The sequence below is a fragment of the Nelumbo nucifera genome, chromosome 1, assembly GCF_055504915.1.
Source record: "Nelumbo nucifera cultivar China Antique chromosome 1, China Antique-T2T, whole genome shotgun sequence".
Taxonomy (NCBI): Eukaryota; Viridiplantae; Streptophyta; class Magnoliopsida; order Proteales; family Nelumbonaceae; genus Nelumbo; species Nelumbo nucifera.
In genome coordinates, this window is record NC_142649.1 from 87,368,283 (window position 1) to 87,440,371 (window position 72,089).

The following is a 72,089-nucleotide window of genomic DNA, read 5'->3' on the forward strand; positions in this document are numbered from 1 at the left end:
CTTTACAGGAAAACCCGATGGGCCCAGACTTGCTGAATCAAGTTGTCGTGTCAAAGAATGAAAGGCAGGACTCAAGAGATGCAGGAGAATATAGAGGCCTTGCAGGCTCAACTAGAGGGAGCTTGCCTGAGCGCCAAGGTGGCCCACCGCAGCGTAGAAGAGGACCATAAGCACTTCTACAAGCTTAGTTCTGACATGCAGCACAAGCTAGAGGAGGCCAAAGAGACCATCACCACTCTGACCGGCGAGGTGCAAACCAGGGAGTGTCAACTGGAAAAGCGGAAAACTAAGTATACTGAAGACATCTGCCATACGGAGGTCACAACATTCAAGCGATTTTGCCTCTCCTGGAGTATGAGCAAGAGAAGGTCGAGTACGTTGTTCCCTCTATGAAGAGGGGATTTAAGCTATGCCGCCACTTCCTCAAGTCCTTACATCCCAACTTCGATTTTAGTACTATCAATTATATCGATATTGGACGAGCTGACAATGCAGGTTGGCCATGGGCCTCTAACTCTGGATGAGGAGCCTGGCGAGGGCACGAAGGAGGTTGGCGACGGCCAGGAGAGCGATGAAGAAGAGTAACTACCAACTCGGATGGGGCAGAAGATGAGCTGAGTGGGGAAGAAGTTGTTAGTCAGGTGTCTTCTTTCCATATCCTAAATAATTTCAACTGCATTCTACTTGACCCGAACCAACTTCCATGGAGCCATAGTCAGGCTGGGGTCTGTGTCTTTGAGGAGGCATTAATTTTTGAGCTCCGATTTCCTCTACACCCTTTCATTGTCGAGGTGCTCTCCCACTATGGCATCTCTTTGGAACAACTCCACCCGAACTCCATCTGGACCATCGTGGGGACAATTTTTCTTAGCTATCACTTTGATTTCCCTCTAGATATGGACATCTTCTCAGGGCTATGTCATATAAAGAGAGTTCCCAATGAGCCCTATTGCTTTTCTTTGAGCTATCGTCATGGCTATAAGGTTCTAGGAGGCTTCCCAACAAACGTAAGGCACTAGAAGAGTAGGTACTCCTTCCTCTCTCGGGAGGTTGGCTGGCCCATGGACACCATTTGGCGATGTGAGGCAAGAAAAGTTTTTGAGGTTGAGTTTGATGAAGATTTGTGTCTCGAAGTCCAACACCTTGTACGTTGACGGTTATTGATAGATCAGTTCTTAGCTAAGCCTATGCATGTTCAGGCTTCCCTAAGTCCTATAGGTAGGTTGACCTGATCGTCACTTATTGTCTTTATATTAGATGATAAGAGGATATTCTTTAGCTTGACTAACTCATGTTTTCTTGTATGTTTCCTTAGAAATGTGAGTGTTGCTTCCATCCTGGAAGCGGCCAAGAGGCCCTCAAAAAAGAAGAGGAGGGCGGTGGATTCCTCAGTTTAGTCATCAATGGAGGGCTCATCAGCCGATGCCGAGGTGAATCCTTCTGTGCATATGCCTGAGGTGGTCGACCTCAAGAACACAAGGCACTAGAAGAGTAGGTACTCCTTCCTCTCTTGGAAGGTTGGCTGGCCCATGGACACCATTTGGCGATGTGTGGCGAGAAAAGTTTTCAAGGTTGAGTTTGATGAAGATTTGTGTCTCGAGGTCCAACACCTTGTACGTCGACGGTTATTGATAGATCAGTTCTTAGCTAAGCCTATGCATGTTCGGGCTTCCCTGACTCACCTCAGCCGATGCCGAGATGAGTCCTTCTGTGCATATGCCTGAGGTGGTCGACCTCAAGAACATAAGGCACTAGAAGAGTAGGTACTCCTTCCTCTCTTGGGAGGTTGGTTGGCCCATGGACACCATTTGGCGATGTGTGGCGAGAAAAGTTTTCGAGGTTAAGTTTGATGAAGATTTGTGTCTCGAGGTCCAACACCTTGTACGTCGATGGTTATTGATAGATCAGTTCTTAGCTAAGCCTATGCATGTTCGGGCTTCCCTGAGTCCTATAGGTAGGTTGACCTGATCGTCACTTATTGTCTTTATATTAGATGATAAGAGGATAATCTTTAGCTCGACTAACTCATGTTTTCTTGTATGTTTCCTTAGAAATGGTGAGTGTTGCTTCCCTCCTGGTAGCGGCCAAGAGGCCCTCAAAAAAGAAGAGGAGGGCGGCAGATTCCTCAGTTTAGTCATCAATGGAGGGCTCATCAGTCGATGCCGAGGTGAGTCCTTCTGTGCATATGTTTGAGGTGGTCAACCTCAAGGGGGCGGCGATCCTATGTTTGTAAAGCCCATTTAGGTCTTCACAGGTCTGGCTGCCTCATCACCCTAGATGAGCGTGGCGCCAGCCCCACACTTTCTGACATACCTCGATTCATCCCCAACATTGACGTCTCGATCACTGACCAACTAACTGATCCTCTAGTTGCTTTGCGAGTGGGGAGGGGATCCTCCTTCTTGAGGACCTCCAATACTACAATGGGCTTGATCCCACTAACGTTGGCACAAGGATGGATCGGTGCATCCTGTAGGTGTGTAATCCTTATTTCTGATGTTTGCTTTCCTTTCCTTCCAAGCCTCACTACTATTTTTTCTTCTTTACAAGCAAACTCGATGGGCCATGTCTTGCTGAACCACACCATCGTGTCATAGCGTAAAAGGTGGGAGATGCAGAAGAATATAAAGGCCCTACAGGCCCAACTAGAGGGAGATCGCCTGAGCACCAAGGCGGCCCACCGCAATGCAAAAGAGGACCATAAGCGCTTCTGCAAGCTTAATTCTGACATGCAGTGTGAGCTAGAGGAGGACAAAGAGACCATCACCACTCTGACCGACAAGGTGCAAACTAGAGAGCGTCAGCTAGAAGAGCGGTGAACTAAGTATATTGAAGACATCCGTCATGATGAGGTTGCAACAGCTGAGCGATTTCATCTATCGCCGGAGTAAGAGTAAGAGAAAGTCGAGTACATCATTCCCTCTACGAAGAGGGGATTCAAGCTATGTCGTCTCTTCCTCAAGTCCTTGCATCTAGTAGAAATCTACTAGATTAGAAAATATAAAAGAAAAGTGTTTTCTTGAAGAGAGAAAGAGAAGAAGAGAAGAAAAGGTTTTGAGAAGTAGGAGAGCATTGTTCCGTCTGCCCCCTTCACTTGTTACTTATAATAAAAAATATAATTGTATGAATAGGATTCAAAAAATAATAAGATTTGGACTCACATAACTATTGCAGTCCCCACTACTTATATAAATCCTATCATAACACAACTATTCTAAAATAATCACAAAAAAACGTCCAAACTTCAACACTCCCCCTCAAGTTGGGAGTAGATGTCACACAATCTGAACTTGCGTAAGATCATGTTCTAATTTGTTCTTTGCAACTCTTTTAGTGAGAACATCCGCCAATTGTGACTCTGAAGAGACATAAGGCAAGCAAACTTCTCTAGTGGTTACCCTCTCCCTTATGAAGTGCCTATCAACTTCAATGTGTTTTGTTTTGTCATGCAGGATTGGATTATGTGCAATATTGATTGCAGCCTAATTATCACAGTACAGCATCATAGGCTCCTCTACTTTCATCCCAATCTCACTCAATAGAGATTTAACTCAAAGTAATTCTAAGACACCATGGGCCATGGATTTACACTCAGTCTCTGCATTTGACCTAGCCACAACCGATTGCTTCTTGCTTTTCCAAGAGATCATGTTTCTACATACGAAGGTGCATACTCCTGATGTAGATCTCTTGTCATGTAAACACCCTACCCAGTCTACATCTGTATAGGATTCCAGTTTCAGATTTTCATGGTTTGAGAAAAGAATGCCTCTGCTGGGGTGCTTCTTCAAGTATGCAAGTATTCTCTCAATAGCTTCCCAGTGTTGAACCCGAGGTGCATGCATATACTGACTCATAACACTAACGGCAACGGAAATATCTGGTCATGTCATACACAAATACAATAGTCGGCCTACCATTCTTTGATATCTCCCCACACCTTTTACTAACTCACCATCCATAGTATTAATTCTATGGTTTGGATCAATAGGAGTGTTAGTAGGTTTGGTTCCAAACTTCCCAGTATAACCCTTCATCCTGCATACAGTTGTCGGATACCCAAGCCTTGCAGTATGAGATTAAATCAAGCACAATCCAAATTCTCCCCTCTTTTTTACGGGAACTAGGGCTGTTCACAAGTTGGGTTAGGTCAGTTTAATAGTGTTTTTTCAACTGACCCGACCTAGTCGGGCTACCTATAGACCAAACCGAAACTAACCTGGTCGGTTTAAGTGGGTTTGGGTCGGTTTAGGTTTTAGCCAACTCCAAGCTTGCAAAATGCACATGAAGTCAAAGTGCTAATATTATATATAATATTTTAGAATATATTTTCTGGAAATATATATTTAAAACCAAAACGTATATACAAATATATCGAAATATATATTTTCTAATTTTTGGAAATATATATCTGATATATTTCAGAATATATATATTTTTTTCAGATATATATTTATTATTTAAAACTAAAATATCTATATTTAACAGATATTTTTTCAGAATATATATTTTTTCACATAACTCGGTTTGGCTCGATTTGGTTTCGGTTTTCACATATGAAAACTGAAACCAAACTAAATTATCGGTTTGTTCATTTTTGCAACCCGAAACCGACCGGTAGTGAAGAAAAACCAGCCAAATCAGGTTGGGTCGAGCTGGGTTGGTCGGTTTAGTCGATTTGGATTTATTTGTGAACAGCCCTAACGAGAACCCGAGTGAGGGCCCATACAAACACATAGATGAGTTTCTGGAAATCTGTTCCACTGTAAAGATCCAAAACTTTAATGACGATGCCCTTAGATTAACTCTTTTCCCCTTCTCCTTGAAAGACAAGGCCAAGCACTAGTTGGGAACTATAGGGAGACCTATTAGAACTTGGGCAGAAATGCAGCAAAAACTCCTTAGAAAGCTCTACCCTATAGGACGAACCAACACCATGAGAAGATCCATCACTAGATTCACCCAAACATCGAGTAAACAAATTCATGAGTCTTAGGAGAGAATGAAAAAGTTGTTGAGAAAGTGCCCACACCATGGCCTGTCCAAGTGGCAAATTGTCCAAGCCTTCTATGAAGGTTTGACTGATCAATACAAGCAAATGGTAGATGCATCCTGTAGGGGGCATTTATGAGTAAAAGTGAGGATGAAGCGTATCCTCAAAGAGGGCAGAGCTCTACAAAGTCAGGAACAGCATAGAGCCAGAGGCAAAAATGGACATTAATGCAATTTCTAGAAAATTGGACAAGGTAGATCTTCTAGTCCAAAAGCTTGATCAATTCTTCACATATAACCAACAACAGGGCCCATCTACAGCTTATCCTGAAGTTTGTTCCATTTGTGCCAGCTTGGCCCACCAAGTTGATGATTGTCCAATGGTAGCCTAGTTTTCGCCGTTGATCCAAGAACAGGGTTCAGGCAGCCTAGAGTTTATCAAGGCTTAATAATGACCCATTTTCAAATACTTACAACCCTAGTGGAGAAATCGCCCTAACTTTTCTTGGAGGACACATCAACCTAACACACAGTCCCATCAGTACCATCCATCTAACTCATTGGCCCACCAATTTCAGAGGCCACAAGTGCAAAGCCAATTCCAGTAGACTTACCCTAGAAACTAGTTGGTCCAACCTTATTAGGTTTACTCACAACTTCCTCAGACCAATACAGTTGATGACAAGTTCATTCAGCTGCAGCAACTGATTTTAACTCAACAGCAGTCCATTGCTAGATTAGAGAGCCAAATAGGACAGCTAGCCAAAGACAATGCGATGAGAGAAGTAGGACAACTACCAAGTCAAAAGGTTGCAAATCCTAGAAATAAGCCAACGGGTTTTCCTCCATAGCAGATTCAACCACCTCCTAAGAACCCTCATTTTCAAAATGCCAAGGCTATTACGACCTTAAGGAGTGGGAGGATTTTAGAGGACCCGTATGAGAAAATGACACTTGAAAACATCAATGAAGAAGAAAAGGAGCAAGAAGACCATAAGTTTGGGGGGGGGAAGAAAAAGGAAAGGAAAACTTAGAAGAAGAACCTATAGTGAACCGACTTGTAGCTCCCTTTCCAACCGCATTCATAGTTGGGCCATTGTGAAAGACGAAAGAGACTCACAATGAAGAAATCATGGAGTTATTCAAGCAAGTCCATATTAACATCCCTCTCCTCAAACGATTCAACATGTCCCGGCCTATGCCAAGTTCTTGAAAGAATTGTGTACTCAAAAGAGGGAGCCACAATCGGCCCTAAAAAAAGTGATGCTCTCGGCAGATGTTAGTGCGGTTCTCCTAAACCAACTCTCCTAGAAAATGAAATACCTCGGTGCTCTTCTAATAAGTTGTGTCATCTCTGTAATCACTTTCGATCAGGCCCTACTAGATCTTGGGGCCAATGTAAATCTGCTCCCCTCTATTATTTATGAAAGGTTCAGGATCAGCAAGTTAAAACCTACCTCGGTAATTATGTAACTTGTTGACCGATTAGTCAAGACTCCTCGAGGTGTTATTGAGGACGTAATTGTCAAAGTAGAGGATTGTTACTTCCTAGTGGATTTTGTCATCCTAGACCTGACCCCAACCGAGGAACTGAACCATAACCCGATAATCTTAGGACGTCTGTTTCTAGCAACTACCAATGCAAACATCAATTGTAAATCGGAAGAAATTGACATTTCATTTGGGGAGCATAAAGTTTGATTAAATGTATTTAGTGCCACTAAGTATCCAAACCTAGGGGAAGATGAGTTCAAGGTAGATGTAGTGGACAACCATGTAGATGCCTTGTCTACCCTTTGGTTAGCCCAATCTGAGCCCTGTCTGTGTAAAGAAGAAAGCGAGTCTAGAAGTGTAGATGTGAGAAGTGAGTGAATGTGTTTGGCTAAAGACGTTACACTTAGTGCTGGTTGGGAGGCAACCCAACAAAGTTTTATTTTTGTTGTCGTGTTAGAGTTTGTCTTTTCTTTTGAATAAGTTTCAGAATTCAGTTGAAAGACCTTGAACCCCTTGGAAAAACCCTTTTGATTGTTCCCTTTGGCCCAAGTCCCTTTACAACATTCTAATCATGCCATTAGGGACAATGGCACTTAAGTTGGGGGTGAGGAAAGGGAGAGAAAAATTGAAAAAAAAAATAATAATAATAAGAGCTAAGCCTTTAGAAATGCAAAACTAAAAATTTTATTGAGAAATTTTTAAAATTTTCCATTAAAAGAGATTCCCAAACAAAAAAAGTTAAGGAAACTGATAGAAGAATATTGAATTTTGTAGAAATTTGTAACAAGTGATAGGAGTCAAAATTGGTCTTATTTGAATATTGCCAAAATCGTTTAGGAATTGGAAAATACACCCAAGTTTTCCCCTGGCAAGATAAGAAGAGAAAGATTGAGAAATTAGACAAAAATTCTTCAAGTCAATAGAGACAGTGGACTACCCTGAACAGTGTTTCAAAAAAAAAGAAAAAAAATAGAATAAAAGGTCAATGGCACCCTAGACTTAGTAACCAGGTCTCTTCACCTAAGTCAAGTATCAAGATTCACGACAAACGGAAAAGAGAATGCCAAAGACAATCGCCTAACACTTAGTAACCGGGTCTCTTCACCTAAGGCAAGTGTCGAGATACACATCAAACGGTGGAAGGTAGCAATAAAAATAAGTGTGTCTCAAAGTTCAAGGGTAGAAATCCATTGTCAGAAATGGTAAGAAGAATGCCTGTCCGATTTTGAATTGAATCTCAGATTTTCTTAACAAACTGCAAATGGAATGGTATATAAGATTTTTAAGCCAAGTTTCTGTAATGTTCAAAACAGGATGATTTTACCCCTTAAACTCAATATTGATCTATATAAAGTTTGAGAATTCTAGAATCAAGGATACTTGGCTAATTTTGCCATAGATGATCTTGGAATGGGAATGATCTCTTTACTTAGTATAATTTTAAAGGCCGCATTGCTAACGGACTAGCAATGGTTAAGTTGGGGTTGTGATAACTCTGTATTTTGATGCCTTAAAGGCATCATTTCAGGGGTATTTCAGGCATTAGAATAGTCAAAATGTATCATTTTCCCAGTTAAATTCAATATTGTGACCTCTGAGTGTCCCTGTGTAAATCCTAGGGAAAACTAAGGAAGTTTCAGGGCTGAAATGCAGTTTTTGAGAAGCTGGTGTGAATTCCAGCTGAGAGAGGGGTTGTTTCTATGAAAAACTGAGCACAGGAGGGCACCACCTATCTACCAAACCTAGATAGATGCCCCTCTTATTGTATTAGCATACTCCCCTCTCCATAGAAAACCCTAAGGTGCCTCCCTACTCATTCTTTTCACCTCTAACAAACCCTTGCTACCCTAGACTATCAAATCTCCACCCTCCACTCTCTCCTAACCTCTAATCTCAACCATCCAAGCCTTAGCAGCCCTTCATACCCTTAGATCTCTCAATAGACAACATCCTAGCCTTACACCTCACTCCTTAAACCTCAACCAATCACCTTAGGGTGCCACATCACACCAACCAATCACATTTCACCATTCTAGGCACCTAAATCTGCTCCCTCCATTTTGAGAGCCCAAATTTCAGCCCTACATAATATTGGGCACCTTCTCCTTCTCTTCTTAGCCTTAGGATCACCTTAGAACAATCCTACCTCCATTCTTAACCCTAGGGCACCCATATTTCTGCAAAAAAAAACCCACTCTTTCTCTCTAATCCCAATTTTGTCCACCCTTCTCCATAAAAAGGACCACAAGGGCCCTAGAGAAGGGGTTGGTCAATTCACCCAGTTCACAAGGCTAAGGTTTCTTGAGGAGTTCAAGGGTTGTAGAAGGGAAGGACACTCAGATCTTGTGAGGAGGGGTTCCTACAAGCAGTCCGACCAATCTACAACTACCGCCACGGGATTTGATCAATCATCCCTTTTGTTTTCTTTAGATTCTTTTAGGTTGCATTCTGCCCCTAAGTAAGACAGAATGTTGTTCTAGAGAAGTTCAAGGGTAGAGGAAGAGGAAAATGCCTAGGCAAGAGGAGGGGTTCCTACTTGCAGTTCGCCAAGCCACTATTACCACCTCTGGACCCGGATCCCAACCAGTTTCCCATAGTTTTAGATTTACTTTTTACTAATATTTTATTTTTCGTTCTTTAATTTTAAGTTTTTATTTTATTTCTGTAATTTATTTTTATCAAATTTAATTTTTGTCTTCCTTTCTATAGATTTAAAATTCGGCTAGGTAAAACGGAAGGCCCAGCTCAAGGAGTTCGAGGGTCAAAGGATAGATCCGGAGACTGCTACCTCTGACCGAGTTGCAGATTTTTTATTTAGTTTTTTATTTCTGTTATTTATTTATTTTTCTACAATTTTTACTTTCAGCATTGTTAGAATTTTACTTTATTGGATTCCAGTTTAGTTAATTAAATTTTGTGTTTCTACAATCTCAAATCTTGTTATTTTGTCTGAATTGAAGTACACAACAATTTTCCCTCGCTTCCCTGTGGATACGACCCCTTTCTTACCACTAACTGCATTTTGTAGTTATTTTGAGAATCGAAAAATTTATAAATATTGAAACTGGTGTTCCAAAGTGGTTAATGACACGCTTCCGAACACACTATGTCCTGCCCCCTTGTGACCGCACGCACCATCAACACGTGCGTTGTTGTTGGCATTGTTGATGGGGTTGTTGCTTGAAGATGCCATTGAGTTTAAGATTTTAGCAGACAAGTGAGAATTCAGCTTTTGTGTAACGTGTTCTCACAGATGGCGCCAATTGATGATGTGCGATCTGCTGCTCCCTACTAGCAGAGAACTTGGACATCGAACTATATAGGTCGCCTAGCTGAGCTACAAAATAAGAGATCAAAGTGTTCGAGTTGCTTTACCTGGGGTGGGCACTCCAATGCTTAAGTCAGTGATGAGTTGTGAGAATTGGAAAGATTGAGTGAAAGAGAGCTATTAGTGTTGAACCACACATACCTCTTCTGTGAAAGGGGATGCCTTTATATAGGCAAATTGTCGTGAGCTCCACGAAGCACATTCGAGATCTCTGGCCTGTCTGATTCAGAAGCGATTTCACACCCGTAGATGTACTCCGCATAAGCGGGAAGGGCTTATTTGATCGCGCCTAAAGCAGATGGGGTGGTAGTTAGCTCCAGAGATGTAGCGTCGTGATCCTGTGTGACTCACTCAAGGAGGAGGTTGCTCACTGCACCACACAAGCCGTTGGCTAGGTCTTTACTAGGTCAGCAAAGTCAGGTCGCCTCCTATGCCGACTAGCATCAACCAACCTATTCTTAGTTTGTCCTTCCAAGGTAGGGCCGTGTATCTACTACTTCAGTGGAGGTGGGTCGCCTCATACGCCAACTTGACACTGGTCAATCTACCTGCAGTCCGACCTACTAAAGTAGGGCCGAGGAGTCTGTAATGAATGTGAGGTGTTCGTCATACTTCTAAAGCTTGCTTACGTGGAATTGACTTGTCGTCTGATGATTTTGTGGAATCACATGTTATTACATCACTAGAGGGCCGAATCACCCCTCATCAAGAATAATAGAGGAACACCTCACATCCATTGGTAAATAGAGAAACATGACAAAAAAATAGATTACAAAGAGATTTGTGGTTTGACCCATATGCCTATTTCCACTTGAGAAGGAGTAGAAATCCACTATATCAACAAAACAATGTAATGAAAACATGAGCGAACTCACACAAACCCTAGTGCCCTATACACCCAATACACCCTCCGAAAAACAAGATACATATTGAAGACCTATCTTCAGAAACGGGTTGGGTATTGGCCCAAGCCCTCGACATCCACCACAGACTTCAATGAAATTTCTCCTTCCAATTTGCTAACAATCAAATTTATATGAGTAAATACACAAAAAAACATTTCCTAGTTCCATGAATCTTTTTCTTTTTTTTCTTCACAAAGGGAGAGAGAAGATGCACTAATAAGTAATAACAATTCCCAAGGATAGTTCTGTGGAAACCCATAAATCCTCTATCCTGATCTATAAAAGTCGCGATAAATTTGGAGGTCTCTTCATTAAGCTAGTCCTTAAAATCTTCATCAAACATCCCAAATCCCAACTATGCAAAAAACATAGAAAATATATAACAAAAATATGGAATTTTTATAATTCAATTTTTAGTAGAGTAACAATAGATTATTTTTGCAAAATAAATATATGGAAAATTAATTATTTAGTTGGAGTGCATGAATTCTCATATGTTTCCGAACAATAAATTGTAAATTCATAGACGTTACAATAGTAGTAATCTTAATTTGTGTGAATTTTGAATTTCCACATGAATATATACCACAATATGCAAATGCACCTAGTTTCCAGGTAATGATACATTGTATCTCTGTGGTATTAATTAGTTCCACCAAAAATGTTTAAGCTATGATTCATATTAAAAATCTATGATGCAGGAAAGACATGGTATCAAGAGTTTTGACCAATCAAAACCCACCCATGAGTCCATGACTTTTGATAAATAACACCTGATTGGCTACCACCTTATGATTCCAGTTAATTGGTCAAACGTTTTTCAGATATCATAACTTTTCCATATCATGGTCAAACCCTAAGCGGCTAAGCATTAGTGTGAAACATAAAGAAATTTTATTTCCAATAATTTTCTTTAAAAATTGTTGCATGTATTAGTTTTTCAATGAAAATGTTACATAAGCGTTCTGAAAACAGTTTCGAGATGTTCTACAATTGAGTTGTTTTTCTTTATGCCGGTTCTAAAAATAAATCAAAACTGTTGTTTCTTAAAACAAAAACACAAGAAATATGTTTTTTGGTTGTGTACGTGTTTTTTGTTTTCAAAACTGAAACTAAAACATCATGTTCCATAAATCATATAATTTCTATACTAGAAATTTTGTTTTTGTTTTAAAAATTAATATTTTGTTGGTTCTTTAAAAAATATATATTATTTTTTAAACAAAATCAGCTTATTATTTCCTTTGAAAACAAAAACAGAGTTCAAGAACATGTTTTTATTTTTTAGTGATACAATGAATCCAAAAACAAATGAAAACAAAAACCTTCATGTTATAGAATGCCCCTTCGTTTCAATGACGATGACTGGAGACCCGAAATAAGTTTCTAAACTACTATGGTTTGGTTGTAAATGATTGGCAGTGGAAAACAAATAGCTTCCAGGATGAAAATGACACAACGTTTCTGGACTCTTATTAATCTGTTTGTCACTTCTGAAAGGAGGGTTAGGCCTATGGGTGCAAGATGGGTTCTCAACTTGTAGAATTTACACTGCATTGAGCCTGGGCTTATGGCTAAGCCCATTCCAGTGTTAACAAAATCTCAACCCAAGTTCACCCAAGTTGCAACTCTACTTAATTGGGCCTTTTAATTCAAAATTCCCCAACACCCATGTTGTGCCTGAACTCTGAATTGGATTGTTATTCTTCTTATCGAAAAGGTTTCATAGGAGGATATAGGACAAGTGAGTGGTATATACCCTTCCCCGAGATGTCCTGGTTCAAAGCTTGAAACCTAAAACAATTTCTATCTATGCATATCACCTTTTGAATTATGCCATGCACAAATGCTGCATATTTTGTGATTACCAAAAAAAAAAAAAAAGAAAATTGAGAATCTATAAAACAGTCATAGTATACTTGTAACATCTAGCTGATGCCAGCACTATAGAATCTATTAACTATAAAGATTGTGGGAATAAGACTTTGGAGGGGGTATTGATCAGAGACGCATTGGTTTCTTATGCTAATTATAAAATAAATAATTTTATTTTTTGTATTCATTGTCGGTCAATTGTAACTGATCTGGTAATCAATCAGGTGGTTATTTATAAAATTCGGGGCGGGGGGAGTTTGATTGGACAAAGCCCTTCTTTTAGTATTTATCATTTTATCATTTTTTTTTGGCAGCATAGTTTTTGACATTTTCCTCAATTATTTACATATAAATACATTTGGCTGAGGTTAAATATAATTTTTTTTTCAGATTGGACCAAGCATACCTGTATATTTAAAGAATACCTTAAAGCACTTCTCAAGGAACCATTTGACCTAAAAGCTTAAGCCATTAGGAGAGGTCCTGAATAGGGTTTTATTCTCTAGCGTCCCCTCATGTGAAAGTCCACTGGAATTGAAGTGTGGACAAGCATAGGCCATTCATACCTTCTGCTGAAATTTAATTAATTATAACGAGGGCAATATAAGGGAAAATTAGATAACTTGGGTCAAATAGGCTCTCTATTACTATTTCAAGGAACTATTCAACCTAAAAGCTTAAACTGTTACACCAAATCCCTTAGGTTTTTATTCTCTAGCAGTACTCTTCAATTTTCAAGAAATAAGACATTGTTGTTATCTCTTAATGGAAGTGCACAAATGTCTAATTCGCCCCTTATTATTTTTCAAATTTTCGAAACACAGAAAATGTCTATCTAGAAAGTCAATGATTCCTTGATTACCCACTAAGAGATATTGGTCTCAAACTCTGAAAATTGTATAAGCTTCACCACACATTGTTAAGGAGGTGGCTTATGGCTTGGCACATTAGAGCATGACTCCAACAGAGGCAATTGCAACCATGGGTACTCAATGAATCAGTTCTATTACTAGAAGCCACCGAACCAAATATGCCCTGGTTTTTGTTCTTCTCCAATCTCCACCAACTTTTAAGGCCCGGTTCAATTCTAGAAATTCCCATTCTCAAAATCCATCCAACCTAGGAATCTGCAGATGTATTTGATAAGTCATCTGATTCATGTTTCTTAAAAATCAGAATCACATTCAACATCACCCTATTCCTAGAATCAATTCTTTATTTCCATATCATTTCACGTGTATTTGCAGAGGGACCTATTGTTCTTACTATTTTTGTTTTTCTTCAAGTATCTAAAGTTGCTACTCCTGAACTATAATTAATAAGACGAAATTCAATAGAAGAGATAATGTTATCCTAAAATTTTTTCAAAGATTCCCAGGTTTGAGATAGATACTAGAATTATATAATAGGTGAATTGGCAAAGGTTAAAAACGATTAGACTAACAATTATTGATACATGTTCAAGAATGTAATGACTGCTTACACAACCTTAACCAATTGAAATCTAATATTTTGGGAATTTTGAAACATTGACCCAAAGAACCTCTTGACCGTTGGTGGCATTGGTTAATAGTCCTAATTTACTTAGATATTTCATAGATTTGTCAAGGAATTTAAACCTGATTATCTTAGGAACATACTCACACCAAGACAAAAGAGTATGATTTGTAATCGAGGCATCGGTATCCCATCAACCCACATTGGTGGTGTATAATGTTAGCATTTATATCGATTTCTAATATACTGAAGCATGAAAGGATCATTATAAGCTCTAAAATGACTTGAAATAAACTGAGACCGACCTTGAACGTTTGAAGCAAAAGTAGCGTCCATGGCTCCTTGCAAACGTCTGAGAGCGTTGGAATCTCTTCTTGAGCTTCCTCTTCTTTTCTTCTCTTTTATACCCAAAAATGGAACTGGAGAGCTTCTCTCTCTCAACTAAACCGCAAACCCAAAAATGGAACTGGAAACTCCTTTTCTTAAGAATTGGTTGCTTCTTACTTAATAGAAGAACTAGGAGTTTGTGGCTCTAATTATAGAGCTTTGCAACTACCCAAGTGAGGCTTCATGATTATGCATCTAGAAACCAGAGGCTCCATCAACCTCTGCTTTTTCAAAACCAAAGGCTCTATTTATAGCATTGTCATTCCTTCATGGGCTGAATCTCCATGGTTTCATCATCCTTTGGTTTGCAACTGCCCATTCCCTCAAAAAGGCAGTAAGGCACAAAGAATGGGATCGAATTGGATTTCGATTGTGCCCAACCAAATGGTTAGAATCGAAATAAGCCATTCCAATTCCAGTCTCAGACCCCTATTCCTGAGAATGGTACAATATTGTGTTCTCAATGCAAAGGTACTAGAGTAATCAAATTCAATTGACCACTTCAATGGGTAGTTTAAAGCTAGTGGATTGTGTTGGCTTTGTAGAGGTAAGAAAGAAATTTAATAGAGTAATATTCATCAATAGCCTTGATGGCTATTGGCTAAGATTGTACTTGTCATATTTCGTGTATCAATTGTCGAAGCCCAAAAGAACTTTTAGTGAATGCATCTTACAAATGAGAAGACAAAGGCTAGTAGTGAGGAATTCAGATTAGTTGAACGTTTGGCTGTTCAGTGGGCTGTGGAACCAATGATGAGGTTTTATGTCAATAATAAATTCATAGGCCCCATTTATTTTATTATTGGCGTCAAACCTTATCATTGGTTCATAGCCCACTAAACAGCCAAAGCATTCAGCTAAATCTTGCTCAATAGTGAGACCCAAGCCTCCATTTAACCTAACCTGAAAGGTAGGTGTTCATTGAGATCCATAGGCTTGTTGGTCTTCTTCTTTAGGTAAGATTTCATACCATCTTCATGAACTTCTCTTGTTTAAATCGATGGAGAAGAATAGAGGGTAAAATTAGGTTTTTAAAATATTATAAGGGTCACATATTGTTCCATGTGAATAGAATGCAATCGGTGTGCTAACGGAAGGATATATTTATCCTATTATTAGAAAACCAAAGGATACTTCATAGTATTCTTTAAATGAATTTGGATTTGCTCCTCATAGAGTGTGCCTCACACCAACCTCATAACTAAAGGTGTAAATCGGGTCATGCTAGCCTGTGGCACGACCCATATACATACATATAATATTATATATTATATAAATTATAATTATATAATAATATATAGTATATAACATATTAATAAAATAAACAAATTTTTCAGTTTTATTATACTATTTTATTTAATTATTATTATATATAAACAATTTTATACATTAAAATTCATATAAAATAAGCATTTTAAGATTTTATTTTCAATTTGTTTAAATAAATAGCTTTGGCCTGTGGCACGGCATGGTACGACATGGGCCTGCACGGGCTCGAGCCGTGGGCCGTGCAAGGACAACCCCCCAAAATATCCCAGGGGAGGGAGGGGCCATGCCATGCCAGCCCAACACGACCTGTTTTACGGCTCTACTCACAACATATTGCAGTTGTGCATTAGAAACATCTATGCATGATTGATATCTTACAAGTACAAGATGTTCCAGATGTGCAGCTCCAAATGATGTGAGGAATGTTCAATGAGTAGAAAATCCAAATTTTCTTTTTAAACGTAGAAGATATAGTTAGGATATGTTTGGAATCTAATCTATTTGATTGTAACGGATTGGGGCAATTTATGGGTTTGGGAGATAGGCTACTATATAAGAATTGTCTTAAAAGTATCTCTACTATTTCTAAGAATTGTTGCATGTTAAATGGTAAGGGAAAAAACTAAAATGTTGAATTTGCCCACAGGGTTTTTCATGTTCTTCAGAAACTCAATTGTTGCTCTTCTTGGACTTCGCTAGTTCCCGGTTTATATGATCATTGTCGTTTTCACCATCTCTTCTTTATGTCTCATTTTGGAGGAGCAGCGACGCTGTGTTTCCTATCACAGCGAGGTTGTCGTACAGAGTTAGAAGCCCGACGAATTCGACAAAGGAGGCGTGCAGTGAGAGTGAAATCATCACCATCGAAGGGATGACAACAAGGTTGGGCTCAAGAATTCCAACGACAATGGGTCTCCTGTTTTTGACTTCCTGAGTCAACTCAAGTGATACTTCTAGATTACTGCTCACAAACCAGCCGGGGATGACTCCTACCATGTATCTCGTTCCTCGTAAGAATTCTCTCTCTTCGAAATCCACTGAAGACGATAACAAGTTGCTTGCAGAAATTGATCCAGAGCTTAGATACAACTACCAGAGGAACTTTCAGTTTCTTCAAGGGTGTTCAGCATTGACACCATTGTGAAAGAAGAGAGAGGGAATGAGAGGGAAAGAAAGATACCTCTTTCGAGAGAGAGAGGGATCCCGGCACCAGAATTGCAAGAAACCCAAATCAGAAAAGCGAGAGTGGGTAAACCAGACCCAACAAATTAGAAATCTGGGATTTTCATGTTTTGAGTTCTCGTGATCGTTCGAGGTGGCTATGGAGTTCCGGAATTCAACAGAGGTCCCTATTTCCGCCGTGGAACTTCTGCTGCAAGTGGCGTTGATGATACCGATTTTGCACTATGTATTGGGATCTCTATTTGTTTTGGTGGTACTTTGGCTATGGAGTTCCGAATTCAACAGAGGTTCCTGTTTTCGCTTTGGAACTTTTGCTGCAAGCGGCGTTGCCGATACCGATTTCGCACCATTTATTGGGATCTCTATTTGTTTTGGTGGTATTTTTGTATAATTTCTTGGAGTTTCATTTTGTTAGAGATCTCTTGCATGGTTTTAGAGGGGATCCAGAGAGAGGGAATGAGAAAAAGAGCAAGAAGAAGAAGAGGTGGTGGAGAAATGCTCACCTTTTCTGGAAATGGAAGTGGACCACTGATGCAAGGCCCAGTGACGGTCAGGACGGTGTCTATCGTAGGAACCGGGTTTGTAGGGAGCAATATCTGGGCTGCTGTAAATAACAGATAACAGAGAGCATAAGCGGGTCGACCTCGCGGTCCGTGTCTTGTTGCTCTACTCTTAGTCTTAAGGTTGAGGATGATGAATCAGCCCAACTTAGAATTCTTTAGTTTCACCGTACAGGGAATAAATCTGGACCTTTCACGGACAGAATACATTAATAGAAGGGACTTCTACGTAGATTATGGTGGCTATAATTCAGAATTTGTACTTTTCCCAATTAGTCACGTAATGTCGCATGTAACAAAGTGTGACGAAAAAAAGAGATTTTAGACAATTATCAGAAAGTTTAAATTTGGCTTCTATTTATGTACGTTGTACGTTGCTTCCGCAGATAAATTTTTCTGTGGTGGCCTGGTCCATAAATTTGCCGAACTCGGATTTTTGGGTCTCCTTCGGAGACACAAAGAGATTTAATTCGCTAAAACTCTATAATCTCAAAATAAAATGGCAATTATCCCAACATCTTTGAAAGTTATCCCATGGCTTCCTTCCAAGTGTGTATGTAGTTGTTGCTTGCAGAGAAGCAGTATTCCACCAACCACTCCAATTCAATACCCAGCGATTCAACGCCCCAGTCGGAAGATCCCCTGCCCATCCAACGTCGAGATCAAATTAAACCAGCACCGGAGTAGGAGCACTACTACCACCACCACCGACGTTTTATGCCTGATGGATAGCCTGCATCTCCGCATACCAGCCGATATCTATGCTTCTCTCTTAAAAGAATGTACAGATGCCAGAGACGCGACTAGAGGTGCTGAGGTGCACGCCCACATGAACCGAAGTGGCTTCCGCCCAGGTTTACCCTTAGCTAACCGCCTACTTCTGATGTACGTGGCGTGCAGTCGTTTAGATGATGCTCGTAAGGTCTTCGATAAAATGACAATTAGAGACTCCATCTCGTGGGCAACGCTAATTGCTGGTTATGTGAACCATGGTGACTGTAAAGAAGCGATAAGCTTGTTCCTGGAAATGCAACAGGGAAGTGGGTTGGAGTTCACTGATTTGATTATTGTCAGCATCTTCAAGGCATGCGTCCACATTGGGGAATTTGGACTGGGGAAACAAATACATGGGTGGATATTTAAGGTCGGGTATCACAAGAATTTGTTTTTCTGCAGCGCTCTCATCAATTTCTATCGGAAGTTCAAATGCCTAGAAGATGCACAATTTGTCTTTAATGGAGCTAATCGTCGTGACACTGTGCTTTGGAATGACATAATTACTGGCTACAGTAGAGAGGGGCAGTTTGATGAAGTCCTTGATATCTTCAAGGAAATGGGGAGAGCAGGTGCAAGTAAGAATAATTTTACATTCTCGACTGTTCTCCGGGCAAGTGGAAGGGTGAGGGATTATGGGCAATGCGGTAAGCAGGTTCATGCCAGTACCATCAAACTCGGGGTTGAAATGGATCTATTTGTGCAGAGCAGTTTGGTTGACATGTATGGGAGACAAGGGCTGCTGAGGGATGCTAGAAGGGTCTTTGAAATGATCGGCAACGAGAGAAATGATGTATGTTGGAATGCCATGTTTATTGGCTACTTACAACATGGCTTCTATAATGATGCTATCAAGTTTCTGTATGAGATGAAGGCAGCTGGCCTACAACCCCAAGAATCAATGCTCACTAAACTAAGAATAGCGTGTGGGAGCTGGTCTCCTCATGTATCATTAAGAAAAGGGTCCTAGTCTCCTTGGCATCAAGTCAGGACCAACATTTGTTATGGGTAGTGGCTCTTATTAGCAGTGAAGAAAAGGTTCGTCACTCCCACCCCCGAAAGCTGTGTTCATTCTGATGTACAGAGGGTGCAAGAAAAGTTTTCACCATTATCAAATGTAGAATATAGTATAGTTGAGATTTTTCAATTTGAAAACTCTTCTGTTCCTTTTGCTATGAAAGATATGGAATCTAGGGACAGAATAATGTAAGTCTCTGCAATGACTAGTGGCAATTTGGCATGGGGGTTCATATGAGAAATCTGAACATTAATATTTCATGGTCTGATTTCTTTTAGATACATATAAAATCCATATCATGTCTGTCTTTATCTCACCTTTGTGTATATTGAGAGCAAAGTGATTTTAATTTAAATAAGAGTCAGGATTCTAGTGAGTGTGATTCTAGTACTTGGAAAATTTTTTGGCTTAACGACTAACTCATAAGATTTGGATTATCAGTGCAAGTATCTATTCCAGTGATGAAACTCTGATAAACTATTTTTAATTGCTTTTTTGGTCAAGGATGTGGAGATGAGCAAACCCTTTAGTGCAAACATGTGGTTGGTTGATACCAACCCTTTGAAAACAAGAGCCTAATGTGAAATATAAGTAATAGCATTGCAACACGACAAGTGGGTGGATGATGTTTCATTCTTGGAGACACTTTCATTCTTTACTTCTACAACCAAGAAACCTCATAAGTGACCTTCATAGTATTTATCTCAAGTTTCTGTATGGCCATGTTTTCCCTTGTTATGTGATTCCCTTTACATCTCTTGGAAATTTGGTCTATATGCCTTGTAGTTGTAGAAAGAAAAATAGGATTGCATATTGAGCCTGCTGAGTTGAGGTCTTGAGGATTTGTTAAATTTTGAAGGGGGCCCAACCCAAGGCCCAGACTTAATGCTGTGGAAATTCTTCATATAGGGTTTACACTTGCAAAAAGTTAACCCATCCTGAAAGAAGCGGGCTAGGGTCCCCTATGCAGCAACCCAAAGCCAGTCTGACTGGAGTCACTGGACCCGACCTGATCCAAAAAGAATTCGGGTCGGGTTGGGTTGGGTCATAGGTCACCATTGGGTCACCTATTTGCATACCAACATTTTCAAACTGATGTTGACCTGGACAGTTGAACCGTTCAAACCATTTGATCTGGGCAATTAAATATTTAAACCTGTATTTTTGGTAAAAACCATTGACATGGTCAAAGATCATCTGGCCCAGGTGATTGAACCATTGACCCATCTGACCTGTAGGTCAACCCTAACCTGAATATTTAGGGTTAGGATCTAGCCTTTGCTGACCCAACCGAAAGATGACCCCACCTGAAATGACCTCAAAATTGCCTTGATCTGACTCAACCTGACTTGATTCAACTGATTGCCAGGTCTACATCGGGTACCTGATTTGCACCCTTGAGAAAAAAAAATGTTGATACAACACCTTTTACCCCGCCCGCCTCCTTTTTGGGAAAACTACATGAAGCTAGATGGCTGGCCTCAAGCTTAACAGCTCATTCAGATAGACCCCTACAGAAAATTCTGTGACAAATAGCCTAGCAAGAGAGAATTTTACTTACCTTCATCAGTCATCTTTTAGTTGTTTTAACGTGCCTTGTCTGTGGCTGCTGCCTTGGCCCTCTCATATGATGTAATTATTATGTAGGATATACCTCTTATCTATTACTTATTAATTACATCACCTTTGGTTTTTTGTTACTATTCAAAAAAAGCCAAATGCAACATATTAAATCCAACTAAATTGGTATTGTCACTGTATCAGGCTTGCCAGGAGACATGAATATCAAATCTGTGCCTGTAGCTATTTTAACAAATAACATTGTTATTTTTTATTTGTGAGATCAATAAATTAGCTTATATTAGTATGATGAGGGCACATCATCGATGTCCAAGGGGAAGAAAATTCCAATTGATATTACTTGTATTCAGTATTTTGCAGTTTGATACCTGTTTGGTTATGACTGGATGTCTACATGTTAGGTTTGGATTTAGTCCATTTCCCAAAAATAATCTCTATATCAACTTCATATTTCTCTATTGAGGGCACGTCATGGATGTCCAGGGGGAAGAAAGCTCCAATTGATGTTACTTGTATTCAGTATTTGCAGTTTGATACCTGTTTGGTACTTCGGTTTTGATTAGATGTGTACATGTTAGCTTTGCATTTAATCTATTTCCCAAAAATAATCTCAATATGAACAGCATAGTTCTCTATTCTATGTGCATCAGTCTTCCATATTATTTGATTAGTTAAGCAATGAAATGAGAAGTTTTAGTTGGCTCTTTTAATTATATGGATCATTTCTTTTGTTTGTTGCCTTATTTCTGTCATACCCTAATTTGCACTTTCTTTTCTCTTCTGATTTCAGTAGGTGAAACTAGTCAACCTTGGAGGAAAAAGGTTGAAGCTTGCAATATGGGACACAGGTAAATGCTTTCTGCTCATGGTTTATTGCTGTCTGTTTCCTTGCATACTTTGTTTTTTCATTTACAGAATTCTTTATGGTCATCCTTAACTTATAGAGCATGTGGTTTCTTCACCACTGAAAAAAAAAAGGTTTTCCAGCTTTGTGTTTTGAAGTTTATAAACCTTGATACAAAGCACCATATTGCTCTCTACATGATGTAATTAGATGTAGGGTGTACCTCCTCATACATCTTGTGAGTTGGAACAATAACTTGTGGTTAAGTATATGGAAGAAAAAGAGGAAGTAGATCATTAATATATCACTACCTTTCTCTTTCTGTAGTCTTTGAGTAAGTTTTTAAAATAACATTGTTAAAGTATAGAAAATATGAGAGAAAATATCACATAGCTTATTTTTATTTCTTTTGAAGGGCTACACAAAAAAAAAAAAAAAAAAAATCATAGATATATTAACAGATTAGATGACTCTGCCAGCTCTGAAAGTATGAGAAATACAGATGAGAATACAACTTTTAGGGGTCCACCTCAAATTGGCTTAGTAAATGGTAAAACCCAATTGTTGGTCATGTCCTGTCAGAAAATATTCCTCAAGATCGTTTTTAGACTATTTGCTAAATAAATAAAGTTTCTTGATCAAACATGATAATCTGAACTACTTGTTAGATGATATTGCTTTCTTATTTTTCTTTTCATGTGACCAAAATGCAAAAAATGCATGTCCCCATTTTCAACTAGGCCTTCCTCTGAAGGCAGAAAAGGCTATTTATCACTGTATAACGAAGTTTATCTTTTATTTCTTCATGCAGCTGGGCAGGAGAGATTCATAACATTAACAAGCTCATACTATAGAGGAGCATGAGGGATCATTATGGATATTTTATTTCCTTCTCTTGCATTATTTCCTCTATATATGAAAAGTCCATTTACTTATTAAATATTATTTCTATTTTCTTTGTCTTGCTTTTCCTATATATTTGTTTTATGTCATACACCACTTTGTGGTCATCCATGTATCCATGTTTTGGTTCAAGGATATACACTAATTCTAAGGACAGAATATGTGAAATAATAGTAGTTGTCTTTAGCACTCTTTCTTTTTGCTGCATTATGATCTTGAATACATTTTAATTAGAGTTTAAATTCCCTACCACTACTCAGGCCTTTCCAAGTTGAGTACAATGCATCATATCATGTATCTAGTATCTACTGAATCCAGGATAGTTCAAAGTATTGATGCATCTATTTGGATGTTCACTTGACCCAACTATATGAATGAAATCTTAAAACATGAGTTCTGACAATTTTTGATGTGTTGATTTTCAGAAGTGTATCAACTTCTGATTCTGGGAAACATGATGGCAATAAACTTAAATAATGGGCTTTCTATTATTTAATTTTATCCCCTAAAGGGCTGATAAATTATCATTAACCACATGTCTTATAAACCACTAGGGTTGTCAATGGACTCTGGAAATCCAAAACCCAATCTGGATCCAATCAATTTCAAATTGGATTCAGATTTCAGTTGTTGCTAATTTGGTCGGATTTGGATGAATCATGATCCAATTATAGCCTACTAGCCACTAGGGTATGGCAGAAAGTTTGTACATGGGAAAACAATGAAGTTGAAGTTGAAGCTTGTCTGTTGTTTTTTCCTCCAAGCCTTTAAGCTTCCACTTTTACTCGGTTGTTCCCAAAAAAAAGTAATTAATGTTTCATTCCATTCCAACCAAGTCACTGAAAATGATGTTGGAACATCGTCAAGTTTGATCTGATCATTGAGCAGCATAAGATGAAACCCATAACTGCTCTCTCTCTCTCTCTCTCTCTCTCTCTCTGCTTCATGGGGCTAGCCCATCCCCCAAACCCATAACTGCTCCCCCAACCCTGGTGCAGGAGGAATTCGATCCCAAGTCTCCACTACAACCAGCCAGAGACCTTACCAACAACCAGTTGACACCTTGCCAAAGTTTGTTCTATACTGAACTTGATGAATATGACATCCAAGACTACCTTGGTTAAGCCCATAAGTTGATGTGAAGTGTCCATGATCCTTCAGGTCTATGTGGATGAAATACTTTTTTATTCGACTTTTGGAGGCAACCTTTTTGCACGTTTTCTATGCATGCAACAGATATAACATATATCCTTTAAGTATAAGCCAATTGCAACTTGGAAATTTTTAAGAAAAACCTGTAATTGTATTATTTTTGTTGCTACAGTTTATGACGGGATGCAACAGGAAATATTTACAATCCTTTCTGATGTATGGGCAAAGGAAATTGATCGCTATTCAACAAATCAAGATTGCATTAAGATACTGGTTGGAAACAAAGTAGATAAGGTACTGCTTGAAATTTATTGGTTAAAAGCTTATCCTTTTACCGAGATTTCAAATGGCAGGCTGATGATAAGAATTTTTGGATAAGCATTAAGAAAGTAATTATGAGATTTTTTTTTCTGTATATCTATTTGTTCTTTTTTTTGGAAAATATTATCGTGGTGATATGCAGCATTAAGATGTGATGATACAAATTGGATTTTTGTGTGTTGTGTGTGTTTTTTCCTTATTTGCTAAGAAAGTGAAAGGTTGTCACAAAGAAAGAGGGAATTGAATTTGTAAGGGAACATGGGTGCCTTTTTATTGAATGTAGTGCTAAAACAAGAGTTAATGTGAACCAATGCTTTGAGGAGCTTGTTTTGAAGGTAGGCATGATTTAAATTTCTTTCAATTCTTTTCCATGTAAATATGAAATCTTTAAACTTTGCTTTTAGACTTTGATAAAGAATATATAAGATTCTAGAACAATCATGGAACCTTCTTTGCACACTATATATAGATTATAGAATAATCATGGAACCTTCATTTGAATCCCTTGTGATTCAAATGAATCATTGCACACCATATGGATAGACAAAAACCTAATGGACCCACATCTGATAATAAATAAAAGAGAAAAATTTATTAATAATAGAAAAAAGAGTACATCAAAAGAGGTGATGAGGGATCACTAGACAATAACAGATCAAACTTATAAGAGATACAAGAAATAGTCAAACAAAGCATAAACAAGACTTCAATTCCTTGGAGTCAAATCAAATAAGGACCATAAGACATTTCCAAGGGATTCCTTTGAGATCCCTCCAAATTCTGGTAAAATGAGAATCCAATAATCTACAATTCTTTTTCCAGAAGTCAAAGCAACTTGGTCTCTTCCTCAAGCTTTTGTCTTCAAAAATTCTTCTATCTCGCTCCTTCCAGATTACCCAACAGATGGCAAAAGGCACATAAACTCCAAGCAATCTTCACCTTGTTATTTCCTCTTAATGAAGGCCAACGAGCAAATATATCTGTCAGAGGTCTTGGCTCCCAAATGTCAACATTAAAGAAGCCAAAAAAGATTCCCCTAATATACTTTGAATTACAACAACCATAGCAAAGATGCATCACATTCTCTTCAGAGCATGCATAAATAACATCTTCCATCAATCTGGACTCTACTTTGGATACGGTCCTGTGTAAGAATGCTATCCAATGCAACTATCCATGCAAAGCCCTCCACTCTAGGGGGAATTGGGTTTCCCCACACTCCTTTCACCTCCAACTTCTCTACTTAATTTCTTGCAAGGGCATTGTAAAAAAGACTTCACAGAGAAAAGCCCATTCTTGGACTCCTTCCACCATGTGGCGTATGTTCTCTCAAGTTTGTAACTTTACCGGTTGCAACTTTGACAACAACTCCGCACATTCCTCATCTTCCCAATCAAACAAAGGTCTTTGAATTTTGGACTCCACACTAGCCTTACTTGTATCATTTGAAAGCAATTTGCAATAGATTCATTTTTCCTACTTAAATTGTAGAGCCGAGGCAATAGTCACAAAATCTACCAATCCCTTCCCAATCATCTTCCCAAAACTTTATGGATGATCCATCTCCAACCTTAAAGGAAACATAGTTCAAGAAGGCTGATTGAAAACTCATAATCCCTTTCCCAATGCATACCTAATATGAACAAACTTTGACCTCCTTTGAAGTCTACCCAAAATCCACCACCCTGTACTTGCACACATCCATCCTTCTCCTAAGAGCATCCCTTTCAACCCCAAACCTCCAAAGCCATTTACCCAAAATTTTCTTATTGAAAAGCTTCACTCTTCTGATCCCCAATCCTCCATCCTTTTTATCCCTATTATACCCAATCCCATTTTACTAAATGATACTTCTCTCCAATGCATTTAATACCCCAACGGAATCTAGAGGAATTCCCAGAAGGCCAGAATCCCATTTTACCTTCAATTTGGATTCCCAAAATCTATAGGGAAATTTCCTTGGGAATTAACATGAAATGATAATTTACTTTCATTATTTAATAATTTGAGGCTTTAGGGAATGAAAAAATTCCAATGGGTCACTAGAAGTATCAACTTGAGGATACAATGGGTGAGGAGAAAGGATTAAAATATCGACACTACGGTAGGGGAGGATACGAGATACGCCACGATTGGCACCCTAAAACCCTGGTCGCCTAGCATCCAGGAGTGCAAGGATCTTAACCATCAAGCCACCTTCTATTTCGTGATAATAAGTGAAATAAATTATCTTCTATTAAAATTAATTCTTACATTTAATCTAAACAAATAATATATTCAACAACTCCAAGTAAAAGCTCTTCCTATACCATGTATTTCCGTATCATAGATTTTCCTCAAAGTTAAAACTGATTAGGATTGAATAATATATCGGGTTCAACTATGATAGCAAAAAGACAACATATCAGATAAATTTACAACCAATCAACTGGTATCATAAAAGAGGTGCCCAATCATATGGTAATTAGACCTTTTCATGGGCCGGGTTCGGGCTAGGCTTTGTCTCTGTATTAACAAAATATACCCAGGCCTGAGCTCGGCCCTGCCCTTATATAAAGCCCAAAGATTGGGCCCAAGCCCGAGTGCGACCAGAAAATTGGAAAAAGATTTTTTTTTTCTTTTCTTATTCAATAAAAACTATTTTATTTATATTAAAAGACCTCAAAACCTTAAAAATAACGAAAGATCTCACTATTACTTGAAAAAAGATAAGAATAAAAAAGAAAAAATATATTATATTATATTATATTAGAGCCCGATGTTTTCAACTCGAGCCCGAGCCCACGGGCCTGATATCTTGTCCAAGCCCGACCTAGATTGGGTCAGGCTAGGCCGGCCCGTCAGGCTACCCAACCCATGAACATGTCTAGTGGTAATTCATCAAATTCACAAGGGTTCTTATATTGGTGAAATCTCTTCTAATTCCATGTCTTTCTGGACTTCCGGTATCATAGATTTTTCCTAATATACAACATTACAATTTGCATTATTTACCCTTATTGTTGTCATTTTAATATTAGGTCATGTTTGATTTGTGGGAAGATTTTGGTGGGATGGGATGGGAAAGGGAAAATAGGTGGAAATTTTTCATGTTCCATTATTTGGTCGCAAAAGGTAAAATAGTGGGAAAATCTACCCTAGTAACAATTTTTAATTAATTAATTAATTACTAATATTTTTATTATTTATTATTTCATAATTATTAATTATTAATATTTTAATAAAATAATTCTATAATCAATTAATATTGATAATTATCAAATTAATATTTTAAAATATATTTTATTGATGTTTACTATGAATTAATTAATAATTTTATTTTTATTATTAATTACTTTGATTGAATAATTAATTAGATTAATAATAAAATCCTTATTTATTTATTTATTACTTAGCTAATTAATTATTAACTATTTTTTACTAATTATTAATCATTTATCAATACATTTTATTATTTAGTACTTTATTATTAATTAGATATTAATTATTTAAAATCCATAATTAGTTAATTAAATATTTTTATATTTATTAGTTTATAAGTTATTATTAATATTATATTTTATTAATACCCATGATTAATTAATAATTTTAATATTTGAAAATTAATTATTCATAAATTATCAAACTATTTTTCATTGATAAATTATTTCTTTTAATTAATTTTAATGAAATTATTCATTATAAAATTATTATTTAATTAGTTATTAAATATTTTACTATTAATTATTACTTAACTAATAATAATTTTATGATTTATTATTTTATTGTTAATTAATTATTAACATTAATTACTATTTTAATTCTTATTAGTTTATATTTTATTTTATTAATACTTATGACTTAATTATAATTTTATTTTCTATTCTAAAAAAATAATTAATTATTAAATTATTTATTTATTTTAATTTACTATTAATTGTTTTAAACAAATTATTTTATTAATATGTTTTTAAATTAATAATTTATATACGTATCATGGATCTAGTATTAAATCTTAGACTACATTTGGCATTTGTTATTCTAAGTACTTATCTCATTTTTTAGTTAAAATGCCCCTGTAAACACTAAGGCTGCGTTTGGAAGAGGTGTAAATCCCGATTCGGTGTAGTTTTACACTGTGGTCCACTTTTGTATGTGTTTGGTTGGGATGTAAAAAGAACATCAAAGACCGGTGTAAAACTTTATTTTGAAAGATGTTTACATCGATTTTTTTATGTAAAACTCGATCGAACTGCCCATCGGTGTCAAAAGCAACAACTCTCTTCCTCCTGCAGGACCTGCACTATCACCATCGAACTTCTTTCGCCAGCATCTTCCACCATCAAGTTTCCTGTTTCCGTCATCGTTTCCGACTCCATGCGACCCTCTTTTCTCTTCCACTCCTTCTCTCTTCTCTGTAGATCGAACCCTCTCAAAAGTAAAAAGAGGGAAAGCAAAGCCGTCGCCAGCTCCACCTCTTCTTTTTCTCCTCTTACTGATCCATTTCGAGTTGAAACTTGAAACTTTTCCCTCCCGGAAAACGAAAAATCCATAAATCTTTCTTCATCTTCTCTTCGCTATTATTGTCAAGAATATGGAGCTCAAACCAACAGGAAGAAAAACACCTAAAATGGATTCAAGGGGTACCAGAGCCTATGAGGAAGTCCTAATAGGCAATTCGATATGAATAAAGGTGGTGGTCCCAATAGGCAAGAAATGATGTATCTCATTGTCGCTGAAAACCCTAGGGTTAACTGAGCAAATCAATGCAATCCTTGTCGAGGTCTTCAGAGCCTACGAGGACTTCATTTACAGCAAAAATGGTCTCTCCTATGAAGGTCTTCTCTGGACCTACAACAATGGTGCTGGTGAAGTTGATCGTGACTTTGATGCCCTAGATTTGGACTTCAATAACAGCATTGGTAAAGCTCCCCAAGCTTCTGAGGCCTCTTCCTGTTCCTCTTCTGTGAAATTTGTACCAACAGACAGTTATCGGGTGTAGTTTTACACCCATGTTAATTCCAGAAGCATGTAGAAAATACTTTCACGTTTTACATTTTTCTTCCAAACACACAACAGTGTAAAATTAACATCTATCCGGTTCATCTTTTGCGTTGACATATCTGACCGTTTTTCTTTTACATCATTATAGTTTTGTATTTACACCTCTTCCAAACGCTGCTTAAGTTGTTAACAGCAAAAGAGAGATAAGTTCTCAAAATAAGGAAAGTCAAATGCAGTATTAAAAAATACTACAAGGAATAATACCAAAAAAAAAAAGAAATACTAGAAGGAAGGTGTTTTCTTTTTGTTAAATAATTTCCCCCTACATTTTCACTTGTTTCCCATCAAAATGGTGAGACCCTATATACCAAGAATTGGGATTTATATTTCCACCTTTTTCCCATCCCATCTCATGACATCCCACAAATCAAACATGGGAAGACATGGGAAGGGAGGGATATTCCACATTTTCCGTTCCCATCCCATAGACCAAACGGAACCTTAAAATAGCACGAAGGGCAAAAAAGTCATTTACTTTTACCTAAACCTTCTTTTGTTTAATAAATAAGAGCAGTGAGCACCTTGGATCAAGTCACTAATTCCTCGTCCCATGATTTCAATTCCCATCCCATCCCATCCCATGCCATGTCTCATATAAATCGACTTTGTTAGGTATATCTACACTTAGGGGTGTTCACGGGTCGGGTTAGGTCGGTTTATTGGGGTTTTCCCAACCGACTCGATCTGATCGGATTACCTGAGGTGGAAACTGAAACCGACCTATTGATAGGCCAAACCAACCTGGTCGATTTGAGTCAGATTGGGTCGGTTTCGGTTTTGCTCCTGTACAAAAGGACACCTAATTGAATTCTAATTGTAATTGCCTAATGAGTTGCCTATTAAAGTTAGAAACTATGATAGATTGCCTATTCTAATTGTAATTGTTTAATGGGCCTTCTAGTTCTAGTAGAAGACTAGTTATAGTTAAGTAGGAAACTACTCAAACTAGGAATTACTTCTATTAGTTCGGTTCGGGTCAAATCGAAACCAACCCGATATATCGATTTATATATTTGCCCAACCCAGCCAACTCGGGTTGGGTCAATCCGGATTGATCGATTTGGTCGGGTTGGGCATTCTTATGAACAGCCCTATCCACACTTACCAACAATTATCAAGGTTAGATTCGTCTTTCCAACCCAGAGGGAGTTGAATATAGTTCATACTTCTTAGAGCTTACGCATGCGCGTTGAGATAAAAAACGGCCTTTCCTTTCGTGTAACTCGCTGACTTTCAATTGTTTGGCATTATGTACACATGATTATGCCTTCAATAATCACCATACACGTGCCCTAACAGATCCATCAGATGGGGATGTCTGATCAGATGAACGGTTTGGATTGATTTGTAATGCTTAAAGACTAAGGAATTTTGGAGGGAAAAACAGAAAAAGCAAAACGTGTGTAGACTGTAGAGAGTCAAGAAAAACAAGAAACAAATGGAAATGAAGCTCACAACTCTTTGAATGAGAGTTTTGGTGAACACCTTCTCCCATATTTTCTTCACTTCTTTATTTGGCCGTTTTGATTTCTTAATCTTTGTTATTCATCTTACCCATTTGTTCTCTTCTATTCTTTGTTGCTTTTTACCAACCAAACCTCTCAAATCTGCAATTTTTTAATGTGAAGATCCCATAAAAGCGCCTTGAAGCTTTAACTTCTGGCTTATTCCAAGCTTCTGTTCCTTCTTCCTTTCTTTTGTTGTTTCTCTCCATCTGGGTATCTCTGAAATTCAGAATTAGATTGCTGATGTGTTCTCTCCTGCCTCTTGATGCCCGCCTTCTTCACCAGGTAATCTACCACGGTATCTTTGGAGTAGCTTTAATATTTTTGCTTATTTTGATTAGTTGACTTGTTCTCAATTAACGTTCTCTTCTTCTGCTTTCTTTTCATTCTTTGTTTTTCAAATTTCTTCTAATTCGTAAATTACTATGGGGATATTGATTCACTTCTGGACAACTTTCTTACCGGCGCCTGATTGCGTCCTTTCTCGTTATCCTTATATTCTCCTTAAATTTGCATATTTAGTTCTACTAGAAAGGAATGCTTTTTCCTTTATTTCACAGCAATTATGGTCTGTTTATTGACTCATGTGGTTTAGGGAAATTTTTCCCTCTGTAACAAAATCAGTTAGATATTTACACTTTCTTAATATTTAGTTGCTTCTTTCTTTCAGTTAGAAATTTCTTTACTTTGAGGGCTGCCTGGTTATGAATGCCTAGGACAACCTAAGTCAGTTGAAAAAGTTAAATGTAGTATCTCAAAACAATATTCGTGTTTTGGCCAAATGAATTGGAACGGTAGAAACTGTAATCTTGATTGATATGCTTTTTAATGGAACTCGCTTGCTACATGAGAAATATGATATTTCAAAAGAGAAAAAAAAAACTTCGATTATCCTGTGTTGCATAAAGTAAAAATAGTAACCTTTGTAAATTGTAACAAAATTAAAAAAAAAATATTTCACGATCATTATCTAAGCCTTATGCGATAAATTACATGAATCCTGTTCTACATGAAGGTGCCAGAAAGCCTGCTGGTAAAGTCTCTAGTTGATAATAGCGGAGACCTGGGATCGAGTCTCACCTTCACTTGGGTTGTGGGAGTCTAGGGGTTTAGGGGAAGGCTACCCCCTGTTGTGTGTGTGTAATTTTCTTATTATTGGAAAATCGAATATCCTTCCCGTCTGTTGCCTTAATTTGTTTTTTTTTCTTCTCCTTACTTTTTTTTTTTTTTTATCCTAGGCAACTTGGGAAGGGGGAGGGGTGGGAAGGGTAAAGGCAGGATTTGATTCCAGGTCAGTGGGAAATGGGAACTATATCTACCGACTTTACCAGCTCAGCCAGCTGATACCTTCATCTATTGCATTAAATTTGGCTCTACTAAATTGCATCTAATTTACCCAACAAGATTGGATGAGTGGTTTGTCATCTTTGCTCACAATAGCAAGAAGTAGCTTCTAAGGTTACAGGAACATTAAAGATTTGTCTTGTTATGAAACAAATCATAAGACACCAGGTCAACATTATTTCTGTACCTTTCAGATCATATGATTGATTTTATAGATCAATTTAATGGAGTACATAGTACAAACTTTGTGAATTGTGTATTTATGCATATTTTAGAACTGTGTACAAGGACATGTTTTACTGTATATAACTTGTTTCGGCAAATGTTTCCTGTCAACATATGTTAACACTTGGAGAAACATAGAAAGTATCTAGGAGCAGTACCCCTATATCCTAAAGCAAAATTTTATAATGAAGAGAAAAGAGGTCATAATCATGACAGAGAAGAAGATCATTGCAGATCTGGAGCAATGGCAATGCTAGTGAGAGAGATATTAGTAGCCATAGTTAGGTTGGGGAAAATTGGCTAGCTACAAGTTGCAGAAGAGGCAATTATTTAAGAAAAAGCTTACAATTCAAGGACTCATTATGGCAGGAGGAAGATTGATGAAAATAGGAAATGATGAATTACAATTGAAAAATGACCAAAACTTTCATCAATTTTAGTCTTTCACGTAGCATAGGATAGATGCCCAGTATGTACCATTTTGACCTGGACTGAAGAAACAGAACAAATCACTGAGTATGAGCACTTTTGTTTACCTGAAGTTTAGTGCCACTGTAAATCTCCAAATGAAGACTAATATAGCTATATTCTTTCTTACATGTTATGTTTGTGAACTGTGGAATTGATGTTTCTATCTATGTTTTATACATGCTTTACTACTATAAGCTGCTGAGCCATCAATTTTTCCCATTCCTTGTGTTTGGTCCAGGTTTTCTAGCAGCTTCAAAGGATTTCTATGTGATACACAGTCATTGCTATAGACTTGCAATAATCCAACTTGAAGAGATAGAGAGAGACCTATTTGATTCTTTCTGCATTCAATAATTATAATCAGTTAATGCCCATTGGACATGCGACACTTGGTGATAACACACTCAGATTGTTTTTGGTTCAAAAATCATTTATCCATAACTTCCATTGGTTTATAAGAATACACTTTAGTTAGGTTGTATAGATCCATCTGCTACTTCATATAACAAATCAAAACTCTACAAGCTTAAAGGTAGCAGTGGCAAGTCCAGTTTATCACTTCAGATATTCAGTTCAAATATAGAGCTAACTCTTACTCCTTTGAGAGTAACAACCAACGAAACCTCTCTGACAGTTTGACCCTCCTACAGAAGAATTTCCTAAATCACAAATGGAGTTCCTCTGCCCAGCTAAGTCTGCCATTCCAGGAACTATTTTCTACACTCAAGGTGGCTCCTCTTACCAGATTGTGACTACCTCAAGTGCTTTAGTTAGCACACAAAACTCAGTTAACTCTTTCACAGCCATGAGACATCCTGTTGCCTATCAATCTTATTGTTTGTCAGGATACTTGGATGATCAGAACCCAGATAATGGAACACTAGACTATGATGATGATGAGGTTAGGTTAAAGCTTCAAGAACTGGAGAATGCACTCCTTAATGATAATGATGATGATGATGATGTGTTTGGTATGGACCAAAACATGGATATTGATGGTGAATGGACCGACCCCATAAAGGATTTATTATTCATCAATTCACCAAAGGAATCTTCATCCTCAGACTCTAATCTCAGTGGCACTAGCAGCAATAAGAAGGTGCCAGAGATGCCCATGATACCTCCTATCTGCCCCCCACACTCTTCTAGAACCCCAACGCCTAAGCAGTTGCTTTTTGATTGTGCTGTTGCAATTTCAGAAGGCAACATGGAGGAAGCATCAGCCATGATAACTGAACTTCGTCGGGTGGTCTCAATCCAAGGAGATCCTTCCCAGAGGATAGCAGCATATATGGTAGAAGGCCTTGCAGCACGTATGGCTGCATCAGGAAAAGGACTCTATAAGGCTCTAAAATGCAAGGAGCCACCCTCCTCTGACCGGTTATCAGCCATGCAAGTCCTCTTTGAAGTTTGCCCTTATTTCAAGTTTGGAGTGATGGCAGCAAATACTGCAATAGCAGAAGCAATCAAGGATGAAAGAAGGGTCCATATTATTGACTTCGACATAAACCAAGGGACCCAGTACATACAGCTGCTACAAGCTCTTGCAATTCAACCAAGCAAACCACAAAACATTAAGATAACAGTGGTTGATGACCCAGAGTCTGTGCAACGTGCAGTTGGTGGCTTGAAGGTCATTGGACAAAGACTTGAGAATCTTGCAGAGGCAGTCAAATTACCTTTTGAATTCCGAGCATTAGCAGCAAAAACTGCAGATGTTACCCCATCTAAGCTGGATTGCCAACCTGGTGAAGCTGTCATTGTCAACTTTTCCTTTCAGCTCCACCACATGCCTGATGAGAGTGTCTCAACAGTAAACCAGAGGGATCAGCTCCTCCGTATGGTCAAGAGTTTAAATCCAAAGCTAGTAACAGTGATCGAGCAAGACATGAATGCTAATACTGCCCCTTTCTTTCCAAGGTTTATTGAGGCATACAACTACTACACAGCTGTGTTTAACTCACTTGATGCAACACTGCCAAGGGAGAGCCCAGATAGAATGAATGTTGAAAGGCAGTGTCTAGCACGAGATATAGTCAACATTGTGGCATGTGAAGGCGAAGATAGGATTGAAAGGTATGAGGTTGCAGGGAAATGGAGGGCCAGGATGATGATGGCTGGATTCACATCATGTCCCCTAAGTGCATATGTCAATGAGACAGTCCAGAAACTTCTAAAGCAATACTGTGATAGGTACACAGTGAAGAAAGAGGAAGGAGCACTCCACTTTGGATGGGAGGACAAAATGTTGATAGTTTCTTCTGCATGGAGATGACCAGGTTTTGTTTAATTTTAGGTATTTGTTGCAATGTGTATCTTATCCACTTCCTATCATCATATTACATTAGTGTATATGTATATAATGCAGGTGTAAGCACATTCAGATCACATCTAAGCTGAGTTAGGAGAATAGATATTTTCAACCTCCCCCCCCCTCTCCAAACCTCATTTTCTGTACTTAAATTGTAGAGAACTGGAGATGCCTAACTAATTATACTTCATGACACACATGAAAATAATATTATATTACCATATCTATTGCTTCTTATGTCTGAGTTCAAACTGTTGATGATCCAGATCATACAAATTCGAGATGATCTCAAGCATTCCAATTCATATTTTCTCTCTTGACTGTGTAATTGTAAAGCTGCCATTCGGTGGCTGGTAACCTGGAAGTTGCTTATACCATTCAATCATGTAGGCCGTGCTGCAAATATCCCTTTCGGAATTTGGAGACCCAGAAAGGATATTAGACTTAACTAGAATTAGTTTTGATATTATAAGTCAAATAAGAACTGAAACCATTCTACCTTTTTCTCCATTGGGCACTCAGGCTCCTAGGTCTTAGGGAAACAAAACTGCCTTGGAGCTGTGAAGATGCCCAGTGACCGGAATTGCTTGAATATATGAACAATGTTTCGGTTCATGTATGATATATACATTGTTGGTTCCTAGTTCCAATCAAAGTTCAACGTATCAGAAACACAGGTAGTTTTAAGGGACAAGGATATGTTTTGGTGCATATGAATAAAGTGGAAAAAATTAAGATATGAATGGATATATTAGGAAAAATCAAATAAATTGAAAAATACAATCAATGTAACTAAATTCAAATCTCAAATGACCATAAATAAGGTATACAGTAACGCACATGAAGTGTGAACTGCTGAAGCCTGAAATATGCTAAGAAAATGTCGGGAAATAGTAGCAAGAATTAAAACACAGTCTAAATCTAGATGATCAATTAATTATCTTATTTCTAATCTTTTGGTTGATGTAATATTAATAAGAAAAAGTTGATAGGATGGTTAGAAAGTTGAAACTTGCACATGTTATTTTGATATTAGTAACTCTACAGATACGCATCAAGTTAATTTCATGACCAAGCTTTAAATGTAACATTCAACTACTAAACTAGCTTGCTTCTTGTGACAATAAATGAAATATACTAACTTTTATTAATTTTGTGTCCACATACAATTTAAATAAATACATCTATTTATGTTCAACAACTCCAAATAAAAATTAAAATGAATAATAATTAAAATTAATACTTTATAAACTAATGGAATGAATAATCTAGAAAAATTGGTTTTTAATGTCAATAAGTTTATATAAAAATATTAATAATAGAACAATTATTTTAATACTTAAAATTTATAAATTTGCATATGATAACTACCTTAAATTATATATATATATATATATATATATATATATATATATTGTTTACTATGATAAATATATAATATTAGAAATACAATGACCCATTTGGCAAACAATTGAACCACTGAACTTCCATCAAGAGGAAAAAACAGTTCCATTTAACATTTTGCAAAACATTGAACATAACTTAGTAATGGAGATGCCAACCGAAGTATTTAGCTACGACTATATATATCTATTTCAGGCCAATCAAAATATATCATCATTGTTTGGGATGGTTGCGTTTGTGTTTCCATTGTATTTGTAGTCAACGTCCAGCTAGGTGAAACATAGGCAAGCATTTGTCTTTACCTTCCAGAAATCCTGTTTGGTTGAGCAAAATTAAGTACAAGTATACCTAGGGGTGCAAATCCCGTACCTGATTTGAAGAGTTTACATTGCATCAGGCTCAGGCTTCGGGCCAGGCTTAATTGAAATTTTAACAATTCCCCAACTCTCACCCAAGTTGCACCCATAGCACTGCCATATTGGCATAGAATGGTAGACAAAGCTTCAAAAAGTGTTCTCCCAGCAAAAGGGTTTTTCCACTTTGGGTGTGTCATATGGGAGTTTGGATCTGCTCCTCGTGGAGTGTCTCACACTGACCTCACAGCACGTTTGAGCCATGCATTGAAAACATCTCCCCATGAATAAAATTTATAATTACAGTGAGGGACACTCTGAGCAGATTTGAACTTGTTATGTGGTGCCTAGTGGAGTTCAGTGGCAGTCTGGCATCCATGAGTTCAAAACAATAATTAATTATTTACAATGGATTGTATCACGTCGCAAAATTAACCACTTTTGAGAGATCCTCTTTTCTAAAAAATTAGAACGTCACATGTCTGAATGAGGGGGACTATCTATATATATATAGAGAGAGAGAGAGAGACCAGTACTTGCCTTGGCTTCATGTCCGGACCACCGTATAAATTTTAGTACATTTATTTTCATCTCTCGGTACTCTATCAGGCTATCAGCATTCATCTGAAAACTACATAGGCTCCCATATGTCAGTGCTTAATTTTAAGCACTCATTTCAGGCCAATATCACATCAATATGCACTTGGGAAATAGGTCGGAATAAACACTTTATCAAGAAATAAGACCAGTTTAAGTAAGTTGAAAATTTCTGTTTTTCGAAAAAGTTCTTATTGGGTTTCTGGCCTATTTTGGCCCACGACATAATTTTCAAATGCCTATACTACCCCTGTTTGAAAGAATTACTTTTTCACCAAACACTCATGAATACTTATAGGATAAGCACTTATTTATCCAATAAGCAGTCCTGGGGCTTGATCATGTATACTCTCAATTCTCATCTCATGTGCTTTGTAATAGGCACAAGCACAGTTTGGCCTCAAGGCTGCTCAAGGCTTGTAGCTCGGTAGGTCAATGTTGAGATCACACTTAAATTAAATTAAGAATCTAAATTTGATTCACAGGCTTCAAACCAATCATCATTTTTTTGGCGTTAGTTACCATTCAACCAAAAAGAGAGCAACCATATTTATCAAATTCAAACAGACTCCCATTATTGAACATCAGATTTTCTGTATCTAAGAATCTCGACTCCCAAGTAATCAACGGGCCCCTGAACAGCAACATGAGGTTTCCCAACTTTCACACGCACAGCTGATATCTGAGGAAATCTTGTTAATGTAGTAGTTGCAATGAGGTGAGCCACAGACTCGAGAAGATTCTGAGGCGGCCCCTCCACGATATCCCTAACTATCCTGCAATTCCATGCAGAGCAAAGCCATTGGGGTATATCAGCATCTGGGTGCATAAATTCATAGACATACAGTTATTATATTCATCTATGTAATACAGTAACCGATACATGTATGAACCAGAAATGGTGAATGTGAATATGTGATCAATTAGCATGGCAGTTCCGGGGTATATAATATATTTTGTTATTAATTCTATTTATGTACATTTACAACAATTGAGTAAACCGAGTGATCAACCTCCTTAAAAACAGTCCCTAACTGACAGTACAAGGCATGGGGGCTGCAGATTCCAATTAACTTCAATTCATTCTCTACAACATGCACAGTGGTTCTTTGGACGTGGGAGACTTGATTTGGAACTGAAGTGAACTTCAATTAAGTAAGTAACAAAAAATTCTAGCATGAATAATTTAGTGCTCTTTACTGGAATAATAAGGCTTCTCTCTGTTTTGAGATCTGTCAAGGCCAACACCAAGCTAACTTAGACTGAATCAGGACTCATCATGCTCAGCACAAGTATAATTAGGCCAATATATTGTATCAACTAAAGAAGTGCATAGAGGCCATTTGGGCAACAAAAAACATATTTGCAAAGTAGGCATGCCAATGAACTTTTACTCATCATTTTCTGGCTCTAAAACTACAGAGCAGAGTTCTAGTCAGATGGCCAGAGATATATTCTTGATAATACATGCTGATTTTGAGGGGCCATTACTTGGTGTAATAGTAATATTTTGGATTGGCAGGCATGAGAATGCAGGTTCAAGCCTGAGAGCAACCACTTCCTGCAAAAAAATGCAAAAGGCTAGGAGCCTAGAACCATATCCAGTCTACCCCTCCCAAGACCCCAGATGGCTGGGACTGACATTGGGTAATAGCCCTTTTATACATGCTGATTTTGGTTTCAAAAAGTATACTCTGGACGAGGAGACACTAAATATGTGCTTTGGCCCTCCAAACTAATGGAGATATGTCATATTCATGAGACTAGTATACCTGAAATTATACTAGTAATTGAAACTTTGCACTACTTACCGATAAATGTCAGTGTAACTGACTGAGTCAGCCAAATTGTCAGATTTACCAGCTTCACGGAGATCCAGCCAAGCATCAACATCTACCAAGAACTTCTGACCCAACTTCCTCTCTTCTGGTTTCACCCCATGAAATCCATGTAGCTTCAAACCCCTCAGTATAAGCTTGTCTCCCTTGACAATCTCCTCATCATCCATTTATGTACCTAAAAATGATAAAGAATGTTATTTCTTTTCTTTTTTCTTTATAAGCATTAAGTATTTATTTGTTTATCATTTACAGTGTCTTCCTGTAGTTACCAGTTCATATACTCATGAAATTCATAATTGTTAGAACTTAGAACCACATATAAGATGAGCCTATTGAAATCAAACACATTAAATTAAAAAATAGATAAGAATATGCATCCTAGAAATCAAAAAAGAAAAAAGAATGTGCATCCTCATGTTTTCATGATTTAAATTGAATCACAGTTTGTAGAAAGTGATTCTTATCTACCTCATGGAGCCTACAAGAATCTGACTACCTGAAACTTGTTAAACTACCAACAAACAACAATTGGTCACTTTTCATCCACAACATCAAAATATCAACCTCTCAAAGGACTTTAATCCCTCATTATGGCACCAGGAAAACAGAAACCCTCATCTTCCATAGCATGACTAATTCCAGCATTCCCCATCAAGCAAATTTACATCATCTCCCCACTCATGAAAAACCATTCTACAAATCCATCTAATTTAAGCTTAAGATTAAGGTCTGCAACTTCTGCAAAATTGCAAATACAAGGGCCAGAAAAATAAATCTAAAAATAGAAAGATATACCTGTTCAAGCTACCCAAGGATGGAGAGATGAAGATCTATACAGAAACATACACATGGATAGTGTGTTTGTGTGTGTGTGTGTGTGTGTGTGTGTGTGTGCACTGTACATGCTGTAAACAGCCAAGTTGAGAGCAGCACTTATGTCCCTGCATCTATGTTTTATATGTCTATTCTGTCCTGTGTTAAGTAGGATGTTCCATGCTTAAATAGGGGTATAAGAGTCATTGTAATATATTTAGAAAGCTATATACAGCAGCTGACTGGTACAGAGTATAAGAGGTTTTCACCCCAAATCCCCAATTGGGGTTCTTCTTCTCTTCTTCTGTCCTCTACTTCTTTCATTCTTTCATGATATCATAGCACTTGGGAAGCTGTGAACTGATCTAAAGAGAACTCGCATACCTTTAATGTGGACAAACCAAACAAATTTTTCCACATCAGTCTTAAAGTTTTCCAACCAATCATGTTCTCTCCCTTCTTCCATCCTGGTTCGATGAGTTATAGATCTACTGCCCAAAGTAGGGTTTGGAACAGACCCTGTTTGGTGAGTTATAGATCTAGACCCTGAATATGGTTTCTTTGAATCTCAGTCTCAGGTAGCTTGCAAATTTTTTAACTACATGCATATTTCTGTGCACGAAGAGAATGCAGAGTGAAAGCTTCCAGGGGCTTCGCTACTATTTCTCTCTAGATTTTTACGGAATTTTTATTGTCTTCCATTCCCTCCACTTCTTTTTTATTGGATAACATTGATTTATCACTAAACACAGGATCCATTTTACTAGTTTGTGCTGCTTTTAATTTCTACGTAATGTTACTTTTTCTAGGAATTATGCTGATTTTGGCTTTTGTTATTTTTTCCTAATAAATAGATCATTCAAGAAGAATACAGAGGAAGAACTCGAGCTCTACATTCATCCTGTGGAGAGCGCATCTGCAGAGCAGGAAGGGAATGCCACTGCTCTCAGTTTCCTGCTTGACGGATAAGATGATGAGCAGTGCTTAACCATTAAGTCTCATTTCCTTTTCTTGGCTGGCATGGCATTTTCTCATTGGAGGATCCATGTATAAGGTGGACCAAAGGGTCTATAGAATGCAAGTTCATCTAAAGAAGGCTACTTACCAAAGAAAAGATCAAAAGAAGGCTAATCTCTTCTTCTAGTTTCCTTTCCTTTTTAATTTTGTTCCGAACTTATTTTTGGTGAGAAAACAAATCAAAAGAGCCTGAACTTATTTTTGGTTTGATCTCTATCACTATGAGTGACAACTTTGTGGTTTGTTTGTGTGGCACAAGCCCTCTATTGGGTGATTACCAGACCCCCCCCCCTAACACCTTTCTCATGCAGCCCAATTTGGTTTCTTGTGCTAAGGGGTCTTGTTGGCATTCTTTCTGATACAAGACATCTTTCATACAAAAGAAACAGGAACTCCTCCTCTTCAAAAGGCTTACACCTCACGCCTCCAAGTAGTTGAACACCTCACATCATGCCTCTGCATTTTAAAACATTGCTCACAACATGCTCTACATCATCATACAAACAGTCATCACTATCTCCAAATACTTTTTTTAATGAATATCATTATTTCCAAGTATTAAATGTTTACTACCACTTCTTGAGATTATGAATTCTAATGCTGTTAGTTTATTTCTGCCAGTGCTTCTCTCAGTGCTGAGAGAAGTTTTTGGTGTTTGTCCCTGGGAGGTGGTGGAATTCAAATTGTAATATGGAAATTTTGATGCTCCGGTTCTGCTTAGTCTCGGTGCTTTAGGTGCTACCTTATCACCTATCCAGATTGTACTTTTTTTTTCTTTTAATGAAACTTTCTTTTTTACTTGTCAGAAAAAAAAAAGTCTAATGCATCCAAATAAAAGTACCTTCTTCCTAGGTTGTTTAGTTCGCTTATACTTCAACAATCTTTCTAATCAAATTAGCATCTCACAATGGTAAAAGCAATCTCACAATGTCTCACACTTTTAAAATCCTTGTCAAGTAGGGGTTCTCCCAGATATCCCTGATTGATTTTGGCTTCTTTGTAAGTTGATCTATTGAATCCTATGTACCTGACAAGTATATAGTAGACTAATAGCAATAGTTGATATGCTTCTTATTTAGTTCATTGTGCATATTTTTTAATTGTTCTTTATTGTAATTCTTCTTATTTATTTTGTTGAAGTTCTACATTACAACTTCAACCCATTAACATTAAAAGTAGAAGTGGTCCTGCTGTTTTCCTTCACTGGTAGCACAGTAGCACCTTCAAATCAGTAAACCTTTTTCCTTGGCATCTATCTAGCTCACCGCCTCAATTTGCTTTCTCTCACCTTAACCTCAATTGATTGAGAATCCATCATATGCCTGAGAGAGGAAGCTTTATAAGACTCCACATTGTCCAAGTTCCACACCACTACTAAATCCAATTCTACCCCCACAATCCAAAGATTAAATAGTTCATGGCCATAATCAGATGTAAACTCTATTCCATCATTAAGAAAACACTTGACCCTCCAAGCTACCCACCCAGCCAAAGGTATCTTTGCAAATAATAAGCATATGAAAACAAAAAAACAAACAACCATACACACTCCAGTATCCTTTCCATCATTTAAGAAAAAAAAAAAACTTGGTTCTCTTTTTCTTTAAAAGCAAAACAATCATCATTGAGCAAAATATTCAGTTCTCTTTGCCACCCACTTTGCAAAGAAAAGGAATAACAGGTTATTGGAAGAACGGAAAGTATCTTACTTGTGAAGAACTGAAGATTGACACAGGTGTAGGACTGCTCAATACAGTCCCTGGTTCTGCTATCTACCATTGAAGCAAAGAAAAGGTAAGGTTCAAATAATACCATTGGATGGAAACATAATAAAGCTTTATCAAGTTCCCTGATGAAGTAGCAAATGGAATGTGGAGTAAAGAGCAAATTTCAAGGATTAGAAAAATATGAAAGTAAGTTATCATTTCATGTTGATTCCCAAGGCAATTTCCCTGTAGCTTCTGGGAATCCAGATGGAAGGCATACTTAAAGATACCCTTTACAGATTCATCTAATAACCTACATGAGTTCCAAATTTCCAATCTACATATCAGAAGAATTTGATCCATAACATGGGAAAACAGATGTGGGTCCATTAGGTTTGTGACCGTTCGTATGGTATGCAAGGATTCATTTGAATCACAAGTTCATTTTAAGGGGTCCTTGGCAATGGGGGTCATTTTAGTATAATCTCATGCCACGGTTTTATCACTCCAATTGCCAAAACGAAACCGTTCAATTCACGTGATTTGCAAAAGCTCCTTTAGGATTATTGAACATGCTTGCAAAACCAATCCGTCTGAAATAACAGAGTGTCAGCCCCTTGTTCAGTTCAACATACAATCTGATATCACAAGCTATAATAGGCACCCAGAACTCCAACTGGTATCCTTGCGCTTTTCAGCCGTAGATTTTACCATTGAATACCCATTTCAGAATTTTCAGAAAAAAATATATATATATATATTACCACGTTAGCATCCTATCTCACTCCAGCCAATATCAGTGATTTGAACTTGCACTTCTAGCTAACCATAATTCAACCATGGCATATCCATGTAACAGTGCCAATAATCAACATATTGAAAATTTGAGCATAAATAGATTAAACTGACTGCAAATTCCCACATAACACGTCTCCAGCCATTATCAGAAACTGAAGGAGCCGAAAGTCCCACCTTTTTTTCTCAAAACGTTCTAGGAAAAAAAAGCTCCTATTGGATCATAACTTTTCCCTGCTTCAGGGAACAGGGAATTTTCATTTTGACTGTGGACGAAAATATTTTATATGGTTCAAAATCCAAGTGGGTTTTCTACGGACTGCAGCTTATCAGCGAAATTGCCCATGAACTCGAAAGTCTCCAAAGCTATCAGAGATTCAGTAGGGCTTTTTTCCCTGTTTCCCTTCACTGTATTGAAAATAGTAGAGGAGAGAAAAGCCATATCAACAACTTACCTCAGTGGAAACTGGAAACTCGTTGGTGATGGCCGATCCAAACCTCTTCTTTTGGTCCCAGCTGTTGCAAATTGCAATGTTGCTTCAGACTTCAGAGATGATATTTAGGGCAGAAGGTAGCTTAGATACTTCGCCACTAAAATATATTGCTCTATGAAAACATAATGCATTTCAAATTCTTTTTTTTTTTTTGTTATTTATGATTTTTATTATATATTTTTTATCATTTACAAAGTCATTTTTAAGTGATTATTATTTTTTATTATTTATGGATGGTACTAGCGAGACCCGTGTGATGCTAGTAAAGAATGAAACAATTAAGACTTACAAACAAATTAAAAGAATTAAAATAATGGTCCAATCGTTTCACCAAAAAATTAAAATAAACTATAATAAGAATGTCTAAAACAAAGTCAATTGCATAATTTATAGAAATAATCATAAATAATATAATTCATAGAAAAAAAAAGTTAATATCGTTCATTAATGTTTACATAAAAGATAAAGTCAATTAAATTCTAAATTATTAAAATAATGTCAAACCATTTTAAGTGCCTCATCACTATTGTTCGGTCTGCAACAAAAAAAATGTTGTAGTCACTATTTTAAAAATGTAAATTAAAATACTTAATTAATTAATGCATTAATTATTAAAATACCGTTAATTAATAAATACATTATTTTTAATAAATACCGTTAATTAAATACTATATTTATTGAAATTACTGTTAATTATTAAAATAATGTTAATTACTAAATACTATATTTAATAATACAGTAATTGAAAATATCTGTCGCTAAGCTCGGAGGAACTCCACCTCTTGCTCTAACTTTCCTTTGGCCTCTTTAAGGCCCTGCAACTCAAGCTTTAGGGCGTCCCAACCTGCCCTAAGCTTATCCTGATCTGCCCTGAGGCTGTCCCGGTCTGCCTTGAGACTATCTACCTCCAGCCTCAATGCTTCCTGACCGACCTTGAAACTGTTTACCTCGGCCCTCAGCTTGTCCTTGTCTCAGGCCAGCTCGTTCTTCTCCGCCAACAGCACCTCAATAAAGCTCTTCTGAACTGAGGCGTCATTCTAAAGGCGGTGGATTTGACCCCGAGCTGCCCTCAGTTCGGTATGGGCTTCACGGGACGACCTCTAGGCATCCATAGCCCGTCTCAAGTTCCGGTCGGACTGAAAGGTCAAGGCACGCACGGCGGAGTTCACCTGCACAAAGGCAAGATCGGTCATTAAAAAAAAAGAAAAAGAAAAGAAAGAAGTGAGGGAGAGGGGAAGAACCCTTCGCGAAGAACTCACCACCATGGCATGCGTAGCAGCTCGGCCACCGAGCTGACCGGGACTGAGATCAGCCCACTCGATGACCTCCTCCGGATAAGCAGCCTCCTTGCTCTTCTGAAGACTTAATTGGGGGTTCAGAATACTTTCACCCCCCGAGCTATCTGAGCTTGAGACGGTCACCTCCGCCACATGGGCGGACTCCTCGGAAGCTTCGGCACAGCATCAGCAGGACAGGCCTTGGCAGTAGTCTCCGCAGGGCGTGCCTCAGGGGTAGCTCCTATATCACCCCCAGCAACGGTCTTGGCAGGCTCCGTCGTGGGCTCTGCCGCCATCTCGGGGCCCTGAGGCACCATGTCCTCCTCCAAGTTGATGACGGGGTGAGGACGGGGGAGCTCGGGCTCCAAAGCCGGGGCCTGTGAAGGTTGAGCCTCGGCGGAGGCCTATGGAGATTCAACGCGAGCCTTCTTGGCCACACGCTTCTTCCTCTTCATTTGACGGAAGAGTCTTTGACCATCAATCTTCTCTGCCTCCATAGGACCTGCAATGAAGCTCAGCGTTAGTAACCCCGAAGTAAATATATGAACAGAAAAGCCGAAGTGAAGAAAAAACTACCCGGGCTCAAGCCGGCCTGGATGAGCTTCTCCTCGGATGTGAAGTCTTTGTAATTCAACCCGAGCTGAGCCAGCGACTGGAGTGCCTTCCTCGCCTTCCCGTCTAGGATGACACCAGGGTCTTGAACGGCCACCCTTCAATCAGTGGGGAAGGGCCACCCCGTGCTGCTCCGAACTACGAAGTAGTCCCGCTTCTAGGCTGGGACTTTACTCGAGAGCTTGTGCATGAGTTTGAAACCCGGGCAGGGAGACAGGTAGTAAGACCGTCTATGCCCGAAAAGAGTGCCCGAAGCACTCTTCTTTATGGCCAAGATTGTACTAAGAATATCTAAGTCTATGTAGAGAGAATGGTCAAAGCAAAGAGAAATGACCCCACCACATTCCGTATGGAATTTGGGTGAAGTTGGTCCAAGGTGATGTTAAAGTGCACCAACACCTCAACAATCAAGGGGTGAAGAGGAAGTCGGAGTTTGGCTACCAATTGCTCCCTAAAGACCACGATCTCATCAGGACCGTGCTCCCATGGGAAGTTGCCGGTAGGAAGGCTATATAAGTATTCCCTAGGGAGGTTGAACCTCTGTATGAGGTCTTGGAGCCTCTCCGAAGTCATTGTGGAAGGGCCCAACTGATCTGGCTCCCGACCTCGGTGGGAGGTGGATGCCAAATGACCCGAAGCCGCCCGTACATCGGACGACTGGGCGGCAGAGGAGCCACCCTGAGCCGAGGTACCCACCTCAGGCTCGTTAATTAGGCTATCTACGCTAGACGACATTACGAAGCAAAAGGGAAAGGATACTTAGAAAAGAAAGAGGGGCTCGGGGACTCACCACAGGAAACACGAACTGACTAGGGAAACGAACTGAGCTAGAAGACCCGAGCTAGGAACCTCAAACGCGAGCTCAAACACGGACACTAGAGACTTTGTGGCGAAGAAATGGTCAAGGGTCCCCACTATTTATAGTCGTTGTGCCCGAGCATCAACGGTCACGATCAAGACGATCCAACGGCTCTCAGAAAAACTAGCTACGGGTTCCTCGAGGCGAAATCAGTTTAGCGTGTTTTTTCGCGTCCGCGAAGTCCAAACTGCGTGACGTCCGCGCATAAGCTGAATGCGACCCGGGTTCCTTTTGACCGAGCCGGGAGCTAGATCGGTCCAGCTGTGTGAAACGCGTGACAAAGCGGCATAAGTGCCGAAGCCAAATCCACCCGGCGCAACATGAACTCCCCGCGTTGGGTCAACGCCGCCAGCACAAGGAGTGGGGGGCAATTGATGGAGGGTGATTTGGCCCGACCTCGTAGCACGGGTACATGTGGGTGTGTCCTTGCTCAAACGATGACTCAGCGCGACAGCACAGCAAGCGCAGCTACAACTCGGAGGGAAGGTCCCACCGAGTTCAGCCCGGCAACTCGGCGGGATAGACTACTCGCCGGGAGCCACCTGGCCTACACCTCCTCCCCAGGGCTAAGGCACCCCGAGCTCGGGGTCCCCTGACCTTTCCTAATACCCGAGCTCCTCCTAGTGGATCTCGGGCCACTCCCTGACAGGAACACACTGATCCACCTATAGATACCCCGAGGTGAAGACACATCGGGACAGACAGCTCGGCTTAGCTTGCCACAGGCAGCTCGCCGCTTACGAGAAAGCCCAGCATAGGGTAACTCGCGGAAGGGTAGTTCGGCATATCGCAGGAAGATCTCCTGCCCGCCACCGTACCCGACAAATCTGGGGATAGCAATCATATCCCTCGTCAGACAGCGTCATGCCTGCCACCTTTAAAGGGTGCCTTACACCTGACAGGCACGTACCCTGTGGTGATGGCCCCGCGCGTGCCACCTCAGCCCTGCTAGTAACGGCTGTAGCAGGCAAACGGTGGCGGTTATACCTGCCCTGTTAGAAGCCAGTGGGTCTGATGCAACGGATTTCTGTTATACGGAGCTTATTATCAAGGAACGGAGGTATCTTCTTCTACTCTCGCGCTATCTGCACTCTTAGCCTTCATCTTCTCCTTACTTCTCCAACAGAGTACTAACTTAAACATCGGAGTGTTCCCGCCGGGCAAGCCCCCGGAGATTCTTCTTCTTCTTCATCTCAGGTATCTTTTAGGAGACACGCGAGTGCCAGCTAGGAGTGACCAGATTGCGCTACATCACTGTTAATTACTAATATTGTTAATAAAATACAGTATTCATTGAAAATACTGCTAATTAATAATGTTATTAAAATACTATAATTATTAATGTTGTTTTTAATAAATACTGTATTTACTAAAATACTGCTAATTACTAAAATGTTGTTAATTATGAGAATACTGTAATTATTAAAATACCGTTAATTAATAAATACATTATTTTTAATAAATACTGTTAATTAATAACACTCTATTGAAATTATGGTTAACTAATAATATTAATTACTAAATAATGTAATTAATAATACAGTAATTGATTAAATTAATACTGTTAAATAATAATATTATAAAAATACTTTAATTATTAATACTGCTTTTTAATTATTAAAATTTTGTTAATTAATAAATACATTATTTTTAATAAATACTATTAATTATAATACTATATTTATTGAAATTGTTGTTAATTATTCAAATATTGTTAATTAATAATACTGTGTTGAAATTATGGTTAATTAATAATATTATTTACTAAATACTGTAAATCTGTAATTAATAATACAGTAATTGATTAAGTACTGTTAATTATTAAATATATTATTTTTAATAATGTTAATTAATAAATATAGTAATAATTAAAATACTGTAATTATTAATACGGTTTTGTAATAGATACTGTTAATTAATAAAATGCTGTAAATTAAAAATATCATTAAATACTGTTATTTATTTAAAAATACCGTAATCAACAATCCTATGAGCCTTCCCTGTGTTTTGACCTTAACAAAAACTCCCCTATTATTTTTGAAACAAAGGTGCAAATACCTTCCTTCCATTTGCGTTCCAAATAAAAATGTTGATGTAATGCATAAGTTTCTTAAAATACCAAATTTACCTATAACTAACATCATTTAGACATAAATTTACTAAAATATCTTGAAAAAAAAACAAAAGATTTGCTTCCTTTCACTTCAGTTCAGCCTTCTACCTTTGTCCAACAAGAGTAGAGAGAATTACTCTTTGAAAGTTGTCAAGCAAAATAAATTAATAGAGGGTAAAGTGGAAACTTTAAATTGTGTACAATAACACCTTAACAATGATAAGGGTATTTTAATAAGGGAAAATTTTCAATTAGTACCTGATGAGGGCAGATTTGGCCCTCCAATGAAATTGTGACACGTTGCACCACGTGACAACTAGGCGACACCCAGGCAACAACTTACCAAGTAGGTGTCCCACCCGGGCACCGGCCTGGCCGGCCTGGCGCGGTTTGGCACGGCCTACACGCGGCTTGCGCGCTGCCTGGCGCACGGCCTACGCGCGGCCTTCGCGACCTGGCCGACCTGGATCAGCCTGGCACATGACCCGACCTAGCCGACCTGGCAACCCATAAGACGTGCCCACCGATAAAACTCGGCATAGCCCAAGGAACTCGACATAGCTCCCCCAGGCAGCTCACCACTTGTAGGGTAGCTTGGTACAGAAGAGCAGTTTGGCGTATCGCAAGAAAATCTCCTGCCTGACAACCATACCTAATAGATCTGGAGACCTGTGCCCATGTCTCTCGCCAGGTGGCGCCTTGCCTGGCAGAGCTGTACTCTGCAACAACTGCCTGCACACGCCGCCTCAGCTCTGACAGCGACGACTGCGGCAGAGAGACAGAGGCCGTTATGCCTGATTTGATAGAGGCGGTCACGCCTGATTTGATAGGACACCGCTATATAAGGACTCCAACCCCCAAAGGGGGAGAGGATGGAAAAATGGAGGTAATCCCTGCTCTCTAGCTCTCTCATTTCTCTCCAAGCTCTCTGCAACCAGAATGCTAACTTAGGCATCGGAGAGTCCCCACCGGGTAAATACCCTCGGGTCCTCTGATTCAGTTCTGGCAGGTTCCTCAGTTCCTGCTGCCTACAAAGAGGAGGAAAAGATGGAGTTCTCGCAGGTCTCTCAGCTCCCACCGCCTACAAAGGAGAGGAGATCACCTCATGCAGAGGGCAGTCGGGTTGCGCTACACTAGGGAGCTCCACCACCCTCTGAGTTACAGGCCGCCTAGGAGCAGGTCAAATGACGAGTCCGTCCAAGTAGCTTACCACCAGGGAGCTCATCACCAGGTAGCTCACCACTAGGGAGCTCGTCACTAGGTAGCTCACCACCAGGCACTTCACCATCAGGGAGCTCCACCATCCTCTTCTGGAAGTAGGTCAAATGACGAGGTACTTAGCCAAAAAAATTGGTACGTGACCAGAAACGATTACATCAATTGGCGCCGTCTGTGGGAACATGCTACAAAAAGCTAAGTTCTCATCCTACAAAAGCTAAGTTCTCATCTTACAAAAGCTAATTTCTCATCCTATGAAAGCTAGGTCCTCTTCTCCCAGAAAGCTAAATCCTCACCTTTTAAAAATTGAAGCTATCGCTTTATAGTTTACATTTTTTATGAACTCAAAGACTATGCAGGGAGCTAACAGACTAAGTAGCTCTACCAACCTTACTTTCAATTCAGATAAAACCTCATCAGTCCTCTCCGCAAGGTCCCTTCTACAAAGATGAGCTCTTCGTGGCTTCCGCGGGAGTTGGCGGCCAACGGACTACATAGGCACCCTTGTTGGTCGAGCCTTCCAAGGATCCCATGTGAATTGGTGACCTAAAGTTAGTAGTGCTGCCCCCGAAGGTCGAGCTCTTAGTAGCTTCTTGTAGGAGTGAGTGACCGACATTACGAGGATGATTCAGCGCAATCACAGGTAGCTCGACACCTGGTCAGCCCGACACCTCAGGTAGCTTGGCACCTCACAGGTAGCTCGGCATCTGGTCAGCTCGGCACCCGGTCAGCCTGACACCTCAAGTAGCTCGGCACTTGGTCAGCTCGGCACCTTACATGTAGCTCGACACCCAGTCAGCCTGACACCTCAAGTAGCTCGGCACCTGGTCAGCCCGACAACTCATAGGCAGCTCAACACCTAGTCAACTCGGCACCTGGTCAGCCTAACACCTCACAGGTAGCTCGACAACTCACAAGCAAAGCCTACGAGCCACATTACTGCTTAAGACCCAGTCGCCCCTTCGGCATGGGCAAAGTCAAGAAGAGTGGACTACAAGTCGCTTCCAAATCCTACGGGCCACATTATTGTTAAATATCCAGTTGCTTTCTTGGCATGGGCAAAATTAGCAAAAGTGAACTATAAGTTTCCCCCAGAGCCTAAGGGCTACACTACTGAACTGGCGGAGATCTCATCACCTTATAGGCAGCTCGCTACTTGTAGGCAATCTGCCACATATAGACGACTCCCAAGGCCTAAGGAATTGGATTGACACTTACTAGCTCGTCGACTTACAGGCCAAAAGAAGAATACTCCCTTCACTGAGTTACTCTCAGCTCGGGAGTGGGGGGCAAATGATGAGGGCAGATTTGTCCCTCCAATGAAATTGTGACACGTGGCACCTCATGACAACTAGGCGACACCCAGGCAACAACTTACCAAGTTGGTGTCCCACCTGGGCACCGACCTGGCCGGACTGGCGCGGCTTGCACGCGACCTGGCGCGCAGCCTGCACGACCAGGCTGACCTGGATCAGCCTGGCACATGATCCGACCTGGCCGACCTAGCTGACCTGGATCAGCCTGGCACATGATCTGACCTAGCCGACCTGGATCAGCCTGGCACGTGACCCGACTTGGCCAACCTGGCAAACCATAAGACATGCCCACCGATAAACTCGGCATAGCGCAAGGAGCTCGGCATAGCTCCCCCGAGCAGCTCGCCACTTGTAGGGTAGCTCGGTACAGAAGAGCAGTTTGGCGTATCGCAGGAAGATCTCCTGCTTGACAACCGTACCTGACAGATCTGGAGACTTGCGCCCACGTCTCTCGCCAGGCGGCGCCTTGCTTGGCAGAGCCGTACTCTGCAACAGCTGCCTGCACCCGCCGCCTCAGCTCTAACAGCGACGACTACGACAGAGAGACAGAGGTGGTTATGCCTGACTTGATAGAGGCGGTTACGCCTGATTTGATAGGGCACCGCTATATAAGGACTCCAACCCTCAAAGGGGGAGAGGATGGAAAAGTGGAAGTAATCCCTGCTCTCTAGCTCTCTCATTTCTCTCCAAGCTCTCTATAATCAGAATGCTAACTTAGGCATCAGAGAGTCCCTACCGGGTAAATACCCCCGGGTCCTCTGATTCAGTTCTAGCAAGTTCCTCAGTTCCCGCCGCCTACAAAGAGGAGGAAAAGATGGAGTTCTCGCAGGTCTCTCAGCTCCCACCGCCTACAAAGGAGAGGAGATCACCTCATGCAGAGGGCAGTCGGGTTGCGTTACACCAGGGAGCTCCACCACCCTCTGAGTTACAAGCCGCCTAGGAGCAGGTCAAATGACGAGTCCATCCCGGTAGCTCACCACCAGGGAGCTCGTCACCAGGTAGCTCACCACCAGGGAGCTCGTCACCAGGTAGCTCACCACTAGGGAGCTCGTCACCAAGTAGCTCACCACCAGGGAGCTCGTCACCAAGTAGCTCACCACCAGGCACTTCACCACTAGGGAGCTCCACCATCCTCCCCTGGGAGCAGGTCAAATGATGAGGTACTTAGCCAAAAAAATTGATACATCCAAAAAATTGGTACGTGACCAGAAATGGTTACATCGGTACCCTATACTTTGGGTCTAGTGCCACTTTGGTCCCCGAACATTAAAATGCAACAATTCAGTTCCCGAACTTTTAAAACGTGCCAATCCAGTACTTGTCATCAACCATCCGTTAGTTATGTGTATCTTGTGATGACATGTGAGATTTAAATTTTTTGAAAATGTCAAAATTGCCCTTCAAAACATTGTTCATCATCTTCTTCCTTAGAAGTAAAGATTGAACCAAAGAAATGGTGAACAACCCCAAACCGTTAACTAGTCGTTAGTTATGTGAGGGCTTGTTGGGAGTTGTATAGGGGGGGGGATTGATGGCAGGAGAACAAGTATTTTAGTAGTTCAAACACTAGGTTAGTTATGCTTCGTCAGCTTATCAGGTCGGTTTCATCTCATGTCCTTCTCTCGTTCATTCACTTTTTGTTTCGTTCACTCATCTGTTTTGTTATATATCTATTAAGTGTTGGCCACACATTTCTTTTGTTTTTCATTCATTGATCATACATTTATTAGATGTTCTGAAACATCTCTAGTCCAAGTTGAACATATCCATGTTCAGTTCTTGGATGGTAGACAAAGAAAATTAGATGACATCTAAAGAGAATTTGTGTCTTTTCACATGCCACTTAATGGCTGGTTAATGATAAGTACTGGATTGGGACGTTTTGAAAGTTTGGGTACTAAATTGTCGTGTTTTAAAGTTCAGGGGACCAAAGTGGCACTAGGCCCAAAGTACAAGGTACTAATTAGAAATTTTCCCTTTTAATAACTTCAATGCTTTTGTTACTAAAAAGTTAGTAAGAAGGAGATATTTGCATTTTTTCAAATCTATAGGGGAGGTTTTTGTTAATTAAGTCAAAACACAAGGGTGGTTTTATAGAATTATTATCATATGATTTTTTTTTATAATTTTATGTAAAAATAATAAAAACTAATAACAAATCGATAAAATTTAAAAATAATACAAAGTTATATAGAGCATAGGAAATTGACCACTCATGCACAAGTTGGATTTTGACCAGATAAACTCAAAAAATAATGCTTGAATTGGACTTAGTTGGGCACCACTTAATTGGAAATTTCATAGATCTCCTTCTTTGATTTTACTTAATAATGCTTGTGCAAATTTACCCTTAACCAACTTCATTTGGAAAAAAAATATATTGACAAAAAAATGATTTGCTTCCTTTTACTTCATTTCAGCCTTTTACCTTACTTCGTCCAACAATAGTAGAGAGAATTACTCTTTGAAAGTTGTCAAGCAAAATAAATTAGTAGAATGTAAAGTTGAAACTTTAAATTGTATATGGTATCGTCTTTAACAATGAGAATGATATTTTGATAACTTTAATGCCTTTGTTATTATAAAGCTTATGGAAAGGAGGTATTTGCACTTTTTTTCATAACTATACGTGTTGTTTTTGTTAATTAGGTCAACACAATGATGGTTTATAAAATTGTCATTAGAGGAGTTTTTTATAATTTTACCTAAACATAATAAGAAAATAATAACAAAGCAATAAATTTTAAAAATTAATAAAAAATTTAACATTAACATTAAAAATAATACAAATTTATCTAGAGCATAGGAAATTATCACTCTAAATAAAGTGCACCTTGGATTGTGATTGGATAAACTCGACATAACTTAAAAATAACACTTAAATTGGACTTAGTTGGATGCTGCTTAAAATTTCATAGAGCTCCTTCCTCAATTTTTCTTTATAATGCCCAAGCAAATTTACCCTTAACCAACTTCACTAAGATATAGATTTACTAAAATACCTTGAAAAAAAAAGGATTTGATTCATTTTACTTTACTTCAGCCTTTTACCTTTACTTTGTCTAACAAGAGTAGAGAGAAGAATTACTCTTTGAAAGTTGTTAGGAAAAATAAATTAGTGGAAGGTAAAGTTTAAACTTTTTTTTATACAAATGTGATGACCTTGAACCCAACGAGGAAAATGGCACCCTAAAAACTCCTCTATGACCCTCATTTGCTATCCATTCAACAACCTAGTTCCCCTCACTATGAATGTGGCTGTACATTATCTCAAAGTCGCCCTCCTTTGCAATCTTCTTGCATTCATTTACCATGTGTCGGCATTTCAAAGTCGTTGGGAGCTTCTAAGCACACTCCCATTTTAGCCACTATTATTAATATAATCCCAATGAGTCTAACGTTTAGTTGTTTAACTCTCCCTTTGAAGTCCCTAGCAATGCATCCAAAAACACATTTTTTCGTTATCTTTGGAAGCATCAACATTTAATTTGACAACATTTTCCTTAAGGTTGTGTTTGGTTTGAAGGAAAAAGTAGGGAAAGGTAAGGAAACCTTTACAAGATTGCCATTGGATCCATATTTGCTCATACAAATTGGGCTTGGCCTTCCTAGTCATTTTTGAGATTCTATGAATTCCTTCATACTTTGGAAGGCTTTTGTTATCAGTACTATAGAATATAAGCAATTCCTTTACTGGAGTCAATAGTTTCTCTAGTAGCAGGGCCCATGTTTCTAATCATATATCCTCTAGTTAGCTACAAAGAGAACAATCAAGAACATAGTGGATCCCCTTGTTATGTAGTCTCCGTTTGGAAGGAGGATTTTCCATTAATCAACATCCATAAGAATATCTTGATTTTTTTAATGAAAAAATATTTCATTTACCAATTTACTAAAAATTTTTACATTTTCATCTAGATCTTCCTCTTTATTTAACATTGCATATGCTGATTTAACTAAGAAGGATCCATTCTTACTTACACCCCATGCCATTAATTTGATCTTCTTTCTCTGAGGATGGTATTAATATTGCTTGGATCTGTTTTGAAATTTCTTCTGGGAGGATATTTCTTATTTTCCTCATGTTCCTGTAGAGATAGAGATAGTAAGGGTTAAATACTAATTTTACTTTCTTGTTGTATCATTGCTTTTCTATTCTTTGTTTTTTGTACATTACTTTTTGTACTATAAGGGTAGAAGTGTCATTTTACATTCTTTAATATAAATAGCTCTTTCTTGGTGTGGTCACCCTACTTGACACACCCCAAATTTGTATTCTTTCTCTTGTTCTAACTACATTGACATGGTAATAGAGTAGGTTTGTCTTATCCTGCTTTGATCTTAGACATTATTCATTCTCATTCAACATCGAATTGGTTCTACTTCTCAACCATTTTGGACTATCATATCCTTTCTCCTTGGATTGTTTTGTTTAAGACAAGAAATCTGGATTTTCTAGATTGGAATGCCCATTAAGTTAGTTTTTCAAAGTTTCTCTTAAACTATTGATCTGTTTGTTCTAAGATTTTAGATTTTATGTTGCCCTAGGCTGTTCTTACAGCCCTAGAAATTTGGTAAAATTTGGAGTTGATTTGCTATGGTTTTGATCCCTTCCTTTATTTAATCTGTCTATAAACCTTCTTTTTTTGGACTATGAACTCTTCACATTACTGTTTCAGCCTATTAGAACCTATTTCCTTTACTGTTTCTCTTGCTATGGCATCTGAAAGAAGTGATGATGTTGAAGGCAAAGAGTTGTGGGGTTACATTGATGGATCCATCACTATGCCTAAAGTGACTGATGCAAAGGGGTAGCATACATGGAAAATTAATAATGCCCAAATTGCATCTTGGATTTTGAGTTCAATGACCTCTAATGTTACCATCCCTATGAGGGGTCTTCAGGTAACCAAGGAGATGAATGAATATTTGGAGAAAGTGTATCAGTAGTCCAACATCTTATGACAATATCATATTGAAATTGAGATATTTTCCTATAGCCAAGGTGAAAGGAAAATTCAGGAATATTATGTAGGATTCATCAATCTTTGGAAAGAGTACGAACTTATTCACATGGGTGAGATATCATCAGCTTGCTGTATCAAGATTCTGAAAGAATATTTTGACAGAAGGAAAGTAATGCCTTTTTTTATACATCTCTGACCTATATTTGAGGTAATAAGATCAAACATCTTATGTACGAACACTGTACCATCATTGGATACTATTTTGGGTGAATTACTCCGAGAGGAAACTAGGATGATTACTTAATCAACAATGAATGCCAAGAATGATACAATAGATGTTGTTCTTTGCAACTAAAAAGTCCAAACCAAGAAGGATTTATCTAGGATGCAAAGTTATGAACACAAGGAATTTGACCATGTACTATCTCATTATAAGAAGATAAATACTTGTACTTATTGCAAACAAATTGGTCACATTACTATAGAATGCCCTACACATCCACCTAAAGGGAATCAATTTGGTGGAAAGAAGAGTAATCATAAGGCATATCTAATTAAAGAAAAGATTTGTTAGATGATGTCCTCAGCAATCTCCTCTGGTTTTTCTTCTTTTGGCTTGTCTAGTTAGCATGCCTACTATTGTGCTTATGCTAATCATCTTTGGATAATAGATTCTAATGCTTTCAATCATATGACGGGAGCTATATGCGGTTAGTCATCTTATGCTCTTCCTTCTAGCAAACATTATTATAGACAATGGTGAAGACATTGTTGGTTGAAATGATCTCACCTTATCTACATCTTGCTCTTCTCCCTTTAAATTACCTCAAGCTTTATTTGTTCCTAAACTTGCAACAAACTTAATTTTAGAAGGACAACTTGTTGAACATGGTCACACTGACACCTTCTCACCTAATAGTTGTTTGACACAGGACTAGCACACTGAGGAGATGAAGGGGAAGGGACATAGATTGGGATGGCTATTTGCTCTGGAATTTGAGAAGGGATCCACCGCTCTAGCAACTAGTTCTTGTTTATTTTCTACTACTTTCTTATTTTGCAACAATGATTAGAACATTTGGCACCGTCGATTAGGTCATCCTTTTGCAAAGAAACTTGATTTACTTATTTCATCTAGATATTTACCACTATCTTCTTCCATTTTTAAGAATATGGATAGAACTTGCATGTCTTGTTGCTTAAATAAAAGTCATGTTTTAACATTTCTTGTTTCTTCTACTCATGCTTCTACACCATTTCAATTAGTGCATAGTGTTGTTTGTTTGTCTCCAATAATTTAAGGATGGGTTTTAGATATTTCATAACATTTATTGATGATCATACTCATTATACATGGATATACTTTTTTCGAAAAAGAATCATATAATTTTTTATGTTTAAATTTTTTCATGCCATAGTGACTATAGAGTTTAATACCACTATTTATACCCTCCATTCAAATTCAAGGGGAGAGTATATTGATGGGGAGTTCCATGCCTACCTTCAACAACATGGTATACAACCACAGAACTCTTGTCTTGGGACTCCTTAGCAAAATGGGGTTGCTAAAAAATGACCATATCCTGAGTGTCGTTAGAACTCTCCTTTTTGATTCTCATGCTCTTACAACCTTTTAAGTGGAGGCAACTAGCATTCCTGTACATCTCATCAACCTTCTTCCATCATCTGTTCTTAACAATGTATCCCCACATCAGTATTTTTTTAAGACTCCTCTTAACTTATCCATGCTTCATGTGTTTGATTGCATCTATTTTGTTCATCTTCCTCCTCATGAGCGCACTAAATTGTCTGCACAATCTATTTTATATGTCTTTTTGGGATATAGTTCTGACCACAAGGGATTCATATGCTATGATCCTTTGTCTCGTTGGACTAGAATATCTCGAAATGCAATATTCCTAGAAAATCTTTCATTTTTTCAATATATCATAAAGTTTTCTATTCCTTTAGTTTATGTTCTTCAATGCTTTGAGCCTTTAGGTACCTTGAAAATATTACCCTTTTCTCATTTGTTGCACTGACTCTATTTCAGGAAGCGGCTAGCAACTCCAGCCCTTATGCTCCCAACCTCTCCTCCTCTAGAGCATGGTACCATACCCTCTCCTACCTCTGTAAGTACACCATCCCCTTCCACTCACATTAATGTTCCTACTTTCCATCGCTCCACTAGAGTGCCTAAACTCCCTAACTGCTATGGTTTTCCTTTATATCATAGCTCATTCTCTGTTAGTTTGTGCACTACAAATATCCCTAGGTCTTACCAGTAAGTTGTAGCACATACTCACTAAAGGGATGCCATGGATGTTGAAATTGTTGCTTTTATAGAGAATGACACTTGGGAGTTGGTTCAACCTCTTTGCAATGCATCGGTCATAGGGAGCAAATGAGTGTACTCAATGAAGTTGAAGTCTGATGGCAGCTTTGGTAAGTAGGGGTGGCAATTGGGTGGGTTGGGTTGGGTTTGGTTTAGGTTGAGCTTCAACCCAACCCATCTAACCCACCAACCCATTAATGACCTAGTTATATAAAATTAAATGGGTTGGGTTCAACCCAAACCTGCTTTAACCCAATCCAACCTGCCTAAACCCATTAGTCTTATATTTATGGACTTAACAAACAAACTCTCTTAACAAATAAGTTGGTTATAGCTTGGTGGTAATTGTAGTTACTATTTACACAAGTGGTGAAGGTTCAAATCACATTACATTCATGTTATTTTTACACAAGTGGCGAAACCATTTGACTATGTTCAGATTTTGAGTTTGATCGAACCACTTAGGTTCAAACTGGTCAGACTAATTTGAACTATCTAATTGGATTATCTTCGAGCTAATCACATCAAGGGTGGTTGAACCGTTTAGATTTGGATCAATCCGGTCGGACCAAACCGAACCGGTTCAATCAATGGTGGATTGACTTGGACTAGACCATATCAGATTTGTGCACGGGTTTGGGACCGGATCGACTGACCCGAACTAGGTCAACATAAGCAAATTGGGTCAGTCTATGTCCGGGCCAGATTGTGTGGATATTGGTCAAACAGACGATCCAGACCGGGCAAAGCATGTGGACATCGAATCATCCCGCCCAAAACTATTTCAGGATTTGGGTTGACCTGGATCAGCTTGTGTTGGGTCAAGTCGGGCTGTGTGAATACTAGTTGGACTGGTAGACCTAAACCGAACAGAGCAAGCAGTACCGAACCATCCCGCCCGGGGTTTATTTCATATTTGGGTCGACCCATATTAGTATATGCTGGATCGGGATCAGACTGCATTGAACTAGCTCGAACTCGGGTCAAGTTGATTTGGATTTATGTTGGGTAAAGTGTGTTGATTCAAGACAAAACTAAATTTAGTCAACAATTAATAGAAAATTAATGCATTAATTATAAATTATTTAATTCAAATGAAGAAAATTAAAAAAAAAAGGCTAAGGAATTAATACTTATGTAGATCTGTAATGGTTAACCCAATGGTTATCCACAACCCAACCCAACCCAACCCATTTAAATGGGCGGGTTAGGTGATGGGTTGATCATACAACCCGCCAAGTAAATGGGCGGGTTAGATACTGGGTGGGTTAGGTGGGTTCAATGTGTTGGGTGAAAAATTGCCACCCCTATGAGCAGGTATAAGGATAAAATTGTTGCATAGGGGTACGAGCAAGAAAATGGGATAGACTATGAGGAAACATTTGCCTTGGTAGCCAAGATGACAACTGTTTGTATTCTGTTGGCCATTTCTGCACTCAAGAATTGGGTTGTTCATCAAATGGATGTCAAGAATGCTTTCTTGCATGGGGATTTGGAGGCTATGTACATGAAACCTCCTCTTGGGTATTGTAATGAACCTCACCTTATTTGCAAACTCAATAAATCCTTTTATGTCCTTAAATAGGCCCCTTATGCTTGGTTTGAGAAGTTTAGATTTATGGTTACTGATGTTGGATTCGTTTAGAGTTCCTTAGACTATTCTCTCTTTACATCTTAGAGTTCTCAAGGGAGTATATTATTGCTCTTATATGTTGATGATGTTCTCATAACTAGTGACGATCAAGATGGTATACAATTCAAGCACCTCCTTATCCAATCCTTTACGATGAAAGATCTGGATCTAGTTACATACATATTAGGCTTGGAAGTTCATCATAATTTCAGTGGCTAATTTCCTTAATTAGCAGAAATATGCCACCGCTCTTGTCAGCCTTGCCCATCTTACTGATACAAAAGTTGTTGATACTCTCTTAGAAGTCAATTTGAAACTAAGCAAGGATGATGGCCCTCTTCTTGAAGATGCCACCTTGTATCATTAACTTGTGGGAAGCCTTATGTATCTCACAATGACTTGCCTAGACATCTCATATGCAGTTCAGATAGTGAGTCAATTTGTTTATACTCCATGCCAATCTTATATGACAATTGTACACCATATCATCAAATATATCTATGGAATAGTTTCTTATGATGTGTTTTTCCCATCCACCTCTTTATTTCAACTCTTTGCATATGTAGATGCTGGGCTGGTTGTCCAGACACCAGAAAATCTACTATTGGATGGTGCATATTTTTGGGTGATTCTCTTATTTCATGGAAATGCAAGAAGCAACATACTATTTTCAAGTCGCCCACTGAAGCAGATATGGCCATGTCCTCAGTATGTAGTGAGATTATTTGTCTCTAGTCACTTTTACATGATTTGAAGGTTGCTTAGTCCTATCCTATTCCCTTATTGGTTGACAATCTAAGTGCAATCAAAATTGCTTCTAATCATGTCTTCCATGAAAGGAGGAAGCACATTGAAGTGAGAGTTGAATAGTAATTTCATTGCCTCATGTAATACCATAGTAATCATAAGAGATTTCCTTACTTTAGTTGCATTTCATTGCCTCATGTACCATTTAATCTTCAACTAACAAATATTTTCACAAAAGTTATGATTAGGGCCTGGCATTCCTTTCTCATGGATAAACTGATGATGGTGCCCCTTCATCAGTTTGAGGGGAGTATAGAGATAGAGATAGTGATGGCTGAATAGTAATTTTACTTTCTTGTTGTATCATTGTTTTTCTATTCTTTATTTCTTATACATTACGCATTGTGTTATAAGGATAGAAGTGTCATTTTACATTCTTTAATATAAATAGTTCTTTCCTGGTGTGGTCACCCTACTTACACACCCCAAATCTGTGTTCTTTATGTTGTTCGAACTGCACTAACAGTCCCATCCCCATTGACAATTAAACTTTCCTCTTCGTTGTCTTCATGTGATATCTCAATATTATCATCAGTTTGTAGATTAAGAGTAGGTTTTGACTTTTGATTTATCCAAGCATCAATCCATAGCCTACATTTTTTCCCATGACCTATTTTCCATTTAACACTTTTCTTTAAATTGTGTATCTTAACAATGCTACAAGTATTTTGATAACTTTAATGTCTTTGCTACTGAAAAGCGAATGGAAAAGAGGAATTTGCTCTTTTTTCAAAACTATGGGGGATGGTTTTGTTAATTAGGTCAAAACACAATGGTGGTTTATATAAAATTGTTATTAGATGAAGCTTTTATAGTTTTAGCTAAAAATAATAAAAAATAATAACAAACCAATAAAATTTAAAAATTAATAAAAAATAACATTAAGATACAAAAGATAATACAAATTTATTTAGAGCATAGGAAATTGGCCATTCTATTAAAGTGCAACTTGGATTGTGATTGGATAAACTAGACATAAAAAGCTAATGCCTGAATTGGGCTTAGTTGGGCACATACTGCTTAATTGGAAATGTCATAGAGCTCATAACACAATTTTGCTTAATATGCATGGGTCCCAACTAATTAATATGAAAATGTAATGGAGAGAAATTAGTGAGACATGTTACAACAATAATTAATTCAAGGAAATTAATGTTGTACATAACGAAGAGAAATTAGAGAACGTTTTCTTAGGAGAAATGGGAAAGAGAGGGGTTTGACATGGCGTTAAAGAAAGGGCTAAGAAGGAGAGAGAGAGAGGAGAATGCAAGAAAGAGGCAAGAGAAAGGAGAGGGCGGGTTTACCACTTCCTTCTAATATAGTATAAATATGTTTTACAATATGTATCATTTTTTTGAGCTAAAAAAAATGCATCTATTCATTTATAAGAAGTAGGCAAGTCATTTACAGGTGCTTTGAATTGAGCAAGCAAACCTTGCAATTTGAGAGTTCAAATTGTAATACACGTCCCCGTTGTGTATTGGTAACATCTCCCCATGATAATATCAGGAATGGTGATGTCATCATCAGGAGATGTTCTCAATACATGGCGGGGGTGTGATGTGGGATGTTGTGGGGGCAGTCTTGTGGGGAGCTGATTCGGTCTCGCAATTTGATTAGAAACTTGATTAAATTCTCTTTATGCATAGGGATAGCAATTTCTACCTTATGTAGTGGGTATCTGTCCCTATTTGCCCAAGTGAAATTTGGGGCGAAAACAGGTTTTGGGATTTTACAACTTGTACAGGTATGGGTACAATATAGTATTAGGCTAAACCTGACCCTCCCCGACATGCATATTGTTGATACTTTACATATATTTTCTACATGCTTTAGTTAAATAATTAGAAATTTTATATTTGTCCATATTATTAATTACTTGTATCATAGAAAATAATAAGAAACCCTCTCATAGGAGGGGTTGGATTTTGAGTACTGATTTTGGAAAAGGTATAAAGTGGGAGATCTTGAAATATGAATAAAATTTAAAATTTACAAAACCCTCTCAAAAGTCAAAACCCACCTCATTACCATTTCTGTATATAGCAGCATTCTGCACGTCAAGAGTACAGATGAATAATTCTCATTTTAATTTTAGCCAAGGTGGTGATTTGCTTATTTCAATAATTCTCATTTTAATTTTAGCCACTTTTATCAATTTTTTTTTTTACCGATTAATCATTTTCATCATTGACGACAATAATTCCCATTTATTTATACGGTGAACATTCTAAAAGACATGTCCAAACTTTTTTTGCATTTTTTATATTGTTTATTATTTAATTTTTAATTTAGATATCATTGATTTGCTTATTTCACTCGAACGTTGAACCCAAGGTTTTAAAATCAGACCGAATATGAAACCATTTTGAGGACCAGTTCCCAGGTTGAACGGTCCACCGTCCTATTATCTGAGTTGACGGTTCAACCATTTAGGTCAGCGGGTCGCTGACCAAATTTGGTCCGGCCGTCCGATCCGATTTTCAAAACCATGGTTGAACCTCTGACCCAGCACCTTCGAGGGAGAAGCAGTTCTGCTTCCCGGTCCTGTTTTTTTACTTACCGGGTTGCCGGGTTGGTTGGTAAGAATACCGCAGCCGCAGGTATGAATTTCATTTGGCACGAGTGTTTGACCAAATTCAAGCCTCCCCCACCTACTTTCCCACCCACGTACCCTTCGTCCCTCTCTTCCTTCCTTCATTCAAGTTTCAGCAAACAATGGTAGGTACTGCGCCAAGAAAACAGATTCAGAGAGAGAGAGGACTTCTCTTGTAACCAAACCTTTCTCTCTCTCTCTCTTCCAACCCCCCTTAGTACTCCATGGCTGCATCTGCAACAGCTCCTCCAGCTCTTCGTTTCTCTCTCAAACCCTCCATTGATTCCTCTGTCAGTCGCTCCGAGACATGTGATCCCTTTCCTCGATGCCGGAACCGCGATCTTGTCTCACTCCGGTCGTCCTCTGTTTCACATGGTTTGTCGCGGTTCAACCGAGTAAGCTCCCCTGTTCTGAAATTCGATGGAATTCGATCCAAAGTCATGGCCAGTTCAGTTCCAGCCGTGGATAAGTCCCCGCTTAAGAAAAGCTCTAGGCTTTCCACGATTGTTGATGTTGATTTGGGGGACCGAAGCTATCCAATTTATATCGGTTCCGGCCTTCTTGAGGAACCTGATCTTCTTCAGAGGTAATTGACTATTTAACTTACTATCTTGTACGTTTGGATTTGGGTTCGCGTAAAAATTGGTAGTTTTTATTCAATTTTTATTTCTCTATACAATTGGAATCAGGATCATCCAAAAATCTGGTCTTTATTGTTCTAATGTGAGTTCAATTGTTTTTTCTTTTCATTTGATCGCCTTTGTAGTCAAAATGCTGTATTGTTCTTGTTTTTATCTTTTAAAGGTCACTTAGTAGTAAGTGCAATAGCTAGAAGTTGTTATTCATGGCGTGAATTACGAAAATAAAATGAAAGTGATTTAAAATATATAAGAATGCAAGTTGGTGAAAATTCGCTCCTATGGTATAAGGTTTGTGGGTTCAGATATTTCTCTGTTATTTAATGAGGAATTTTTCATGAGGAGAGTTGTCGTGTTCTGTGTTCACTAGCACCACAATAGTCTGTATATAAATGCCATCAGAAATGAATTTTATTTGTAATTTGGATTATATGTGCATTGCGTTAGTAACTTGCTCATATGTATATGGTTTGTTGATTTAAATGTGTATTTTCTTACTTTATCAGGCATGTCCATGGGAAGAGAGTTCTTGTGGTCACTAACACCACAATTGCACCACTGTACCTCGATAAAGTCATTAATGCTTTGACTTGTGGAAATTCTAATATTTCAGTTGAGAGTGTTATTTTACCGGATGGAGAGAAGTATAAGAACATGGTAAGTTGTTTGAGCATTTCAGTGACCATTTTACTCTTAAGATATGGTTGCCATGGTTAACATATGTGGCTTGTTTTTTGTTGATAGGATACTCTCATGAAGGTCTTTGACAAAGCCATTGAATCTCGGTTTGACCGGCGCTCTACATTTGTTGCCCTTGGAGGTGGTGTTATTGGTGACATGTGTGGATTCGCTGCTGCTGCTTTTCTTCGTGGAGTAAACTTCATTCAGATACCAACTACTGTAATGGCACAGGTCTGTTTTAGGTCCTGTCTTTTTTCATTTTTTGCCAACTACATACATCTCTTTAATGTTTGAAATGACTTTGTCCAGGTAGATTCATCTGTTGGAGGAAAAACAGGAATAAATCACCCACTTGGAAAAAACTTAATCGGTGCTTTCTATCAGCCCCAGTGTGTCCTTATAGACACAGATACATTAAACACATTACCTGATAGGGAATTGGCTTCAGGGTTTGCAGAAGTTGTGAAATATGGGCTTATTAGGGATGCAGAATTTTTTCAGTGGCAAGAGAAGAACATGCAGGCACTATTAGCAAGGTATGCTGAAACAGTATTTCATTATCCTTCAATGTTTATCCACTCCAATAATCTCCTAATGATTGTGGATATGTTAATGTGATAGCATTGCTGCATGATTCCTAGAAAAATTTATACTGGATTTCCCTTTCTTCAGATTTTCATAGGTTAGTTTTTTGGTTCCTTGCTAAGGCACTCTAAGAAACAAGTATTGGATTTCTGGCAGGGATCCAAGTGCACTTGCCTATGCTATAAAACGTTCATGTGAAAACAAGGCTGAAGTTGTATCTTTAGATGAGAAAGAAAGTGGACTAAGGGCAACACTTAACTTGGGTCATACATTTGGCCATGTAAGTTTTGAATTATTACTGTTATTGCTGTTTCTGGTATGGTTATAATCTGTTTCATTTGCAATCTAACATGTATATTTGATTGTTCTTGCTAACTTTTTGAAAGACCATAAAGATATATATTCAATTAGTAGAAAAGGATTTATTTTTCCTAATTTGTTGTAAATTTGTAACTAAAGACAATTAGCTTGAGATTTTTCCTCAAAGCTAGTAGTACTTAGGCAAATCCTTTTGTTTCCTTGTTAACATGATAGACTGACATACTAGTTAATGTGATATAAAAATATCTCCTTGCTACAATATACAGACAATAAAAGAAACCAGTGAAGATCTGGATGCTCTTCAATTCTACCACAACTGACAGTTTTACAAAATGTTTTAGCTGACCCTATATAGTTGGGACAAGGCTTGGATGATGATGATGATGATGATGGTTTTACAAATGTTTATGAATTACACTTCAATTCTTAAAACTCCAACAGTTTTACTCCTGCATGGCTGGCTCTCTTCACAGAGGTTTGTGAAGGAAAAAAAAAAAAAACTGCTTTTAGATATATTCCATTGCCTTCTTAAAGAGAGAAGTTCAGTGTCTATGCAGAACCATCCAGGGGGTTTGTTCCTCAAGTTGATTTTGTTTTTGATACATTTTAGTGGAGTTCTTGGTTTTAGGGTTTGTCATCAATTCATCACTTGTTGGTCTTTAACTAGAGCCGGTTTGTAATGGCTAATTACTAGGATTGCACTGCTTCATTGGTTTGAGATTTTCTTGCATACATAGCCCCTCAAAAGAAGAGGACTACCCCAAAGAGGTTATGTAGTTGGTATATCAGAGGATCCCTCTGAGCAAGATGTTCTCTCTGGAAGCTTAGAATTTACTGATGACATATTCAAGTTCCATGGGTCAGAAGACTCATTCCTCATCCATCCACCAACCTTAGAAACACCTTCTACCTCAACATGCTCAAAATGCAAACTCATGAACTCGGATTTTGGGGGGGGAGTCCTCCTGTGGAATTAACTTTCTGCAAATGGAAAAGCTATCACTTACCTGCCATTTCTGATTACTGTAAAGCATTGAAATGCCAGCAACCTTTGTCTTCCCTACCATCTAGTGAGCTGCTCTGATGGTAGTTGTTTCGAATGCTGCTACAGTAACTCGAAACCAGGAAGAGAAGGAAGAAGAAGAGGAAGAAGAAGAGAAGAAGAAGAAAGAAAATAAGGGTCTGTCGAAATCTGATGGTCTTTTTTTTTTGATGAATAATAAGTTTATTGATTCAGAAGCAACTTTAGAGTGAGTTCATACATCATCCCAACGAGAGGCACGAGCTGCAGCCCCTCCTTGAGTCTTACAAGTAAACTAGGAAAGAAAAACAATAATCACAACTGAGCCCAAAATAATTCTTCCCTATTTACCCTTTGCTTAGCTAACACATCTGACAAAGTATTTGCTGATCTCCCCACCCACTGTACAGTGACCAACATATTCCTTGCCAACCAACTAATTTCTTCATTTCATTCTTGTATCGCCACATAGCCTCTTCAGAATTTTTTAACCAACCCACCACCACTTTGGAATCCCCCTCGATTATTAGGTGTTGTACCCCCAGCTGGTTTGCAAATTGCACCCCTTGTACAGCAGCTAAGAGTTCTGCCCTGATGGAGTTCCCAATTCCCAAGGGACCTGAGTAGAGCAACAAAATCTCTCCCTTCTCATTTCTCAAAGCACCCCCCACTCCGGATAATCCTGGATTACCCATGCTGCTTCCATCAAAGTTCAACTTTATTGAGCCTTCGGGTGGAGGAGACCAGCTTGTAATTGATTTGTCCTTTAAAGATGAGCACCTTGCTACTGCTGACCAATTTCTCCAAAGGTCATTAAAGGAGAATTGATGGAAGATTTCCAAGGTCTTCAGCCAATGTATTGCCCTGTTTAACACATATTCTTTCAAATCTTGGCTGTTCCTTTCCTTGTCTTGAAAAATTCTGAGATTCCTTTCTTCCCAAAGAGTCCAAGTCAAAGCAGCACGAGCACATCTCCACATAATTCTCCCTATTTTTGTAGGCCAATAAAAGGTAGAATGGTTGAAGAGCATGTGAACTTTTGCTGGTAGACTCCAACTACCCCCAAACAACGAAAGTAGCCAAGCCCAAAGGTCTGCAGAAAAGGGACAAGATACTAGTAGATGGTAACAATCCTCACCGTGAGCTCTACAGAGGATACACCAATTAGGAGAAATACAGAGAAAATGTCTTCTCTTTTGTAGGTTGTCTAAAGTGTTTACTTTCCCATGGAATACTTCCCAACAAAAAGCCATAATTTTTGGGGGGACCGGCCTGCACCAAATTTCTATAGACGGAAAGGGTTGGTGAGAAGAAAGTTGAGAGATGGACTTGAAGAAAGAAGCACAAGAGAAGGTTCCAATGGGTCTAGGAGTCCAAACTCTCTTATCTGGCTTGGAGGGATCCAAACAAACCTGATTAAGACAACCAAGCAAAATAGAAAGAGACTCAATTTCAGCATCCCTAAGTCCTCTACGAAACCCAAAATCCCAAGTAGGATCTAAGGGTGTTCCCAAAGGTGAAACAAATTTTGAGACCACCTCTTTTTTGTACAAAGAAATAGAAAAAAGCGAAGGGAACAAGTCCTTTAACGGTGAGTCTCCTACCCAAATATCCTCCCAAAAAAGAACAGAGTTGCCAGAACAAACTTCATACCTGATAAAATTGAGGAATTGAGGAAGGGTGTTGTGAATAGCCTTCCACGGTGCTGCTAGGTTAGCTTGCCTCGATACACTAGCATCCCATCCGTTCTCTGACCTCCCATGAATGCTTCCCACCACCTCATGCCACAATCTCTCTCTTTCCAAAGGCCATCTCCACAACCATTTCCCTAACAGAGCTTGATTCTTTCTAATTACCCTCCCAATTCCCAAGCCCCCCTCTTCTTTACTTCTGCACACAATTTCCCAATTAACCAAGTGATCATTTTTTCCTTGTCCCGGCTCCCATAAGAAGTCTCTCATCAACTTCTCCAGTTTCCTGGCTTCCTTAACTGGTATCCTGAAGACAGACAAATAATAGGTAGGTAAGTTATCCAAGGTAGCTCTTATTAGGGTAATTCTCCCTCCTAAAGAGATATATTTCCTCTTCCATGAGGCTAATCTCTTCTCAAACTTTTCTATCACTGGGGTCCAAAATCTACTCTCCCTAGGATTTGCCCCTAAAGGAAGCCCTAAATATGACATAGGCCAAGCAGAGGTGGAACACTCAAGACACTCCACAATAGCCTCAACCTCCCCTACTTCCAAATTTATACCCGCTATGCAGCTCTTTTCCAGATTTATTGTCAAATTAGAGACACTTTCAAATCCTTTTATTATCTCCTTTAGGTTTGCTACCTTTTCACTAATACCTCCTTCACAAAAAATCATTAGGTCATCTGCAAACTGAAGGTGGGTGACAGGGACTTGGTGTCTCCCTATTCTCCAACCCCTAATGGCATCTTCGCTATCAACCTTAGTAATGATCCTACTAATCACATCAGCTACTAAGGTAAAAAGGAAGGGTGAAAGTGGATCCCCTTGCCTGACACCCCTGCAAGCTGGAAAGAAGTCTCTCACCGTACCATTTACCAGAATAGAGTAGTGACAAGTACTGATACACCCAAAGATCCAACTACACCACTTGTCCCCAAGTCCACAGTTTTGCATAACCTCCAATAGAAACTTCCAGTCCACCAAATCATAGGCCTTTTCAAGATCCAATTTACAAATGAATCCTCTCTTACTAGACCTTTTCATTTCCTCCACACACTCATTCGCAATTAAGATCTGATCTGTTATTTGTCGCCCTTGAATGAAAGCCCCCTGGGTTTCACTAATGATGGTAGGGAGGACTGTTTTGATTCTCAATGAGAGCACTTTAGCCAGAGTTTTATAGATGCTTGTCACCAGACTAATAGGCCTATAATCTTTTGGGTGGTTGGCATCATTCTTCTTAGGTATCAAGGTCAAAAAGGTGGCATTAATTCCAGGGCTTATAGTGTGATTGTCTGCAAATTCCTTAAAGACTTCAGCTAGATCCTCTTTCAACACCTCCCAACAGTCTTGATAAAAACCCATTGTAAAGCCATCTGGACCCGGAGCCTTGGATCTATCCATTATAAAGACAACTTTCTTAATCTCTTCTTCCTCAAAGTCCCTTTCCAGCCACCTTGCCACTTCTTCATCAATTCTTGGCCAATCCACCCTTTCCATGACTGTCCTCTCTCTCAAAGGCCTTCTATAAATCGATTTGAAGTGGTCCACAAATTTTTTGGCTATGTCATCCTGGTTGGTAAACACCTCATCTCCTATCTCTAGCTTGGTCACAAAATTCTTTCTTCGTCTCCCATTTCCCAAATCATGGAAGAATCTAGTGTTCCCATCGCCTTCCTTAATCCACTTGTGTCTAGATTTTTGTCTCCAACTGATTTCTTCCCTTAATAACACCTCTTCAAAATCCTTTTTTAATTGTCTCCTTAACACTCTGTCCTCCTCAGTCAGCCCATTGTGAGATTCCTTTACATCCAAGTTCTCTATTCGAGAGATTAGGCCCAATTTTTGTTCCTCAATTCTACCAAACTGATCTCTATTCCACTCTTTTATTTTGGCTCTCAACCTTTTTAATTTCTTGTGGAACTTGATCCCCTTCCATCTTACCCTCCTCTCCTCCTCACCCCACCACTCCTTCACTTTTTTCACAAAATCTGGATGGGTAAGCCACATATTTTCAAATCTAAAAGGTTTGGGTCCTATAGGAAAAGACTCAGTACCTATTTGGATAGGACAGTGATCGGAGGTGACCCTGGGTAACGCCCTAGCAACCAAGTTTTCCAAACTATTCTCCCAGGCAAGGTTAAATAGGAATCTATCCAACTTCGAGCACAAAGGGGTTTCCTGAAGGTTGGACCAAGTGTAACTGGCTTGCAGCAGAGGTATTTCCTTCAGATCACAATCCTCAATAAAACCATTAAATTTCTTCATGCTTGTTGAGATTACCTGTTGGGGATTACTGGTTTCATCAGAGAATCTAATGACGTTAAAATCCCCGCCCAGGCACCAAGGACCATCCCATAGCCCCTTGATTGCATATAGTTCCTCCCACATCTCATTCCTCTCTCTATAGGAATTAGGACCATAAACATTGGTTAAAACCCATACACACCCATTCTCTACATTCTTGCACTTAATGGAAACTGAGAATCTGCCTATCAATTCCTCCACTACTTCCACCACATCCTCCCTCCACAGTGTTACAATCCCCCCCGAGGCTCCCCAAGAAGGAGCCGAGCTCCAACCTAAACCTCTAGACCTCCAAACTCCTCACCCATCTCCCATCTAATTCCATCAATTTGGATTCTTGTAACAGCACAATATCAGGTTTTTCCCTTCGGAGTAGGTCTTTGATCACCCTTCTCTTCCTTGCACTCCCTAACCCTCTTACATTCCAGCTAATAATTTTCATCGAGACAAAGTAGCAAAAGAACCCAATAAGAGGCCATATTCTCCTTATTTTAGGCCCTTCCTCCTATCCCCTCTACCACTGAATTCTAAATCCCCCTCAATGTCTGAAATTAGCCTTTCCACTTCAGATCTTTTTTTCTTATTTGTTCCTTTCCCCCCCCCCCCCCCCATCCTAATACATCAATCATCCTCTTTCTTTTCTCCATCCTTTCCAGCCAATGTCTGAGGAAGAATTTTATCCTGCTCACTTATTTTGGCTACAACATCTTTCTCCAAGTCCTTCCTTTTTATTTTGTTCCTCCATCATTGTACAAACCAACTCCCAAATTCTATCCGCCTCCCCCTTACTACTTCCTTCCAACACCCTCTCTCCTCCTTCCACTATCACCCTCTTTCTTACGTCAGAACCTCCAGGATGAGAAGCTGGGATATCTGTTACAGGCAGAGCAAACAAGTCAGTACCTAAAACAGAATTGACACCCATACCTGATAGAACGGGGGTAGGACTAGAATCACTGGAAATGACTTGCTGACAGGCGGCAACTGGTTTTAAAGCCTTTCCCCTTTTTGGACAAGGTTGTGAAGTAGACATGGTGAAAGAATCACTTCCTGACGACCTACCCACTTGGAAGACCTTTCTCTGTGTTTCCGACACTGGAATATCCGC

General features: G+C 38.8%; 3 protein-coding genes and 1 pseudogene across 7 annotated transcripts in view; 3 read left to right on the plus strand and 1 right to left on the minus strand.

The window, feature by feature from the left end:
- The first annotated feature begins 16,433 nt into the window (after positions 1-16,433).
- On the plus strand, positions 16,434-24,415 carry LOC104599572 (Tetratricopeptide repeat (TPR)-like superfamily protein). Of its 2 annotated transcripts, none has more exons than XM_010262172.3 (3): positions 16,434-19,301; positions 21,653-21,710; positions 23,934-24,415. In XM_010262172.3, exon 1 carries the CDS (start codon positions 17,989-17,991, stop codon positions 19,231-19,233), a length of 1,245 nt encoding a protein of 414 aa, XP_010260474.1. In that variant the 5' UTR covers positions 16,434-17,988; the 3' UTR covers positions 19,234-19,301; positions 21,653-21,710; positions 23,934-24,415. The 2 variants fall into 2 exon arrangements, with proteins under 2 accessions (XP_010260474.1, XP_010260473.1); XM_010262171.3 differs by lacking the exon at positions 23,934-24,415 and adding an exon at positions 22,518-23,923 and having other exon boundaries at positions 16,435-19,301.
- A 6,135-nt stretch (positions 24,416-30,550) lies between these two features.
- LOC104599573 (scarecrow-like protein 1 pseudogene) lies at positions 30,551-35,218 on the plus strand (annotated as a pseudogene). Its single transcript, XR_016076236.1, has 2 exons — positions 30,551-30,915; positions 32,909-35,218. The product of XR_016076236.1 is annotated as a scarecrow-like protein 1 pseudogene (transcript).
- Positions 35,219-37,763: 2,545 nt separating this feature from the next.
- Positions 37,764-44,121, minus strand: LOC104599574 (dihydroneopterin aldolase 2-like). 2 transcript variants are annotated; one of them, XM_010262176.3, is made up of 4 exons: positions 43,963-44,121; positions 42,716-42,778; positions 39,147-39,351; positions 37,764-38,111 (listed from the first exon to the last, which is right to left on the minus strand). In XM_010262176.3, the coding sequence occupies exons 3-4, from the start codon at positions 39,341-39,343 to the stop codon at positions 37,910-37,912; spliced, it is 399 nt and encodes a 132-aa protein (XP_010260478.1). In that variant the 5' UTR covers positions 39,344-39,351; positions 42,716-42,778; positions 43,963-44,121; the 3' UTR covers positions 37,764-37,909. The 2 variants fall into 2 exon arrangements, with proteins under 2 accessions (XP_010260478.1, XP_010260477.1); XM_010262175.3 differs by lacking the exon at positions 42,716-42,778 and having other exon boundaries at positions 43,963-44,118.
- Positions 44,122-63,779: 19,658 nt separating this feature from the next.
- The window catches only part of LOC104599575 (3-dehydroquinate synthase, chloroplastic-like), an 18,119-nt gene continuing 9,809 nt past the window's right edge, over positions 63,780-72,089 (plus strand). The window contains exons 1-6 of one of the 2 annotated variants that reach the window (XM_010262178.3): positions 63,803-64,320; positions 64,879-65,029; positions 65,117-65,284; positions 65,363-65,423; positions 65,502-65,589; positions 65,795-65,918. In XM_010262178.3, the coding sequence (XP_010260480.1) occupies positions 63,959-64,320; positions 64,879-65,029; positions 65,117-65,284; positions 65,363-65,423; positions 65,502-65,589; positions 65,795-65,918 (954 nt within the window). In that variant the 5' untranslated portion in view covers positions 63,803-63,958. Of the gene's footprint in view, positions 64,321-64,878; positions 65,030-65,116; positions 65,285-65,362; positions 65,590-65,794; positions 65,919-72,089 lie in introns of both variants that reach the window. The other variant, XM_010262177.3, reaches the window with a different exon arrangement.

Excerpts from the sequence above, each read along its gene's own strand:
- LOC104599572 (XM_010262172.3), top strand. The coding sequence starts at position 17,989 with ATGGCAATTATCCCAACATCTTTGAAAGTTATCCCATGGCTTCCTTCC.
- LOC104599574 (XM_010262176.3), bottom strand. The coding sequence starts at position 39,343 with ATGGATGATGAGGAGATTGTCAAGGGAGACAAGCTTATACTGAGGGGT. Across the intron at positions 38,112-39,146 it reads AGTTACACTGACATTTATCG|GATAGTTAGGGATATCGTGG; the intron begins GTAAGTAGTGCA and ends ATGGAATTGCAG.